The following is a 72089-nucleotide window of genomic DNA, read 5'->3' as shown; positions in this document are numbered from 1 at the left end:
AGTACATTTACACACACACACACACACATACTATTTCCCACTTTTATCTCAGCCAAATAACTTAGATACTTTGATTCTCAACCTTCAGACTGGCTTTAGGAAATCAAAGGAGATAAATGAGTAAAAAGGAATTGAAATGCAAAAAAAGCAAGGTAGGTAGACTCCCACATTGGTACTTACGAGCCAATTCTCCCGATTTTACTTAAAATCCCCTTTCACCATATTTGTATAGCATGTGTCTCTCCTTCATATTACATTTTGCTTGAGTTTATTTTCCATATCCATTGAGACTATTCCTTAAGTGACCCATTATGTTTCAAGAAGACAAACACTTCTACCATTAAAAGATTTACACTTTTAGCTAAGTGGGGTTTTTATTCCCAGTAACTGAAGTTTGCATGTCAAGGGTCAGAGTTTTTGAATGCCACAATTAGAGGTAGGTTATTTAGCAGGTTCATTTTAATTGCTACAAATAATATATGCCAATTAATTACATGAGTAATTCATAAAATACACCTGGTTTACCTCTCATGAAGATTTCTTTGCAAATAATTAAAAGAACATTTTATGTCTGTACACACATCAACTGCCTCGAAACAGATAATTTGCCTATTTCAGGTAAAAATCTCTTCTTGGCTCTTTTCTGCATTAAAGAGACCTGTTTGTGAGCACTAAAATGTCTCAGAGTCACACAGCAAACATGACAGGAGTAACTGTCATCAATATTTGCTTCCTAAATGAGAGCCGATATCCAATATGAAACATAGGTTTTAAAAGATCAGTTGGGTTTTGTCCCCCCCCCCCACTTCTTTAAATGACTGCTCAAAATAATGAAAATCCAGTCTTTCACTCTTTTATACAGAGGGATAAATGAACAGAGGGACAAGGTGGCTCCATGACCCCCGTTTGGGGCAGGTACTCATTCCCAGCTTTGAAAGAAATTTAGTTCTGTGCAATACTTCAAGGAGGCTGGAGCACAAAACCCAGGTTGTTCCCTGCAAAGTCAGTGTTCTCTGCCTTTTGTTACACCATACTGATTGGGTAGAGGCTGCAGTCATCTGTAGCCACCTCCTGTTGGGTGATTGATGTAACCATGGTGTCTGTGCCCCCACCAGCAGGAAGACAGGCACAGGACTGGGGAGGGGCCCCACACTCCAAAGCGTGCAGTGCCTGTTCACTTGATGGATCCATGGGTAGAAAACATTGTCAGCTATAGAAAACAGGCTGGTGGTTGAGACAAATCAATAATGATCTTAAGAAAATTAAACCCTAGTTGAAGGAGGGTGAAAAGCTTTTAAAGCTCTAAGTGGCCATGGAGGGGCTTACCTGCTAAAAGCCCTCTTGGGTGTTTGACCATAGGAGCTCTCTGGGATCCTGTGTGGCCATTCTGTAACTCCTTATCAGCTCATTATCTCTGATGGCAGGGTTGGGGGGGGGCCCTTCCCCACATAAACAATGGCTTCGGGAAGTGAAGTAAAAGGGGTATACCCACACTATCTATTATTATCTGTTGGCTCTGAAAGCATTACTAAATGAAGGCCTTGGGGTTGCCAGAGCCCTGACACAGTCAAACACAAAGCACACCAGAGACATTTTTACAAAAGAAGGAATGACACAAATGCTACGTAATCACAACTGAGGCTTCCCCTCTCTGTGTCCATGACTGCCCAGCTCTCCAGCTTATCTTCCTGGGTTCCCAAAACCCTATTTTCAACACATCTACTGGGTAAGCGAAAAAAACACAAGTTCTGAAGCAGAGGCAACTCCCAACTGCCTCCCACATGACATAAAAGCTACTTAATAACACTGTCACTTGATTAATATGCTACAAATTAAAGTCCTCATTTTTATTAGAGCATGGAAGATAGTTTGGGGTATAAATGAATTTGGTTGAAAAGATCTCTTCAGCTTTTGATCTCACACCACAGAGGGAGAACGTGATGTTATTCCCAAAGGCATGGCATAAAAATTACTCCCCTCAAAGTCCTGCCTATTATCAGAGTCCTCCAGGATGTCGAAGTTGAGCAGTCCAATGGTTGTGGCTCTATTGGTTCCGTCTGTGGGGGGCTAAAAAACTCACTGGCAGTAATGAGGGCATGCAGCCAGGATGACAGAAGATGCTGAGTGGTCACACTGAGGACAGTTATTTAAAAAAGATTTCACTGGCCCCTGTGTGTCTGCTCTGCTCCCAGGTGATCCACGTTGGGTAAACTTCTCAAAGAGTATGCAAGGACATTAATGAGCTCTTATATCTGTTTGGCTTTTTACGTCCGATAAAGGATACTCTTTGATGATGAGCTCAGCCATTTATGAAGTAGGTGAGGCAGGTAGTTTTGGTTCCCACATTATTCAGATGTTTTAAATCAATTTTTTTTTTTTTTTTTTTTGGACAGGCAGAGTGGATAGTGAGAGAGAGAGAGAGAAAGGTCTTCCTTTTTGCTATTGGTTCACCCTCCAATGGCCACTGCGGCCAGCGCATCGTGCTGATCTGAAGCCAGGAGCCAGGTGCTTCTCCTGGTCTCCCATGCGGGTGCAGGGCCCAAGGACTTGGGCCATCCTCCACTGCCTTCCCGGGCCATAGCAGAGAGCTGGCCTGGAAGAGGGGCAACCGGGATAGAATCCGGCACCCCAACCAGGACTAGAACCCAGTGTGCTGGCACCGCAAGGCGGAGGATTAGCCTGTTGAGCTACGGTGCCAGCCCAGATGTTTTAAAATACTAGGCGATTCACCTCCAATAGAAAGAGAATGAGTACATGCAAGAATACAGGCTTTGGCACCTGCTCTACTATGGTTCTGTGATGGGATCATCTCCCACAGTCCATTGCAAGTGATCCAAGAGACTTGGATCACTCTCAGGAAAAGGCAAAAGAAAAGAAAAGAAAAAAAAAAGAATGACCATAACATCACCCCCCAGGAGAGAGAGGCAGATGGACTCATTTCCCCTTTCTTACCTCAGAGAGTTCAGCAACCGTAACAAAAGCCCCGATTCATATAAAAACTAAGCAATTACAATTGAATAAGCTGAATAATAGCTGCCCAGATACATCTATGGCCAAATCCCCAGCACCTGAGAATGTAACCTTATAGGATAAAATGACCTTGGCAGGTGTGATTAAGTTATGATGCCTGAGACAGTGAGATTAGTCGTTATCAGGCAGGTGGGCCCAATGTAATCACAAGGGCCCCTTAGGATTGAGGTGGGAAGAGCAGAAAAAGCAGAGGCCATGTGGTCACAAAAGTTGGAAACTAGATCCGGTGACAGAGGTCAGAGAAAGCAAGACATTGGAAGCTGCTGCACCACTGGTTTTGAATATGGAGGAGACATGGAATTCAGGCAAACTCAAAAAACTGAAAAAGGCAATAAAACAGATTCTTTTCTAGAGCCTTTAGCATCAACCTCACTTACCAACATCTAGATTTCTGTCCAAGTAAGACCTGTGGCGATCCTCAGACCTACCAAATGGCAAGACACTGGGTTAGGGTTGTAGTAATCCATGGGATTTGTAGTGATTTGCCACAGCAGTCACAGGAAGCCAACACACATCAGCTGCCAGCTACTGTCCCTCTCAGTAACTGAATGGGCTTCCATGAAATCAAACACACAACTTGACATTTTGACCACTGAAGTTGGAAAATGACTGCTGAGGCCAGCACTGCAACATAGTAGGCTAAGCTTCCACCTCCCATGCCAGCATCCCATATGGGCGTTGGTTCCTGTCCCAGCTGCCAACTCTTCCGATCTAGCTCTCTAATGGCCTGGGAAAGCAGTGGAAGATGGCCCATGTGCTTGGAGTCCTGCATTCCTAGGGGAGACCCAGAAGAAGCTCCTGGCTCCTGGCTTTTCATCGGCCCAGCTCTGGTTGTTGTTGCCATTTGGCAAAGGAACCAGTGGATGGAAGCCTTTCTGTCTCTCCCTTTGTAACTCTACCTCTCAAAATAAGTTGAAAAATACTACAAACCATGCATTATTCTACACATATCTCTAGTAAGTTAAAAATACTAGCTAATGTTATCTTCCTAACAAATGCATTTGCCTTTGTTGCTGTGCAACAAATAACTCCTTAACTTGGTGTCTTGAAGCAAAAGACACTCCCACATGGGTGTGCCTGTTGGAGCTCCAGCTGCTCTGCTTCTGATACAACTTCCTCAACATTCCCATGTGGGATGATGGCATCACAAACCAAAGCTTCATCAGCTGTACCACAACACCAGCCCCTGAACTATAACCTTATGAGAGACCCTGAAACCAGAACCACTCAGCTGAACTCCCAAAATCCTGCCCTTAGGAATTATTGTAGGAGAAAATCAACGTCTATTTTTGCTTCAAGACACCAAGTTATGGGGTCAGTTGTTACACAGCAACAAAAGCTAATTGTTATGAAGCTAAAGTTAGCTAGTAGTTTTAACTCACTGGAGAATGCAAAGAATAATGCATGGCTTATAGTATTTTCCAATTGTTTATAAAAATAATCCCTTTTTTAAGGGTCTAATTCACCCACTATGAGCAGAATCCTGATTAGTTCTTGGGATAACAGAAAAGACAAATGTGATTTCTGCCAAAAATTGCATCACATTGAGGGGGAGGAGGGGGAAGACAAACATACACCTAACAGACGTGTTTTGCACAAAAGATTTAATAAGCCATTTAAACGTATACATTTCAGTGCCTTTATACCAATATAAAATATTTTAACAATTTGAATGGATGTGCCAAATGGTTTACTTTTTCTATAACTGTTTTTCTGCTTCCACTTAGTTGTTGGCTTAAACTATACACAAAATAGATCAAGAATAGTTCATGTTTTCAAAGGGCTTTGAATATTAAAGTGCTGCTATTAAGTTATGCTATTAATTTTTATATATTCTATATGTCACATGTTGAATCCTTTCAAAACACATCCTAAATCACCCAAAAGGTAAAATATTTTGAACAAACTTAAATTTGTTCTTTATTTTATCCTTAGTGAATGAGCCATTTGAAAGCAAATTCACCACATCAGTCTTTATCAGAGTTATGTTGGGTAACAGGGACCATCTATTTTTCTGTCAAACATGAATCAAAAATTATCCAGGTCTAAATGAGATGGAAACACCACATCTATATATCTCTGCTCTTTGGTGCCAAGATACCCAGCAATTTAGAACACTGATCAGTGCATAATGGTTCAGGTGATTATGTTTTTTAGCCTCAGCCATTCAAGTTCTCAATTCTTTTTGCAAATTCTGCAGCAGATACAGCCAAAGCCAAGATATCCTTTTAGCTACTAAAGGCTACACGAGTTTAGTGAGCATTTTTCCTGTAGAACTGCTCTAAGAGAGGGAGAACACCACCTGCGATGCTACAGGACAATCTCCAGTTTCATGGAACACTGAGGATGTCGGAACTGTCAGCTCTTATAATACCTGCCTGCAGTTAATTTGATTTCTCCATTCAAGTTCAAATGAATTGCATAACTGAGCAGCCAAATAGTTTCCATCTTATTAACCCAATGACTAAGTTATTCGCTGTGCCCTTCCAGTTATCCTAACTGAGCTCTTCACTTACGGCCCAAAGATTTTAATTGCATAACCAGCTGTTATTGTCACTTGAGGCCCTACATGGAGTAATTAGGGAAAAGACACTATGTCATCCTAGGAGAACACTGGTAGTTCCATTCTGCCCACAAAGATGCAAATAATGAGGAGTATGTGTGTGTATGTAGATAATGACAAAGACAACTTTAGTCCCTAAGATACCCCCAGATACCTTTAAAGCCAAACATTTAGGAGCAAGGAGAATTCATAGGCAGGAAAAGTTGACCCACCCAAATGGGTACTCCAACTGATGGAGCAGTTAACAAGCAAGAGTAAACAGAAGGGAACTTAGACTCGCAAGATGATCAGGTGTGTTTGAGAACGGCAGCAAGGTGAGTCAGGTTGGCAGGAGGCCGGAACTAAATCGACAGAGTTTTCAGCAGGATTGTGATGGGCTGCTATGGGAAGCTAAGGAGCCCAAATCCCAGCTTGGATGTAACAGCAAAGTATGAATGTTTGTTGGAGGCGGGTAGGCAGACCAGGTTCATTTCTTAGAATTAAAACATCAGCTAGTGGATTTATTGGGAAGAAATTGAAATGGATTATAAAAAGCTCCAAAATCTGCAAACAAGTAACTGTTACTTAACTACATAGGAATAAACTTTATTTAAGCCTGTTTTTAAGCAGTAAAAATAAAATAGCTCTTGTTAAACTAAACTGGAACAACTAGCAAAGAAAGAGGAAGAAGTAGAGGAATATTCATGGAGGTAAAAAATAGACACATTTCTAAATTTCAACAGCAAAAATCTTTTGTGACTAGCTTGTTGTGAGAGTAAGAAAACAAAAGGCACAATCAAGCCATGGTAACTTCTTTGGTACTCATCTAGGAGTAAAGTGAAGGTGTCTTAAGGAGATGTGGGCCCACGGCTTTGGAAAGGCCTTGATCGACAAGAAAAAAAAAATGTAGTAGTCTTCAGATTATAGGATAACTATATGTAGGAAACTCTCATTACCTTGCAGGAATGCTGCAACATACTTTACATGTGTGGTCTCTCTTAATATAAATTCCTTTAAAAATAACTTTCATGTATGACAAAAACTGGTTGAGAAGGATAAGCTAACTGGCTCAAAATCATAATGTTATCAAGTGATTAAACTGGGATCCAAAATCCACATTGTTTAATTCCTGCTTAATACCATTACTTTAGAAGCTCTCTTACTCTTTCACATTCACAATGAATAACTGTTGATGAAAACAGAGATCACTTAAAAGCTGATGCATATAAACCTTAAGTATCCCAACTTTAAATGCATACATACATACACACACACACACACAGAGAGACACCATCTTTAGATGCGGGACCAAGATCTCTTCTTTCAGCACAAGACTATTGATGGGGACTGCACCTTCCAGATCACACACATACATCCTATCTATTATCCACTGTCTATGATTCCTAGTTCGTATTTCTTAGAGGAAAGAGAAACTAAAGACTTTTTTGTCAGGCAATATGAATATAAAGAGATTCCCAGTTATATTTCTATTGTATTGCCAACACCTAATTTGACAGCAATTTTTTTTAGAAATTATGATCAAGTCTTTCCAAAGCACTCAACTACATCTTCACAAGAAGCACAACTTAGTTTTTATACTCAAAGTTTAACCAATTTATTCAATGTTTAAATTTGTTGCTTTAGCAAGTACTCCTGAAACTAAGCAGTTTGGAAATGAACACATGTCTCTTGATAAGAAAATAAATTACTAGGAGCAGAAATATGCTGACAAACCTCCAAGTCATTGCCTACAGTATACAGGGAATGCACACTATCACCCGGCCCTTAGTCCAGGGTCCCAAAAGGGAATGAGAGCATCAATTCACAGAGTAATTATCTGTTGAGAGACACTGCTCAACTCTTATGTCACAAGAATATTTAGAATGATGATCCTAAATCATAAACATTTTGAGCACAAGAATCATCATGTACAGAAGATCTGTGTTCTTGCCCCTTGGGAAGTTTAAAATCTAATTACTGAACTGAAAGACCCTTAATAAGAAATATGCAAAATTCCTTTGTGAATAGACTCTTCTTTGATTTCAATGTTATACATTTTCAATAGTAACTATTGTGGTCGGTGCTACTAAGACCTTCGCTTCTCATGCAAGGAACACACAGCACCAAGAGGTTAAGTAATTTGCTGAAGATGACCCATTTAGTAGGTGATGAGTCAACTTCAAACTCTATCTCAAGAGTCTGAACCATTAATCACCTTATGGTCAATCATCTACCAAGTGCCCGAAGTGTGCCATTTATCTATTTTATCTGATTTAGATCACTCTTCAAGACATAGGATTAGACACATTTCCCAACATATCCCACGTAACTAAGATACAAAGCAGTTCAGATAGAAATCAAACAAATCACCTGATTTTAGTTCTCCTATGCTTTACTCTGTGTACCACTGTCATCTGTACAGTCATGCCCTGAAGATAACACAGATGCAAACACAGTGTATATTTCTAACTCAAAGAAATCAGTGGAGATACTTTAGGTATCTTGTTCTAAATAAGAGAACACAATTTTCTCTCCCCAGGAAAATAGAATAAATTTACACTATTTCTATCATCTCTGCTTATTACAGAAAACATTACAGCAATAAAACAAAGTAAAACTCATTCTTAATTTTGCCATCAGATACCAGTGTTAATACTATATGAGCTTGTCTTCCAGCCTTTTGTATATGTTTGTGTGCATTCAGAAATCCCTTACAGATAATTTTAATCTGGATTGGCAATGAAGTAATGGAATAATTATAGAACTTCATTACATTATGTGGAGGAGTGTTTCTGTGACTTTCTGCTTTGTTTATCATCCTTAGGGGTGACTAATGTGATGAGAATTAGAAAGACATTTTTATAGAGAAGGAAACATTCCTTGGCTTTCTTCCTATCTCACTCTGGCTGCTGCTGCTTGTTTTCTTTGGCACACTCCTCTTCCTCTAATAACTCATGTGGGTTTGCCTCGGGACTCCGAGCACTCCAGTCTTCTTACTCGACATTTTCTCTAAGGAAAACTCATCCGTTCTTAGTTTCTGTGTTACCTATGACCCAATATCACCTATATTTGTTTAGTCCATTCTTTTCTGAGCTCGATAGGATATTTATAAAATCAACTTGATGTATGTCATATTTGGATGTGTAAAATCTCTCAAAATCAACTCAATAGACCTCAAACACCTGTCCCTCTTCATCTCTTTCCTCACCCACAGAATTCTTTAAGCCAGAGCTTTCAGAGACATTTGTGACATTTCACTTGCCCTTACATTTCCCAGCCAATCTATCAGTCCAAAGTAGTCCAAACTCTCTCTAATCCGTCTACTTCCCTCCAGTTCCACATTTATTCAAGTAATTGCCACGACTCAGTAATTGTTGTAGGTCTCACTCTTTCAGCTCTTAAACTATAACATCTCTCCTCTCCATAGAAACTGAAATGAAAACTGAATCAAGTCATTCCATTGCTTAAAACTTCACATGGTCTCCCACTGCACCCAGAATAAAACCTAAACTCTTTAAACATACCCTAAAGTTTTTCACAAGCCCTAACTCCTCCTACTGCTCCAAGCTCATCTCACTTCAGTCTCCTTACTTCAAGCTCCTTAGATACCTTCTTCCAGAACCTCAAAGTACCCTACTCTTTGAAGGCTTTAGAACAAATCTGTTCTCAAACATTGCACAGTGACTTACTTCCAAGCTGGACAAGAGCACAGCCCCATTTATCCCTGTTCCTTCCTGTTCGGCACTATAAACCCTGAGAGTAAGGCAATGGAGAACTCCGAAATGTGCCAAGAAGGTCAACTTGTTTGGAAATCCTTCAGGAACAAACAGCTGTGTTGCCTGCCCTTCTCAACAGAACTTGAAAATCCGCCAGACCCAGTGTTTTCAGATCCCCAACCTACCAACAAATCCTTGCCTAGGAAGACTTCTACTTCCCCCATCTGAGCACAGGATTCTCTGACAACATAGGATGAACCTGACTCATCAGGAGCACCACTAACAATAACTGCCTCAAAGAGGGAATCTGTTCTCTTCCCACTGGGCCTAAGATGTTCCCCTCCTGCACAACCAACAGATGCAGAGATGTCCAGGAGGGCTGAAGGAGAAACCCAAGCACAACAAAGGTACCCCCTCCCACACTCTGCAGACCTGCAACTCCTCCACTCAGACACCTGGCAGTCCATCCTGGGGAAACTCCTTCCAGCCCCTCAGCCCACACCAGCTGTGAGTCCCCCCCACCCAAAAAAAGGATAAATCAAGCAAAACAGAACAGCAACATCTCTGAAAATTAAGCAATTATTTTAACAACAATCTTGAAAAGGAGGTCTTAGAATATGCATTCTACATAGGATGACAGACTATTAAAATACTTGATTATGACCTGGAGACTCCTATCAAAATAAACAAAATTTCAAGGATACAATTATATGCCATGGCTCATGTCCCTTTTCCTCTATCTTTAAAGCAGGCAAATAATACTTTCTAACCTTGCTCTGACTCTCCCACTTGGGCTGTTATCATCACTTCTCTTTCTATGATGCTCTTCCTCCCTCTGTAAGTGTGGGCTCGTCCTGCAAAGTCCACACTGTCAGGATACTGGGGCAATGGCATTCATCGACAAGAAGCCCCAGAGACAAGTTTCGGCAAACATGTCCGTTTATTAACAATCAATCACAAGATTTTAAAGGGCAGACTATTTCAGGGCAACACTAATTCTACAGGATAAAGCTAATACTGGCACCTCTATGCTTCTCCAATCAGCTTGAAGGTCACGTAACCTCCATAGCCTTCCAGGTGGTCCTTATCAGTCTGGGCCACTCTCAGGAGCTGTTTACCAGATGGACAATTATAAGGCCCTGCCACCTGCCAGCAGTCAGGTCACAGGGTTCCCCCCCCCCGGGAGGCATGGTGTGCCACATCCTCTTAGCCTCCTGCATGGGCTAGGCAGGCAGTCTCCCAGCCAGGCACAGGATCACCGACATGTAACATTATGTTTACACTGGGACACCCAACTCAATCATCTCATCTCAAGGCCCTTAACTTCATCAGAAATGCCAAGTGCTTTTGTCACACAAGTGGATATGTTCAGCAGTTTCAAGGTTTAGGACATGAACATCTTGGAATATGCTGAGAGACATTATATATCCCACACCAATAGACTGTGTTAAGTCATATTTGTATAGTATAACACCCAAGGCAACCACTATGGAAACTATTCAGTTACCCTTACAACACAAGAACAAATCAAGATCCTTAAATATCCAAATAACCCACAAGAAGACAAAAAAGTCCAAAGAACAAGAGGCAAAAAACTATTAAAAATGTAGACTTCAGAATGGCATGGTGGTACAGTGGCTTAAGCCACCACCTGCAACACTGGCATCCCATATGAGCACCAATTCAAGTCCTAGATGTTTCACTTCTGATCCAACTCCCTGCTAATATGCCAAACAAAGCAGCTGAGGAAGGCTGATTTCTTGGGCCCCTGCCACCAAGATGTGAGGTCCTGATGGAGTTCCAATCTCCTGTTTCCAGCCTGGGCCAGCCTTAACTGCTGTAGTCTTTTAGAGAGTGAACAAGCACATGGAAATCAAATCAGTCACTCAATCAATGTCTCTCTGGTAGACTTAAGAGCATATCGATATTACATAATGTGAATCTGTCAATCTAAAGAATAATTGACAGAGTGGTTAAAAACACAAAACAAAACAAAACATGACCTGGGGTGGGTATTGTGGTGTAGCTGTTTAAGGCACCAGTTGGAACTCCCACATTCCATGTAGGAATGCATGGCTCGAGTCCTGGCTGCTCCACGCTTCTGATCCATGTCCTGCTTATACACGTAGGAGGCAGCAAATGATGACCTAAATACTTGGGTTCCTGCCACCTGACTTCTACCTGGAATATCCCTGGCTGTTGTAGCAATTTGAGGCATGAACCAGAGTATGGAAGATCTGTCTCTTTCCCTGTCATTCTGCCTTTCAAATAAATTATTAAAAAAAAAAAAAAAAAAGTCCAAACCCGCTAGTCCCCTTCTATTCACTCTAGGAAATCATGTTTCTCGTTTTAAAAAAAATGGACCCAGTTTATACTGTTCCTAAAAATCTGCTTTAAATTCAATGTATTTATTGAAAGTAACAGAATACAAAAATTGAGGATGGTGTTTTGGCACAGTGTTTAAAGTCTTTGATGCCAGCATCCCATATGGCTACTGGTTCACATCCTAGCCACTCCACTTCCAATTCAGCTCCTTGCTAATGTCTTAGGAAAAACAAAAGATGGCAAAAGTGTTTGGGCCCCTGCCACCTAGGTGGGAGACCTGCATGAGGCACCTGGCTCAGTCCTGGCCATTGTGGCCATTTGGAGAGTGAACCAGCAGTTCAAAGCTCTCTCCCTCTCACCTTCTCCCTGTAGCATTGACTTTCAAATAAATAAAAATATTTTTTAAAAAAAGAAAAAGGATACTAAATTTATACCAAGAAAATTATAGAAGTTAATTGGAAATTATTGTTATTAATATTTGAAAGTTATTAAACACAAGGAAGAAAACTAACTGTCCTAAATGTGTAGTCACAACCTGGAGCCTCAAACTAAATGAAGCAAAAGCTGATCAGAGCTAAATGAAATAAAGCAAATTCACAATCATAGTTGGATATTTGAACAGCATCCTAGCAGAAACTGATAGTTACTATACAAAATGTCAGCAGAGCTAGGAGAAATCTGAATGACAAAATCAACCAACAAAATTTGAGATTACAAACACATACACACACACACCTATATACCAAGATAGAACCCTCCACCCAACAACAGAATACATTTTTCAAGCACCTGTGAAACAAACTTAGAACATACTCTGGGTTACAAAGCAAATTCAATGCCTTCAAAAGAATGAAATTATATATTATATTTACTGACCAAGATGAAATTAAAAATTGTAAAAATAAAAACTATAAAATATGTGGACATTAAAAACAAATAAGCCATGGATCAAAGAGGAAGTCTCTATAGATAAAATGATTTTCTAATGCTAAGAATCAGATTTATACCAATAAATATTAGCATTAGAAGTTAGAAAGGATCTAAAATTAAGAGTAAGTTCCTACTGAGGTAGGCACTGTAGTGCCTTAAGTTAAGCTACTGTTTAGGATGCCCATACTCCATATCAGAGTGTCAGTTTGAGTTTTTGTCATTCAGACACTAAAACAGCTTCCTGCTGGTGTATGTGGGAAGGCAGTGGATGATGACCCAAGGGCTTGGGTTCCTACTGTCCACATGGGAGACCTAATGGTGTTCCAAGCTCCTCACTTCAGCCTGTCCCAGCCCAGACTGTTGGCAAGCATTTGGGCAGTGAAACAGCAAACCAAAGACCCCTTGTGTCACTCTGCCTTTCAAAATGAATCTTACTAAAAATTTAATTGAAACAAGTAAAAAGAGTTGTAGTAAACAAAATACATGAAGCAGAATTTAAAAATAAGGAAAAGCAACTAAATAAAAAGTACTTCTTAAAACATGAATAAAATTGATAAACTTCTCGCTAAACTGATAAACATGAAGAGAAATGATACTAACCACCAATATCATTAAACAAATAAAGATATTGGAGAGCCTGTCATCACTAAACTATTACATAGGGGATATCATCATGAACAAATTATACTCATAAATTCACTAAGTTAGAAGAAATGGATCAATTTCTTGGAAAACAAACTTCCAAAACTCAACCAGTATGAGATAGGATATCAAACTATGATATAGATGCCAAAATCAAAGACAGTAAGGAAAATACACATCAATTGTACATAGGTACAAAAATCCTCAAAAATAACTGCCTCCATCTAACCATGCATAAAATGATACACAAAATTCTTCAACACTTAAAAAAATCAATGTAATTGATATCAGCAATCTAGCAAAAATCATATGAATATACTGATGTAGGAAAAGCATTTGACAAAACTCTAATACCAATACGTGATGAAACTTTAAGTTAGAAATAGAGACATATTATTTTACAAAATAAAAAACATTTACAAAGACTTAATGGTAAAATCATTCTTACTGATAACACACTGAATCCTTTCCAAGTACGACTGGGAGCCAAGCAAGGATGTCACTCTTATAATTCTTACTCAACATAGTATTAGAAAGTCTACCCATTGTAACAAGAAAAATAGAAGGCATGCAATTAAAGAATGAGATAATGGCTGTTGATGTAGAAAAATCCCGTAGTAGCTACAAAAAGTTAAAAAATTTAAAACTCTTAAAACCAATTATATTTCAGCAACTTTGTAACATGCAAGATCAACACACAAAATCAACTACAAGGGGCCAGCACTGTGGCATAGCAGGTAAAGCCACCACCTGCAGTGCCTGCACCCCCCCCCCCCCAGTATGGGTGCCAGTTCAAGTCATGGCTGCTCCACTTCTGATCCAGCTCTCTGCTATGGCCTGAGAAGACAATAGAAGATGGCCCAAGTCCTTAGGCCTCTATATCTGTGGGAGACACAGAAGTAGCTCCTAGATCCTGGATTCAGGTCATTGGCCCAGCTCCAGCTGTTGCAGCCACTTGGGGAGTGAACCAGTGGATCCAAGACCGACCGACCTCTCTCTCTCTCTCTCTGCCTCTGCCTCTGCCTCTGGGTAGCGCTTTCCAAATAAGTCTTTTTTAAAAAAAAAATCAATTGCATTTCTGTCTATGACCAATGCAATGTGGAAACAAAAAGTGAAAACACAATACCATTTACTATCTTTCCAAAGATGGAATACTTTGATACACAACTGACTATACCTGTACAAAATTTGTATTCTGCAAATGTGCAAAATTACAACTTATAAACCAAGGATCTGGAGAGACATAATATAAATGGATTGGAAAACTCAACACAATAATTAAAGTAAGTTCTCTAAAAATTGATATATAGTTGTAATAGTCACTATCAAAATTCCAGCAAGGTTGGACAAGCATTGGGGCACAGCAAGTTAAGCCCAGATTTGGAATGTGTACATACCATACTTGAAAACCTGAAATTAAGTTCTACCTCCACTTCCAATTCCAACTCTCTACTAATGCACACCCTGGGAGGCAGCAGGTGATGGTTTAAGTATACTTGGTTCCCTACCACCCATGTCAGAGACCTGGATGGAGTTTCTGGCTTCAGCCTGCTCCAGCTGTAGCTATTGCAGTCATCTGGGGAATGAACCATCAGACGATCGATCAATCTCTCTCAATCTCAATCTCTCTTTCTGTCTGTAAACAAATGATTTTTTTTTAATTCAAGCAAGGTTTTATGTACCTATATATACAAGTTTATTCTAGAATTTACATGACAAAGCTCAGGTCCTGGAAATGCTTAATCTACTCTTGATAAAGAACAAATTGAGATTAATTACCAATTGCAGTGAGTAGATAGTAGGCTCCCTCCTCAAAAAATAAAATGTATGTCCTCATTCTAATCCTCAGAACCTATGAAAATTACCTTATATGACAAAAGATGTGATTAGGGATCCTCAGAGGAAGAGCTTATCCTGACCTGTGTGGTGAGCAGGTATGTAGTGGAGAAGACATTCACCAAGATGAAGTGACATAGAGATTGAAGTGATGCAGCCATAGTCCAAAAAGGCCAAGAATTGCAAATGGCCACCAGAAGCTGAAGAGGGAAGAAAGGATTCTTCCCTAGAATTCCCAAAGGGAGTGTATCCTGCCCTCCAGAACTGTAAGCATAAATTTCTGTTGAAGTCATCAAGTGTGTATTGATTTTTAGTAGCAGCCATAGGAAATTCACATACAACATTAAGACTTGTTATAACTATAGTAATCAAGACAATGTGGCAGTATTGGCAGGAGAAGCCATAGATCAATGGAACATAATGGATAGCCCAGAAATGGGCTCAGATACATATATGCTCAATGTTTTACAAGAGTGAAAAAGTGGTTCAATAGGGAGGGGCAGCCTTTTCAAAAAGTGGTATTAGAGCAATCCAACATTCACAAGGGGTAAATTTTAACTTTGATATAAACCTCACAACTTGCACAAAAAAGAACTCAGAATTGCATATGGGCTTAAATGTAAAATCATAAAGCTTATAGAAAAATAAACTTTTCAGGATTTAGGGCCAGGCAAAGAGATTTAGACTTGACACCAAAAATACAATCCATAAAAGGACAAATGAAATCACCGTATCAAAAAGTTAAAATTTCTGGGTCAGCATCCTGGCACAATGGGTTAACCCACCATCTGCCATGTTGGCATCCTATATGAGTGCCAAATGGAGTCCTGGCTGCTCTACTTTCAATCCAGCTCCCTGCTAATGTGCTTGGCAAAGTAGAGCAAAATGGCCCAAGATCTTGGCCCCCTTGCCACCCACATGGAACACCAGGATGTTGTTCCTGTGTCCAGACTTTGGCCTGGATCAGCATGAGCTATGGCAGCTATTTGGGGAATGAACCAGCAGTTGGAACATCTTTCTCCCTCGCTGTCTCTTTGAAAAGTCTTTTTAAGAAGAAAAAAACTTCCGATACGTGATGACCCATGTGAGGAGGATGAAAACAACAGCTGTAAATACATAGACTACACTTGCAGACTACATATACATCAAAGGATTGTGTAAAGAACTCTGAGGTTCAATGATTTTAAAAATCCAATTAGAAAAGAGGTAAATATCAGGAACAGACATTTAACTCAAGATGACATGCAGATAACAAACAAGCACATGAAAATTCTTCATTATTAGCCATTAGGGAACTACAAATTAAAACATCAAGCAATCACTGTCTAACTACCAGACCAGCTAACATGAAAAATAGTATCACCAAATGCTGTTGAGAATGTGAATAAATTGGATCACTCATGGGAATGTAAAAATGATACGCTCATTCTGACAACAGATGAATGATTTCTTATCTCTACATACAATTAACTTGGACTTTTATCCCAAAGGTATGAAAACCTATGTCACACAAAAACCTATGCATGAATGATCATAGAATTTTTCAAAACAGCCAAAAACTGGAAAGAATCCAAATTTCCTTCAAAGGGTGAATATAAACAGTGGTACCTAGAGTCCATAGCATACTACTCAACAATAACAAAAAATCAGTCAGCTAGAGATGTATACAACAACTTGGATGAATCTTCAGAGAATTATGCTAAAGGAAAACTCAGTCCTGAAAATTCACATACTGTTATTATTCCAGTTTATGTGACATTTATGTAACATTGAAATGGTTAAAGTTTAAAAATGGAAAACAGATGAGGGGGTGGGAAGGCTAGGGACAGGGCAGGAGAGATGTGAATATGGTTATTAAAGGGTAAGTAATGGGTACTCACAAGTGAGAAATACTTAAATGTAAGAAGAAACTGATACTGTTAAAAATGCAAAGCATGGGGCTGGTATTGTGGTGTAGCAGGGTAAAGCCACAGACTGCAATGCTGACATACCTATGTGTGCCGGTTCGAGTCCAGGGTACTCCACTTCCAATCCAGCTACCAGCCAATGCCCCTGGGAAAGCAGAAGATGGCCCAAGTTCTTGGGCCCCTGTACCCACATCACACACCCAAGAAGCAGCTCTGGCTCCTGGCTTCAGCCCAGCCAAGTCCCAGCCTTTCTTTCCATCCAGAGGATGGAAGAACCATATCTATCTCTCTGTACTCCTCTCTTTCCCTACAACTCTGCCTTTCAAATAAAACCTACATTCAAAAAAGTTACCTCAAAAAAAAATTGGATTTCCTATAGGCCACACAATAATGTTCACTACTGCCAGAAGCAAAATGTGGATCTTTTGATTCCTTCAATTGCTGGAGAATTAAGCAGAAAAATAAATTCCTTTCTTCCTAAAAAAATGAATGAGATGCGTTTATTTTAGATCTGAGATTCAACAAAATGATATTGACTATCAATAATGGGGTTAAACATCTGTGTTCATTTCCTGTGTGATCCATCCCAATTCAGTCAATGCTTTTCAAATCTCTGGGTGGTGTCCCATTCATTAGTACAATATAGATTCCTTTGACAGAGGTAGGATCTTTTGATGGCCCCTAAGCAGTGCCTAGACAAATGCCTGGATGTAGACTTTCATAAATTACCTCTGTAGCTCCCTGAATTTAAAGGAAAAAAGATAGCTTTGCTAATAAATGATTACCAAGTATTTACCTTCATTTTTCATGATTTTCTCAATAGCAGAAAAATTAAGAGATTGCTCAACAGGGAGAAATATATTTACAATAGAGTATCAATAGACCTTAGGGACTGGCAAAATGCTTATGTGTTTGGCCAATACATGCTGGTTCAGGTCTGGCAAGCTACTTCTTCCAGATTTCAAACCACTGAATTTTCTTAAGTTTGACCCAATAGGAAATATTTCCAAGTCTGTTTCCAGGAGGCTGGTGATATTTAAAGTGTGGTTCTATTCTTGGGATTCAAGAATCAGCAGAGGCCAACCTTTGTCAGTTGCCCTTGCCAACCAGCTACACAAGAAGTGCCAACCTAAGACCATGTGACATTTCAAAAACAAGATACATACATTCAACACCAAAAACACTCCTAGTTCTACCCAACACTTCTCCACCTTGACTGCCAGCATTGGTGATTAGGATTTCTTTAATTTGCATGGCAGCAACTCCTTCAGTGGGGATGGGAGCAATATGAAAATCAAGGTGACATTGACAGCTACTGCTGAATAGTTTGCTCACTGAATCTTCTAACAAGGACGCTGTCATGACGTCCATGCTCAACTGAGAAGAACGTTGTGGAGGTCAGGGCAGAGATACTTCCCACTTATGAGGATTAGCCACTACTGTCCAAGAACTTGACTTTGAAGTGCTTGATTATCCAGCCAGAGAGGGAAAATCTCCAGAAGATTATAGGAGAGGGAAGAATGTGTTCACTGTGACCTGGTTAAGAACTAAGGCAGAGTGAAAGGCTAACACTGCAATGAGTTATTGGAAGCAGAGAAAGAGACCAGGTACCAAATACATTTTTAAACAAAACAATACAGTAGGAGCTTTCCTATTCAGTCGCCCTATTCGCTGTATTTATGGGAAATTTTTCAATCTTTGAGCAAAAGTAAATTATTCTCCATCTTCCCCTCCTCCAAACAATTCAAGAAAAAAAAAAAAAAAACCTTCTCTGAACCATCTAATTATAGCATATACTACTCAGTGCTGTGATCGCAACCATTTTAAGACGAAGATTCTCTTTGCTCAGTAGGAGAGGGACAAAAAGGTCTATTTTTTCAGGAAAATATAGATTGCCAAATGAATGTGACTTGAAATAAAATCAGCTTTAACTCTGCTGGAAACTGACCCTATGACCTCCTGCTTCCCAGCTCTCCTCCACCACACCCACAAGCTTCCATTTCATGTTTCACCCGGGCGGGTCCCCAGGATACCAAGCTACAGAACTCCCTCCCATTAGCTGCAGGAATCCAGAATATCCATGGCAACCAGTCTCTAACCCCAGGGAGAAGGCAGTGGAATTGAAAGGCTCCATTCTGTTTCTACATCCACAGCTCAGTGAATTGACAGCTTGGTGGTTCTCTTAGTTCCATTAGATTAGGATGCACTTTTCTTGCTTCCTTTATGTCATCTCTTTACCTGTGTAGGTCTCAGCCATTGAGGTTAAGGAATGTTTCAAAGAAGTATGCCCCTCTCTCCCACTACCTCTGCACCCAAGCAGAAGCATACTCCTTAAACATTCCTTGTTTTACAGCATTTTTCTAAAGAACATGAAATAGATCAGTTTTTTTAAAACTTCCTACAAAAGCATCTTATGTTTTGTCTGCATATCCTGCAGATTACCAACAGAATATCCGTTTTCAAGCCACTTCAGTCGCTTGTGTGACATGATCTTATACAAATCAGCAGAGATTATATGTATATGTGCATGCACGTATATATATTTTTATGACGAAGTTGTAACATCCAATTACTATAATCATGTCTAAGTGATTGTGTGTGCCACAGATATTTAGACAGGGTAACAGATTGCATAGCATTCTTGCTGTTTGCCACTGGAGCCTGAATAACTAATTTGCACTGCATGCCCTGTGGAATGGCAGCTGAGTCCCCAGTGGAAACAGGGAGATCTTGCTATAAGCAGGCCATTTGGTCTACAGACCCAAGATGAGGCAGAAATGTTACATACAGTACCCAATCTAGAGTCTAGGCCTAACAATAGGATTTCAAAAGGAGGTCAACTTGTCAGTAATTTTAGCTCTTGAGCAACATGTACCCTATAAAGCTAATGAAAGACATAGGTATGTGTGAAGTGAGAAGGTAAACATCGCGCCCCCTGTGGCTTAGAATTTACAGTTTCAGCAGAGCCTTAAGAGGAAGAAAACATGATTGGCATCAAGAATCCACCATAGGCTAAAAGGAGAGATCACTCCTTAGAAAAGTAACCCTGGCTCAACACCACAGCTTCCAAAAGGAAAAATGGGTGGAGAGGGTTTGAAGAAACTAATTTCTAGGTTCTCAACTTCCTTACATATATTTTATCTTAAATTCCTTCTGTGGATTATTCCTTCCATTGCAAAGTCTTCTCCCTTATTTTACAAGTATGACAGACAAATGCCTCATGCAGCCCTAACTCAACTTTGGTACATTGCTCGAGCTGTGAGCAACTCCAAGACTCCAAATAAGGAAGACAGAAATCCTTGCCGGTGCCGTGGCTCAACAGGCTAATCCTCCACCTGGCGATGCAGGCACACGGGGTTCTAGTCCCAGTTGGGGCGCCGGATTCTGTCCCGGTTCCAGGCCAGCTCTCTGCTGTGGCCCAGGGAGTGCAGTGGAGGATGGCCCAAGTCCTTGGGTCCTGCACCGCATGGAAAACCAGGAGAAGCACCTGGCTCTTGCCTTCGGAACAGTGCGGTGTGCCAGCAGTGGCGGCCATTGGAGGGTGAACCAACGGCAAAGGAATACCTTTCTCTCTCTCTCTCACTGTCCACTCTGCCTGTCAAAAAATAAAAAATAAAAAAATAAATTTAAAAAAAAGACAGAAATCCATAACCGTTTAGTTGCTTTTCATCAAAGCCTGGGGTATGAGTCTGAGCAGTATATTTTGTTCAACTCCATCAAAGAAAAGGTGAAAACATCGAAGTTTACTGATAACAGATTCATGTATCTGAGTAAAAGGAATAGAAATTAGAGCATTGAATCTTCTGAACATTTATTCAGACTGTCCTTTCAAAAAGAAAAATTCAATGATACTCGTCAAACACAGAAGAAAGGCACCATGAGAGACACTGAAACAGGTTGGTAAAGGGACCACCAGAACAGGGCCTTACCAGGAGGCAGAGAGATTAGGCTCTACCCCAAATACAGAACAGACAAGAATTTGTAGCCAAGGACCAGGATGATCAGTGGATTGAAAAATCTCAAGAAACACCAATTGCAAAGGGGATTCTTGCTAAACACAGGCCAAGTGATCAGCTGTCTCCTGGGGCATGGTGGAGGATGAAAAACCTATCTTGGAAGGGGGTGAGGGGAGGGGTTGCTAAAATCAATTATTGGGGCTGTTAGAAAAAACTAGATTTAAGGCCTCAAATTTAATCAAGCAGAGAATCTCTGTCACTATTATAAGACATTTTCTTTTACCAAAACATTACTGACTATATATTTGATTTCTGCTACTTCCTGTCACTCATTAGCTTCTCTCCTCAGTTACCCTTTGATACCATGTACTTATTTTATCTAGTTTTATTAATGGCATTATAGATTTCATGCAAATAATGCAAGTATGGCCTGTAATAATCTTTTTAGCCTCATACTTATTCATGGCCTGATTTTTTTTTTCCTATTTGCTGTTGATTTCCAGTTACTCCTCCTCACAGTTGGGAAAGGAGAAAGAAAAGGGGGAAGCTCAATTCACCAATTAAAAAGCACATCTCTAATAAAGGTTTTCTCCCAAGGGAGCCCTGGTGGACCACAGTTGTTCCAGAATCACAGTGGATCCCAAGAACCAGCACAGTAAGAGCTAAGGGAGGGTGATGAGTAGATGCAGCTACTGGAGAAGGTAAGCATCAAGTCAAGTGAAACACAACTTTGCAATTTCCAGCTATGAGGACCTCTACAATACACAACAAAGTCTTATGAGCAAAACAAGTCAACGTTTAATAGCTTATCTCTCACAGCCAGATAGCATCCATACAAGATTAAAAAAGAACCCTATGGCAAAGTCTACCTTTTCCCTTAGCTGCGTCTTTCTCTAGAGACTTCCAAAATAGCTAGCCAGTGAGTGAAAGAGAACTTGCTTTATCCCACTAAGTATTTCTTTAAAAAAATAAAAGATCTTACTCATTTCAAAGTGGGAATTACTGAGCAAGATAGGGCAAGAATGAGAGCAATAGCGACCTGCCATCCACTGGTTCACCCCCCACCCACAATAGGCACAAAGGCCAGGGCTAGGCCAGGCAGAAGCCAGGAGCTTCTTCCAGGTCTCCCACATAGGTGCAGGGGCCCAAGACTTGGGCCATGCTCTGCTGCTTTTCCCAGGTCCATTAGCAGGATTTGAAGTACAGCAGCCAAAACCCAAACCAGCACCCTTATGGGATGCTGACACTGTAGATGGTGGCTTAACCTGCTGACCAAAGCACCAGCTGCCCACTGACGATCTTCTAAGCAGGAATAAATAGGGTTGGGTAGAAATAAGTTGGAATGAATTTAATCATATGACCAATCAATTGGGAAGCAATCATAAAACTTGAACCCTACCTGCAAATTTTTCCAGCAAGTGGAGAATAGCAAGAGAAATTTGATTGAAGTGATGAGAAAAAAAAAATGGTTTCCTTCAGATTTTATTCTACTGAATCCAGCATGTTAAATAAACACATTGTACATCCATGCTTCCATCAACAGGAAAATACCTCCACATACCCCGTATATTCAGACTCCACCTTGAGGGGCAAACAACAGTGAGGAAAAGAAGGCCCCTAGAGAGCAAAGAAATGAGTTTAAGTGGAAGATTGAGTTGATTTACTATTTACATGGAAAAATATATCAGAACCAGAAAATGAAGAGTTAATATAACTGGTTAAATTTCTTTAACAGGGGCCAGCACTGTGGCTCAGCGGGTTAACATCCTGGCCTGAAGCACCAGCACCCCATATGGGCACCGGTTCTAGTCCTGGCTGCTCCCCTTCCCATCCAGCTCTCTGATAATGCCTGGGATAGCAATAGAAGATGTCCCAAGTCCTTGGGCCCCTGCACCCACGTGGGAGACCCAGAACAAGCTCCTGTCTCCTGGCTTCGGATCAGTGCAGCTCTGGCCGTTTCGGCCAATTGGGGAGTGAACCATCAGATGGAAGACCTCTCGACTTCTCTACCTCTCTCTGCCTCTGTCTCTGTGTAACTGACTTTTCAAAGTAAAATAAATAAAAAGAAAAGAAAATCACAGCCCTAAGTTTGAAAAAAAGAAGAGACTAGACAATGCTTTCAAAAGAACTGGCAATAAAGAGAATATTGCAACTTGCATTGTAGTTATTCATTTCCCCTACCATCACAGAATTATCTGTCTCTACCTATTATCTTGTATCTCATGGTGCTTCTTTGTAGGAAATTAATGTTGCTCCATCCTGTTGACACCAAGTCTAGTCTCATGGCTGGCTTTGAGCATGTCAGTAGACAATGAAGGTAGTAGCAGGAATAGGAAATATGGTCAGGGCAGATTTTATTTTTTATTTCTAAGATTTATTTTTAAAAGCAGAGAGAGAGAGGAAGTCTTCCATCCACTGGTTCACTTTCCAAATGGCCCCAATATCTGGAGTCGGGCTGATCGGAAGCCAGGTGCTTCTTCCAGGTCTCCCATGTGGGTACAGGGGCCTTAGGACTTAGGCCATCCTTCCACTGCTTTTCCAGATCAGAGCAAAGAGCTGGATATGAAGTGAAGCAGCCAGGACACGAACCAGCAACCACACAGGAAGCTGGCACCACAGGCAGAAGTTGCAGAAGTTTAGCCTACTACTCCACAATGCCAGCCCCGATTTTTTTTTTTTTTTTTTAATTTGAAAGGCAGAGTTACAGAGGCAGAGGCAGAGAGAGACGTCTTCCATCAGCAGCGTCACTCCCCAAATGGCCGCAACAGCCAGAGCCGTGCTGATCCAAAGCCAGGAACCTCTTATGGGTCTCCCACAGTGCATGGCCCTAAGGACTTGAGCCATCTTTCACTGCTTTCCCAGGCCACGGCAGAGAGCTGGATTGGAAGTGGAGCAGCCAGGTCTCAAATGGATGGCATAGGGGATGCCAGCACTGCAGGCTGAGGCTTACCCACTATGCCACAGCTCCAGTTCCCCGATTTTATTAAGATGGGGAAAAGGCACATTTCAATACTTATCAGAAAGGATTTGTATGCAGGAAAAGCTTAATTATACAGAAGAGACTGGATAATCAATGAAGCAAAAAGCCCAAGAAAGAAAACAAGGATTGACCCCAAAATAAATCAGTAGTAGCTCCTTAGATGAGGACTGCTCTCCCATTAACAAGAAAGGAAAGAGATGATTGATATATCATTTTTTAGTTTCCCTTTGTGCTGGCTACTTTGTATACGTTATACTCTTGCTTCTTTGTTCTTCACAATAGCCATTTGATTATTCATTATAAATATTCCACATACATAAGGAAATTGAAACTTGGAGATATTATATAATTTGACCAAGATCTCCCAGCTAGCAAGTTACAAAGTTGGAATTAAAATCCACATCCTATGACTCCAGGTTCAATGGGCTTTGTCCTATCACATCACAGTATTCTTTTAAGCCCCTAAGAACCCCTCAGTTTAAGATTAAAATTGCCTGTAACACCGAGTTTCCAAGAGGAAGTGCAAGTGGCTGATAAAAATGTAAAGCTTCCAGCAAAGATTGCTAAGCACTTCCCCAAGAAGTACGAAGCTCATCAAATGCAGAGTGCTAGCCATGGAGACTCTTAAAACAGAAGCTTAGTTGACCTCCCATTTACTTCCCTTCCTCTCATCCTTCTTTCTTACTCTTAGAAGTGTCCTTGCTGAACAAACAGGTGATTCAATGAACTGAGCCTTAAGAGCACTTTAAGCCACTTGCTTCTGCAAAGACCCCTTAAAGTAAGGAGTAAGGACAGGTCACAATGTCAGAAAAACCCCAACTATGCCAACCAGGACTCCTGTGGTATTGCATGATTTCAGGAATGCCACTCATGTTCAATGAAATGGTGTTGCTCCCTGTAAGTACACAGCAGAGAAACAGCCCTACTGATCACCCTTGGCACAAAGCTGTCACATTGTCATACTCAGCTCTTGACACTGTAGACAAGAAATCACCCATAGTCCATTTGTAACCATTCCAACCCTCAGCCTATGGGATTTCTATTTACTTTTTCTTGCCCCACAAATGTTCATCTCCTAACATTTACCTACTGCGACATCCATTAACCTGTATCCCATTTCTCTAACTATTGGGTTTCTGAATGTATTTCCCTTAACCAAGACAGTCCAAAATAGGCAGAAACTATTGGTTGTGTTAGGTAGGAAGTTAGATATGAGCTTATATGTTTGTGACATAAAGGCCTAAAGAAAAGACATCTATGTCCAGCGTATGCATCTGCATCTCAAAGTCATCCCAATAAAAGTTTCAGGGGCAGCCCAGTATTTGCATCCTGCCCTGCCCTCTCCTACCCGACAACCACAACCGGCCAGGTGTGGGTTCCCGCCCCTTCTGCCTGATAACCTTCCAGATGCAGCCCAGTATCTGCATTTCAAATACCCTTTTCTGGATCCCAATTCTCCAGGGGTCTTGCTCATCCTTCCTCTAAACTCAGGAAGGCTCCAGCTAGGCTTCCTCCTGTCTGATACCTTCAGGGGAAAACTCAGATAGGAGCTTCTTAATATCTACATCCATAAAATCCTTTGTTTCAGGAGGAGGTGTGTGAAGACAAAGACCCATCTCCTTAAAAACCCCCAGCCTCAACTGGACTGCGAGCTCAGCCCTCTGCCTCTCAGCTGAGCCGCCCGCCTGGCCTGCCCAGGTGTTAATCTCTCCACTCAACCATGTAACCTCGCTCCTCCCCCGCCCCAGTCTGAGCGACTGGGCACTCTCCCTCAGGCTCTGTCTGGAGAAGTGCCCATGCGTCCTTACGGATGTCCCTTCCCTAATAAAACTTGCTATTTTACCTCCCACTACTCTCTGTCTTATGCCTGAATTCTTTCTTGCGCGAAGACAAGAAGCCTGCCATTCTCCGGTAACAGTTGCCTTCTAATATTCAGTCTTTCCTTCCTTCTTAATAACAGGGTTGGAGCTCCATATTATTGCTAACTAAATGCGAACTTTATTTCTTTAATTTTTTAAGATTTAAGTTTTATTTAATGAATGCATTTTTTCATAGATACAACTGTAGGGAATATAGTGGTTCTTTCCCCCATACCCACCCTCCCTCACCAACTCCCATCCCACCTCTCTCTCCCATCTTCTTCATTATGGTTCATTTTTAGTTTGATTTTATATACAGAGAACTCGATGTTAAGCATAGATTTCAACAGTTTGCACACACACACAACACATAGAACACAGTTTGGGAACAAAATTTGCAGTCAATTCTCATAGTACAACTCATTAGGAACAGAGGTTCTACATGGGGATTAATGCACAGTGACTTCTGTCATTCCTTTAACAATTAACATTTATGATGTCAGTGATTGCCGAGGCTCTTGCCATGGACTGCCAAGGTAACGGAAGCTTTTTGTGACCACATACTCCATAGGTATTTGGGCACGGCCATAAGCAAAGTGGCTAATCCTCCGCCTGCGGAGCTGGCACACCAGGTTCTAGTCCCAGTTGGGGCGCCGGATTCTGTCCCAGTTGCCCCTCTTCCAGGCCAGCTCTCTGCTGTGGCCCAGGAGTGCAGTGGAGGATAGCCCAAGTCCTTGGGCCCTGCACCCGCATGGGAGACCAGGAGAAGCACCTGGCTCCTGCCTTCGGATCAGCGCGGTGCGCCGGCCGCAGCACACCGGCTGTGGCGGCCATTGGAGGGTGAACCAACGGCAAAGGAAGACCTTTCTCTCTGACTCTCTGTCCACTCTGCTTGTCAAAAAAAAAAAAAAAAAGTCTGTAACACTGTATGCAGAACTATACTGCTTTACAGTTACAGACTACCTCCTCCATCTCTTACTCCCTCTTATTTTTAACTGGGATCTTTTTCCAATCAACTTAAAATACATATGGTTCACTCTGTTACATGAAGAGTTTAGCATATAGTATGAAGTAGAGAAAAGAAAAAGAACAACAAAAAAAAAAAACTAAACAAATATACAAAATAAAAACAATGATTAACTGTCCCTTAACAGTCAGGTCAAGGACTATTTCAGTCATTGATTCTAAAATTGCCAGTTTCACTTTTATAACTTTCATTTCAGGAGCACTATTAATTCTCCCAAATCCAGAAGAACATATGGTATTTGTCTCTTTGGGCCTGGGTTATTTCACTAAGTTGAGGTTTTCCACCTTGCTCCATTTTGTTGCAAATGACCAGATTTCATTATTTTTACTGCTGTGTAGTATTCCATAGTGTACATATCCCACAATTTCTCTATCCAGTCTTCAGTTGGTGGGCATTTAGGTTGCTTCCATGCCTTAGCTATTGTGAACTGAGCTGCAATAAACATGGAGATGCAGATAGCTTTTTTGCTTACCGATTTCATTTCCCTTGGATAAATTCCCAGGAGTGGGATGGCTGGGTCATATAGTAGGTCTATATTCAGATTTGAGTTATCTCCATACTATCTTCCATAGTGGCTTTACCAGTTTACATTCCCACTGACAGTGAGTTAGGGTGCCCCCTTTTTTTAAAAAATAAGATTTATTTTATTTGAAAGACAGAGTTACACAGAGAGGTAGAGACAGAGAGGTCTTCCACCCACTGGTTCACTCCCCAGATGGCCACAATGGCTGGAGCTGCACCCATCCAAAGCCAAGATCTTCTTCCAGGTTTCCTACATGGGTGCAGGGGCCCAAGGAGTTGGGCCATCTTCTACTGCTATCCCAGGCCACAACAGAGAGCTGGATCAGAAGAGGTGCAGCCGGGTCTCAAACCAGCACCCATATGGTCAGGCTAGGGCTTTAACCTGCTATGCCACAGCGCCAGCCCTCAGGGTACCCTTTTCCCCACATTCTCTCCAGCATCGGTTGTTTGTTGATTTCTGTATGAGGGCTACTCTAACTTGGGTGAGGTGGAACCTCAATGTGGTTTTGATTTGCATTTTCCTAATGGCTAGAGATCCTGAACATTTTTTCATGCACCTGTTTGCCATTTGGATTTCCTCTTTTGAAAAATGCCTGTTCAAGTCCTTAGTCCATCTCTTAAGTGGGTTGTTTATTTTGTTGCTGTGGACTTTCTTGATCTCTTTGCAGATTCTGGTTATAAATCCTTTATCAGTTCTGTAGTTTGCAAATAATTTCTCTCATTCTGTCGGTTGCCTCTTCACTTTCCTGACTGTTCCTTTTGCTGTACAGAAGCTTCTCAATTTGAAGCAATCCCATCTGTTCATTTTGGCTTTGACTACCTGTATCTCTGGGGTCTTTTCCAGGAATTCTTTGCCTGATCCAATGTCTTGAAGTGTTTCCCCAATGTTCTCGATTAATTTGATGGTGTCATGGCATAGATTTAGATCTTTAACCCATGTTGAGTGGATTTTTGCATAGGGTGTAAAGTAGGGATCTTGCTTCATACTTCCACATGTGGTACAAAAACAGATGGATAGACCAATGGAACATAATAGAAACCATGGAAATCAATCCAAACATCTACCACCAACTTATGTTCAACAAAGGAGCTAAAACCAATCCCTGGAACAGGGACAGTCTCTTCAACAAGTGGTGCTGGGAAAGATTTACTTACTAAGAAGTAGAGTTACAGTGATCTTCCATCTGCTGGTTTATTCCTCAAATGGCTGCAATGGCTGGAGCTGGGACAACCGGAGGCCAGGAGCTCCTTTCGGGTCTCCTGTGTGGGTACAAGGGCCTGTACACTTGGGCCATCATTTGCTGATTTCCCAGGCCATTAGCAATGAGCTGGTTCAGAAGTGGAGCAGCTAGGACAAGAACCAGCAGCCATATGTGATGCTGGCACCACAGGCTGAGGCTTAACCCCCTAAGCCACAGTGCTGGCCCCCAAAGCTAACTCTTCTAGCTAAGCACAATACTTTCCAGAACAAAATATTGGATTCTTCAGTTTACCCTGCAGATACATAAGGTCACATGGAGGAGCTCTGGCCTATGAAATACAAGTATAAGCACTGCAGCCACTCCCAAGATATATAATTAACAGACACTGACCCTTAGTGTCCTACTTCTTACTGTCTCAAATTCAAGAATGCTATCTAGATTTCTAGTACCCTTCCTGGAGGCTGAGGCGAGAATGAAAGTCAGATTCTGAATTTGGTGGTTCACAAAGGAATCTAGGTCTACCCAGTTACCACTTTCATTTCTAGTTTCACCATTCTGATCTTCAAAATTCTATGTCTCCCTTCCTATCCGATTCCTAAAATACCATGTTCCCACGTCACATTTCGAGGTGTAAACTCCCCATTGCCTAAGACCAAACACCATTATCTCCCAAAGGCACTTCAGATTTTGAGTCTCTCCAAATTTTTCTCCTCCCATTTTCCCCACAGTCAAGGTTTTGATCAACTTGATCTTTGTTTCCAAACTATCTCTACCTCTGTGACCCACTCATGACTTTTTGTTGCCTGTAAGCCCCTGAGGTTTTCTAATAGTTACCTACAGAAAATATTTGCTACACTGAAAAGCTGTATATAAACCAAAAACAAATTTTCCATTGCTTAATATCTACTATCATCTAGTGGAAAGGCATGAACTTCCCAACCTACCACACTGGATAATCCATGCTCTAATTGTTTGGTTAAATTGCCTGGCGGTTCAGTCAGACTGAGCTCTCCAGTGTAGTTGTGGGCATAGAGTCCATCTACATTATTTCCTGTTGAATTTCTACTCTTTGACAGAGAGCTCGATCTATTTGGTCAAAGAATAAATGTTGAACATCTGTAACTACTAGCAACTTGCAGAAGTAGAATTTAACCTAAAACCTGACACAATTTTCTTCTATCTACTTCCTTATGGGTAAAATAGCAAGCTATTTTCACACAAAAAAATTAACTTCTGCATCCAACCCGTGCTTTACCTTCCCTGTGATTTCGTCATAATACACTGAAGGTCCTTTGTTCTCCAGATAAATGATGGCAATGTAGGCTAAAATACTGAGGTTATAAAACATTTAGTACAGCCCCTCGGGTACACGAGACATTAAATAATCCATGTGGAAGCAATGAAGAGAGTCGAGAAACAAAGATACCAGCGAAGACAAGATAAATCGAGGAAAGAGGATACAACAGATATTACTGGTTGTTCCTGTTATCTATTCTTTCCCTGTTCCACAATTATATAAATTTTGGCTGTGTAGGACTTACTACAGACTAATTTTCTAATTTCCTTGTAGCAAGGTAGAGCCAAGAATTTAAGTCGTTGCTTATATATACAGACAACTTTTGTGGGGCAGCTTCCTGGCACCTTCCCTGGGAAGTATCTGGATTATATCCCTCTGCTTACCCTTCTTCATGCCTGCCTTTATCCTGCTGTGTGGCAGGTGATGTCACCATCTTGGACTCCATCATGGACAGACAAGTGAGTGGCAAGAGACTGGATCTCACCTCTAGGAGGACCTGGTCAAGCACAGCCACTTCATGGCCCTAGATTTCTTACCACCAGTCTTTTCCCTAAGAGGAAAATAAACTTCTACCTTTAGAGTCACAGTAAAGCTCAAAAAGTATAAGTCAAGAATAAAGGAATAATGTTGAAACAGGCCAAGGAAAAGAGACATGGAGGCAAACAAAGTCCCTATCTCAACAAGTACGTACTTTGCAGGCATACAAGTTCCGGAATCTGGAAGTTCCCATTTTACTTGACTACCATGACAAAAAACAAAGTTACCAAAATAATGCTTACTTGCAATTAACTGTGAATAACTTTAGTTTCTTTTGGGAAAAGAATTAAGCTACTGTGACAAGTACTGGGGAAACTGAAAATGGACTTGAAATGCTAGAGGATTGAGTGACCAGAGGACAAACTGAAGGGAAGCTCTTAAATTCTTCTTTTATCTCTCCCAAGCCTTGCTTAAGGAGAAGATTTGCCTAGCACTTCACTGCAGACACAGGCCCTAACATTTGCCTCATGATGACATCAGCTTAGAGTAAATGCCTTTCATGCCTAGGATGTTACTAAAAATTAGTAGGGCTCTTTCTCTCTCTCCTCTCTCTCTCTCTCTGCCTCTCCTCTCTATGTAACTCTGACTTTCAAATAAATAAATAAATTTTATAAAAAAAAAAAAAGAAAAAGACAAGAAGAAGTGGAGCAGCCAGAACTTCAACCGGTGCTCATGTTGGATGCTGGTATGGCAGGCAGTGCTTAACATTGTACACCACGAGCAAGATGGCGGAATAGGAAGGGAGCACATTGATAGTTCGTCAAGACACACGTTAATAAAAGTGGAGATACTGCAGGGTCAAGGAAGAGTAGGGGAAGAAACAGCAGAGGAAACTCTTCCGGAACTAGTGATTCACAGTGGACCTGCGTGGAGAGCGTGGGAGCCCAAGTTCGGACACCAGCGGCAGACTCAACACACCAGCGCTGGAACGCGAGGTGAGCCGAACCTCAATAGCCCGAGACACCAGCGGGCAAGCAGAAAGAGGAGACTAGAGGGAACGAGGCTTGAAACTCCGTGGGGAAAAGTTCACCAGGCTAACTAGAAGAGAGAGAGGAAAAGAAAAAAAAAAAAAAAGTGACCGATACGGACACGAGTTTCTCTCTCTCCGCTCACTTCTCAAAGGCGAGCAAGACAAAGAGCAGGCGCCATTTTGGACATACGTCATAAGCAGGGCGACCTCAGGTCTGCACCGGCCCTGAGCCTAGCAGAAACACCTGACTCTGGGGGGAGGGGTGAAATAACAGGAGATTAGGATCTAACTTGGCAACCCAGTGGGAGACTGCAGGAGAATTGGAGCCCACACTGAGGGCAGCACAGATTCCCTGTGTGGTCCTTGGGAAAGAGCTTCTGATCTCTGGCTCCTGTGGGTATATCATTTGCCTGCTAACTACCTCCAATTACGTTCAGCTGTGCAGAATTACTTCCCTTTTGAATCAAAAAAAGAAAGAAAGAAAGAAAGAGAGATTTACCACACCTAACCTGGGAGTGTCATCTTTGACACACCCTCAGCCCTGAGGAACCAAACACAGCTCTCAGTCCACATTCATCTCAAACCTCTAAGGCTCCACTGAAAGCAGACACTCCACTTAATATAGAGCCATAGTGGAACAAGAAAAAACACCACAGTGAAGAAACCAAATATCTCCAACATACCATACAACAAATGCAAAAACCAAGCTAACAAGAACAAGGAAGACACTATGACGCCCCCAAATGAAAAAGACACCCCAATGCAAGATTATGAAGATGATGAGATCGAAGAAATGCAAGAAGCGGATCTCAAAAAATTGATAAGAACATTAAGAAGTTCTCAAAAACAAATTCTTAAACTACAGAAATCCTTCATGGACAAGATAGAAAATCTCTCTCGTGAAAATGAAATATTAAGGAGGAATCAAAATGAAATGAAACAACTAATGGAACAAGAAACTGAGATAGTGACGAGAAATAATAATGAAATGAAGAATTCAATAGATCAAATGACAAACACATTAGAGAGCCTTAAAAACAGAATGGGCGAAGCAGAAGAGAGAATATCGGACTTAGAAGACAGAGAACAGGAAAGGAAACAGGCAAACCAAAGAAAAGAAGAAGAAATTAGAAATCTAAAAAATATTGTTGGGAATCTACAGGATACTATTAAAAAACCCAACATTCGGGTTCTAGGAGTTCCTGAAGGCATGGAGAGGAAGAAAGGATTAGAAGGCATTTTCAGTGACATACTAGCAGAAAATTTCCCAGGTTTGGAGAACAACAGAGGCATCTTAGTAGAGGAAGCTTATAGAACCCCTAATAAACATGACCAAAAGAGATCCTCACCACGACACGTTGTAATCAAACTCACCACAGTGAAACACAAAGAAAAGATCCTAAAATGTGCAAGAGAGAAATGTCAGATTACTCTTAGAGGATCTCCAATTAGACTCACAGCAGACTTCTCATCAGAAACCCTACAAGCTAGAAGGGAATGGCGAGACATAGCCCAAGTACTAAGAGAGAAAAACTGCCAGCCCAGAATATTATATCCTGCAAAGCTCTATTTGTGAATGAAGGTGAAATTAAGACTTTTCATAGCAAACAGAAACTGAAAGAATTTGTTGCCACTCATCCTGCCCTGCAAAAGATACTTAAAGATGTGTTACACACAGAAACATGGTCACCAATATGAAAGAGGTAAAGGAAGGAAACCTCACAGCAAAAGATCACAGGAAGCTCAATTTCTCTTTGACATAGAATTAAACTCTGATGCTCTGTTAAAGCAATGTGTTAAAGTAATCTATTATGTTCTCTTGATGTCTGTTAAATTCTAATTGTTCAAAAACAGCTGAATTTTTATTAAGAGCTACGGGTTATGTAAATATGTGCTTATTTTCAAAGATTTGAATAATCACCTTGTAACAAGATCAAATTTGGTCTATGTTATGTCATGATTTTAAGGAATCTTATTTCAACCAGATATTTTGGATTTTGAGCCTTCTTGGCATTCTTGACAGGCATTCAAAAAATCAAAGTTTCAAACAATCTGGTCTCTAAAATTTCCAGTAAATCCTGGACTTTGGTTGTTCCAGTTTGGGCCCAACTGAAAAAATCGAAGGACCTATGTCTCTCATCTTATAGAGACACCAACTAATCAGTCTATTTGGATCATATTAGAAGTACTGTCAAGATGTGATGTGGTACCAAACTTTAGTTTCTATAATGGAAAATGCTATCAATACAAATGTTTGAGAATTAAAAAGTCTAATGATCTTGTGTTACTAGACATGATAGTTATCTTAATGAGAAAGCCCCAGAGGCCTAAAGGGTTAAATACTTGTAAAATCCTACAGGTGCTTTCAAAAATACTGTGAAGTAAGCAAGTGCCTCTTGTTGGTTGAGGAGTTTATAATTTTAAACATGGCGACTTAAAGTCTTTTGTCATCCATAGTTATATATGATGTGCTGCTCATAAAACTAAAGCGTTGTTGGTTCTGTGTTTAGCTGTCCTCCTATAGGTTCCTATGGACTTTTTCCAGACACTTTTATTGTATTCAGTACTTTGGGATGGCTCTGTAAACAGATGAAACCAATAATGTATTAACAGTACCAACTGAGAGAAAGTATGGTTAACTGAGGTTACTAAAAACAAAAAGCAATTCAAATCAATTGGCAATTTACAAAAAGAGTTAGATTTTAAAAGCTATTATTAAAATTGCTATATTGGTCTATTATGCTATGTTATATGTGTGTACATATTGTATGTCCACATGGGGAAATTCTATTAAGAGTTTTATTTTAAATGGCTTATAGATAAGATTGTTCATAAATTTAAGCTGCTAAAATCAATCAAAGATACATTTTAATTTGTGTGACCTGAATCTGTGTATCATATGTTTTAAACTTGTTGGTAGAAAGAAACTAAAAACATTTTATATGGTTGTGCTTAAGTTTACTGGTTAAACAAACCACACCATGTTAGATATTTAAGAGGTGTTTTCAAATACATGATTCTTAAAATTTATAGAAGGCATTGGACCTTCTGGTAAATGTTTTCTTAAGTTGTTATCTAATGGTTGAAACTGTTTGCTAAGTATTCATGTGATATTGCTATTGTCAGCAAGCGATCTAGGACTTGCTCCCTCATTTCTCTATTCTAAGCCCAACTTGTTCTTTCATTTCTCTATTCTCTTCAAGGTAGGAAACTAATTCTATTATGAAGGAATCTGTAGGACGCACAATTTAATCTTTAGACCTTATAAAAGAGATGGCTAACATTTTTCTGTAATAGCAGAGCCAAAATAAGAACTTAAATAATAATCTCATAGCTAGATTCACTTCACCATCAGCCAAGTATACAGTAAGTAGAAAAAACCTCCCTTTCAGACCAAAGGGAAAGAAAGTTTTAAAGTGAGAATATAGTTTTCTCATAGGCATTGTCTACCTTAGAAAAACTACTACAGAACATGCCTGTGACTATAGACTTGTAGTTCAGGCCACCAAAGATTAGAGATGGGACACGGGCACTCCCTTGACTTGCATCCTCTGGTCTGCTTTAACACAAACCAGGAGGAAAAGAAAGCTCGGCATCAGAAGCAATGGGTGGCAGGCCTATTAATGGCTGATCTGTACAGTGATCTGCCCTCAAGGAGACCCAACAGGCCAGTCCACTGCAGTGGCTTTCAATGTGGTAAGCCTGGGCTTCAGCAGAAGTCAGCTTGTGAAGAGCCCTGGCAGCTCTGCCAAGAGTTGGATCACTGGAAATGGACCTGCCCTGGAGTCGAAGGATGCCCAGGTCAGAGCCACAGATCTTATTGGCTCCAAGCTGAAAAGCCCTTCACTCAGCCCAACTTCCAAAGTGACCACTGCAGCTGAGGGGATGGTCAAGTAGGGTCAGCAACATTGCAGGCAGAACTGTAAATTTCTTGTTAGAGATGCCACCTGCCTTTACCTGGCCAGCTCTCCTCCCAGGCCAGCTAAGTCATGAAAGTCAACAGAGTGCCTTCCCCTAGGAGGTTCACACCTCCCTTAGGATATACCCCATGTGAAGAGAAGATAGGTCTGGGCCTCTTAACTTACAAGGCCTAAAGCCCACCAGATTATTATCAAGCCCCTTCTATCAGGTTCTACTTGCCTCTCAGTCAGAAAACTTAATTGTAGCTTAGACAGCACCTTTCTTAGCTCCTCTAATAATGACTCTGTCCCTTGTTCTAGACCCTGTCTAGCGTACTTGGGCCTCATTCCTTTGTAATCATAACCTCTACTCTACCACCAATGGCTCTACTCCCAACCTGTGTGTACTGATGGTCCTCTTCCCCACTTAATGCTGTATAATTGTTCAAACCTGGTAAATGCCACTCTTAGGATCATTGGTTACTATCCTCACTCTGTCTTTTATGACCTTGTCTAAATATGATCAGAGTCGACAAACTTGGAAGGCTTCCATAGCCTTGGCAACTCATGACGACAGCCTAGGGTGGTTACTGGCGCCATCAACTAGAGTGTCAATTTGTTGGGTCAACAACAGGAGCCACTGTGCACTTGCTCCTCATGTGGGATCTCTGTCCTTAATGTGCTGTACATTGTGATTTAATGCTATAACTAGTACTCAAACAGGATGTTTCACTTTGTTTTTCTATGTGGGTGCAAACTGTTGAAACCTTTATACTAAATTGATCTTCTGTATATAAAGAGAATTGAAAATGAATCTTGATGTGAATGGAAGGGGAGAGGGAGCGGGAGAGGGGAGGGTTGTGGGTGGGAGGGAAGTTATGGGAGGGGGAAGCCATTGTAATCCATAAGCTATACACTGGAAATTTATATTCATTGAATAAAAGTTAAAAAAAAAATTAGTAGGGCTGGCTAGCTGCTCTAGTCCTATTCTATCTCTTCTCCATATAGGATTCCAAACTGCCTTCGCTCAGTGCTGCTTCTAAGTGTTTAAACGTGAAAAGCTTAACCCAAGTAAAATGTCATCTTGGGTACCTGTGCAGATTCTAAGCAGGATGGTATGCTCTGGTTTGAATATTTCTAACAGTGTTGGGAGTGGGGCCTAATAGAGGTAGGTAGGTAGCCAGGTCTTGAGGGCACTGTTCTTGTGAAATGATTCATGTCATGACTGCAGGTTCTTTACCTAGAGTAAGCTTGTTATCAAAGCAAGGTCACCCCTTCTTGCTCTCACTCTTACCATTTTTTGTACTTCCTCTTTCTATCATGGGATGACACAGCACAGAGCCCCCATCAGAGGCCAGCACCATGCTCCTGGATGTCCCAGCAGCTAGAATTATGTGCCAAATAAATTTTCCTTTATAAGTTAGCCGGTCTGCAGTTTTTTTCATAGAAATAAAAAGACTAAGACCAGACCGGATGTAGGTTTAGGCATAGACTTTGATGCTTCTCCAAAATACAGTACAGAGAAGCTCACACCCACAGAGGGATGTGACCCCACAAGGTAAAAATCAGACATCCAAGGACCATGAAAACCAAAGGAACAATATATTAAGTAGAAACCCTGGCGATGACAAAAATATTTAAGTAAACGTGACGTATCTTGAAGAAAATAAGGGAAGTTATAAAAAAAAAAAAGCCATTATAAAATGTAGTATTTGAAAAATTTAAGAGCAAAATGAGATAGACAACAGGATAGAAACAGTTGGAGTATTGATTTGCGAGCTTAAATATTCATTTGAAAACACCTAGAGAGCAATAAGGAAAAAAAACATTTTTAGAAAAAAACAAAGTAGAGATACAGGTAATGGAAGTTCAAGTGTCAGTACCTGGATTCGAAGCATTTCAAGAAGGTGGAGAAGGGAAAGAATGAACCAACACAGTTTAATAAAAAGATAAAAACCTAAAAGATGAACATTTCAAATCAGAAGTATCCATAGAATTCAAAATATGAAGATCAGAATCAGATACTTTATATCCAGACACAGCATAGTGATGTTTAAGAATAACAACCATCAAGAGAAAATTCTTTAACTTTCTAGAAAAAAGTATCAGTAATCTGACGAGGAATTGAAGAAAATGTTCAAGAAATTCAAAAAAAAAATTACAGGCATAATGGATGATCAAATACCTTAGTAAAAGTAAGTATTACCTTTAAATTTTTAAAGAACTGAAAAAATAAAGGAAAATTATACCAATTACCACCCTGAAGTTCAATTCTAGACAGTATCAACCTTAGAAGTGTGGAAAACAGGGAAACAGACACATATGAGTATGTAAAATTGTCTTTTTGTTAAACAAAAAATATAAATATTAAGTTTTTACCTAAAGAAATCATTGTAGTTAATATTAAAACAAATCAATGAAGCTAGTATAAAAATGTAGTTGATATTAAATATAGAAGTTGCTTTAAGTAACAGCAACTACCAAACCATTAAAATAAAATGTACACCTTTACAACAAGAAAAGGGTAATTTGACCTTCCTGAAGAAAATCAGAGAAAGGATAAAGGAATAAAGAAAGATGAATGAATGGAAAATATAAAATAAATTCAAAAACTAAACTCTTAACAGTATTAAACACTGGTGGATACACTCACCAACCACAAGAGACTCACAAACTAAATGGAAAAATAATCTAACTGCTGGTCACCTGTACAATAGCCTATGAAAGTCAAATTAAAATACAATAGAAAAATTGAAAAAACCACAGATAAAACAGGCAAATATGAGGGAAAAGAAAGCCAAGTTCATTAACAAATATTTACCTAATGTTATACAAAAAAAAAAATCCAAAGTCAAGCTCACATCAGATCTATTGTAATGCCAAGTATATTTTTTGGATTTATGACTAGGCTTTAGGTTCCTTTATAAGCAACTTCTCAAAAGAGATGAGAGAAGATCATAGCTCTTCCATGTGTACCACATTAATTCCACAAATTTTGGCAGAATCTAAAAGGATCATCAGATATTAGGATGCTGATGTAGAATTAGGTTGTCAACATCAACTAGTAATTTTTTGTACTAGTTTGGCCCAAAATCTATTTTGACAATTTCTTAGAAACTACCATGTGGCAATAGCCCCTTAGCTGTCTTTCTAATGAAAGAGTATCTTTCCTCAATCTTAAGTGCAAATAGATATACTCTTCCAGGGGACTGTTGTGTAATACAACAGACATGAGATCAGACATCGAGCTATCCAAGGACCAATACAATGCCTGGGTCACAGACCATGTGGTCAATAGGTTAAGGTAAACTCAGTCACAGTACATACAGAGACAAAGTTACATCACCTAACACTGTTGAGATGTGAGCTCTCTCAATAGAAAAAAATTTCTAAGCATAAAAGGATATAAACTGTCTCCAATGCTAGAAGGAGAACTGGATGGCAGTGATGTTTAACAGGACGAATATAAGCACAAGAACACAGTACACAATTTGATCCAAAGTAGATTTCATAACTCATCTGAAACACTGAACTAAAAATCAACTTTAATTATAATTTAACAAAAACTTGTGAAACATCCAAATATACTGTAATTTGCAGACTTTAGCATAGGAGAAAAAGCACTTTGCTCAAATTTCAAACATTAGCAAAACAGTAAGTCATAAAAAAATCTATTTTCAAAAAATCAAAACTGCCATTATCAACCAAAGTTCCAATGGCCAGATATCCATTTTGAAAAATGCCAAAAGATTGATTCAACCTCTTAAAATATGTCTGCTACTTGGTACTTGGTCACATTGATAGAAACACTTGATGACCAGTTTGGGGCTACTTTCCTACATCAGTACTAAGTATCCATATTTTCCCCTCAGTGTCAAAGCTAATTAGGCCTGGAAGAAAAAGAAAAAATTCTTCCTGCATGGAACCCGTTTTCTCCTTCTACTCAATCCTGCACTGATGTCATCATAATCATATTTACAATGCCACAGTCTGTTGCCATGAAAAAAATTATCAGTGTCATAAATTTGGAATTTCAGCTTTACAGCAGGATCAAGGATGGAAAGATGAAGCTATTCAAAGTAGGTGGGAGACCAGGATAGGCACCTGGCTCCTGCCATCGGATCAGCGCGGTGCGCCAGCCACAGCGCGCCAACCGCGGCAGCCATTGGAGAGTGAACCAACGGCAAAAGGAAGACCTTTCTCTCTGTCTCTCTCTCTCTCACTGTCCACTCTGCCTGTAAAAAAAAAAAAAAAAAAAAGTGCTTCTGGTAATTAGCCGAGGAATGAGGAAACAATAAAGAGCACAGGGAGAAAGAAAATGGATCCATGGGGCCAAGGCCTCTCATTTCAGCCACAGAACTGCCTCCCACCCTGCCTATCCAAGTTTTAACACACGGCCCCTTTGCCAATTAAACGACTATGTGCCTCTCATGAGCCAAAACATCTGTTCTTTGAATTTTTACCAAAACCGTGGGCCAGAGCTTGATCTAGGAGACACAGTCACTAAACTTTTCCAAGAAAGAAGCACTTAAAATGTTGCAGTTAGAGTTCTTTTTCTACCTAATTAGAGTATTTTAAACCTCCTGTTTAGCTGGGATTTTACACTGCTTTGAGGAGGTGAATAAAAGACAATTTATGACTCAATTTAAAATAACATTTTGCTGATCAAAAGGAAAACATTACACCTAGATCCTCGAATCCTCAAAAGCAATCATTCTGCATTTAGCTCCCTGTGATGCATGGCACCAGGTACTCCTCATTTGATGTCACCATTTTGACACCTATCTCCTTATATTTGTATAAATCCCTAGCCCAAACCTTTCCTTTGAGCTCAGGACACATCTACACAAACATCACATTCATGCTCTCTTGGATTATTCAAATATACCACAAGCTCAACTTCTCACAGCCCAAGGTGGCATCTTCCCCTAAATGAGGCCCTGTTCTAATAGTCTGTCAGCCAGCAGCACAGTTTTTTGTTTTGTTTTGTTTTGTTTTTACTTATTTATTTTAAGAGGTAGAGTTACAGACAGTGAGAGGAAGAGACAGAGAGAAAGGTCTTCCTTCCATTGGTTCACTCCCCAAATGGCCACTCCCGTCGGGCACACTGCGCCAATCCAAAGCCAGGAGCCAGGTGCTTCTCCTGGTCTCCCATGCGGGTGCAGGGCCCATGGACTTGGGCCATCCTCCACTGCCTTCCCGGGCCACAGCAGAGAGCTGGACTGGAAGAGGAGCAACCGGGATGCTAGCACCGCAGGTGGAGGATTAGCCAAGTGAGCCACAGCGCCGGCCCCATCCTCCTTATTTTCTTTTTTAACTTTTATTTAATGAATATAAATTTCCAGTGTACAACTTACGGATTACAATGGCTTCCCCCTCCCATAACTTCCCTCCCACCCACAACCCTCCCCTCTCCCGCTCCCTCTCCCCTTCCATTCACATTAAGATTCATTTTCAATTCTCTTTATATACAGAAGATCAATTTAGTATAAAGGTTTCAACAGTTTGCACCGACATAGAAAAACAAAGTGAAACATCCTGTTTGAGTACTAGTTATAGCATTAAATCACAATGTACAGTACATTAAGGACAGAGATCCCACATGAGGAGCAAGTGCACAGTGACTCCTGTTGTTGACCCAACAAATTGACACTCTAGTTGATGGCGCCAGTAACCACCCTAGGCTGTCGTCATGAGTTGCCAAGGCTATGGAAGCCTTCCAAGTTTGCCGACTCTGATCATATTTAGACAAGGTCATAAAAGACAGGGTGAGGATAGTAACCAATGATCCTAAGAGTGGCATTTCCCAGGTTTGAACAATTATACAGCATTAAGTGGGGAAGAGGACCATCAGTACAGTTTTATAAGCCATCACCCTTGATGTGCTTTGCACTGCACACCTTACTCCATGCATCTCAGATCTGCCAATTTTATCCCCCAAAACAGTTCTCAAATTCGTCTGGTTGGCCCCATTGCCTTCCTCACCATTCTAGATTATGCTCACAACTATTCCAACAGCCTAACTGCTCTTCCACGTCCATCCTGGGAGCCTGTAATATATTCTGTGTGCTGCAGCCAGAGTCATCTTTCTGAAGTCTAAATCTGAGCATGTTATCCTCCTGCTTAAAACTCTTCGATGGCTTCTAGATTCTCTTTTAAAAAAATGGTCTGGTTATTAATGGACCTTCTAAGCTCTGCATGATCTGATTGTTGCCTACTTCTCCAGCCTCCTAGATTTGTGCAGTCCTCAAGTGTGCCTGTTTGCACTCACCTTGAGATCTAAGCATATGCTGTTCCCTCCTTCTGAATTGCTCTTCCTACGTCTGTACCCTCCAGCCCTCCACTTAGTTTACCCCCACTCACCCATAATTACCACTTACCTAGAAAGACTCCCCTGACCTAAAGTTTGGAAATCAACTTGCTGCATTGTGTTCATTCACAGAATCACCTATCAATGCATAAATTGCTAGAAACGTGTGACCAGACTATAAGCCACACACAAACAGGCTATATGTCTATTTTTGTCTGCACTCGCTCTTGGCACAGTACCTGGTATAAGCTGTATACTGAAGACATTTTTTAAAATTTTAACTGGTAATCTGCAATTCATTGAGATGTTGTCACAAGTGGCATGTCAAAAATTGTTTTAAAAAAGTAAACACATCCCTACCATGCTACCTAAACATTCTACTGCTGGTTTTCATAGCAGTTTTAAAATCCTAGTAACACCCTATGGCACAGTAACAAGTAGATCAACAAAATCTGAAATATTCCTGTAAGAAATTAATACTCAGTGATGACATGTTCCTAAGTATCATTTATGCTCAAAAGAAGTTTTTAAAAGGAATGAACTATTGATACACACAGTGATATAGCAAACCTCAGAATCTCCATGCTGAGTGAAAGAAGCCAGACACAAAAACAGTGTATGGTGCATGAGTTCATTTGTATAAAGTTCTAGAAAGTTCAAACTAAATTATAATGACATTCAACAGGGCAATGATTGCCTGGGGACAGAAGAGAGGGAAATACTCCTGGGAGTTGATGAGTAGAAATGGTTATTATCTTAGTGTGCCAATTATATCATACCTGCACACATGTCAAAAATCAATTGCATCCTTTAAACCTAGGAAGTTTATTGTTTACCAATTATATCTTAATAAAATTGTTAAAAATTATATAAGTTCAATAGGAATTAAGATCTGAAAGCAACTTGGTTCAGACTGACTATAATTTGTGTTAATGGATAAAACCCCACAAGGTATGGGTAACAAAGGGGAACATGCATTCCAAGATTTTGCTGTTATTTCAATATTTAGAAAGACATTTATTGAATAACTAATAGAAACCAGGAGGTTAAAACTACTTTAAAAACCCTAGAATCTGTAACTAAAGAACAACTCTAAAGATAACATTCTTCCTCAAACTTACAGGTAAACTAAAGATAGCAGAGTATTTTTATTCTATGATGTATTTCCTGGGGGCTACAGAAAGTATCATGACTTAAGTTACAGAATATTTGAGGCTATGTTGTATTTAGTACCCTCAGAACACGGCATGACCAAGCTTGAAGATAAACCAGGAGGAGCCCTTTTTTTTTTTTTTTTAAACAAGGCAGTATTTCTAACAATCACAATAGAAAACCACTCTTCCAGGGTTTGCTTTCCTTTTTATTTTCTCTTTGAACCTGACAATCTGTTTTAGTAAAAGCTCTAAGCACTTTTGCTACAGGCAAAATTTTATATTCTCTTAGTTCAGTGATATGCCAGAGTCAGCTATTTCACCTTTTTTGCAGACTAAATAGAATATTAATAGCCCTAATGATTTTTAAATACTATTTGCAAGGTTGTTTAGAATGTCTTAGCAAGAATCAATAAGATAATGAATGTGAAAATACTTTATACGTGGCAAAGCACTATCCAAGCATAAGTGCAAAGATGAAAACTTTTAATTTATTTTTAGATGAAAGTCAGAAGAAAGGAATTGATGGTAAACCAGTATAACTTATTCAAATTGAGGAAGTGCAATATTAAAAAGAAAAACCAGACCAGCATGGGCCCCTTGAGGAAACAGAAGCCCATAGATCATTTTGAAACAGAAACAAATTTCCAAATAGGAAAATAAGCCAATCCAGAAGGATTCTACATTTTTAAACATCCAGAGAAAAATGTTCTTTGATTATCTTCAGTTCTGAGAATCTTAAATCTAGAACTAAGTTTGCCAAAAGTGTTTTCATGAAACTGTTATGCATAAATAAAGACTTTCAGGGTCAGATTAGCCTAGGGAATACCAAGCTACACAAGGTTAAAAGGTTGCCAGAGTAATTCCATTAACTCCAATCTGATAATCATCATATAAATGGAAGATAATACGCCGAGAATACATTCAACACTCTTCCAAACTTACTTGGCTATGGGATGACTTTCGTTCTGAAGCCTCATATGGGTCAATCCTTATCTAAAAAAACTCCAGATTCATCAGTGTGGATGATTCCACAAAGTCTGGACCATGCCACCAGTGGAGACAAAACATCCACAGAACTCTGACCACATTGGTGTGAATAAGAGAGACACTGATGACGAAGGCACTGAATGAAATCAGAAGGAATCTTGTTACAGAGAAGTTTGTGTCTAAGTGAAGAACAAGTTGTGGGAATTACACTATTATTTATGTTGGCCAAGAATAACTTCAATTGAGAAAAACCTGACTTGCCTGGAAAACTAGAGCTCCAATTAAAACAAATTTCCAAACCCCAAACATCCTGAAAATTCAATAACCCAGTGACAACAGCAAATACTTTTCAAACATATTCATGGAGCCCTGGCCACCTGTGACCATTCTCCAAGACTTACGCCCTCTAGGGTCCACCTTTGCCACGTACGAGAATGGTTGGTCCTATTGACAAGTTCCCTTGGCATTCCTTGCTTCCACTTCACTGGCCAGGCAGCTCTCAATCACGCTCTGAACATCACACTGCAACAGGGCGGCTCTAGGAACGGATTCTCAGGCAGAGGGGATTCTGTATGCCATTGAGCCACAAGTGCACAGCACAAACATCTCTGACCAAAGGAGCAAGTGGGGCCCAAAATCCAATCTGCATTATGCTCATCAACTGGGGTAGCCTGTGACCAGGCAGCTTCAGTCTAGACAAAGAGGGTCTTTGACTTCTTTTAGTCTAAGAAATCATGTTATATATTTGAGAAGCAGAGTTACAGAGACAGACATAAAAATCTGCCATTGCTGCTTCATTCCCCCAAATGATCCCAACACCTAAGTCCAAGCCAGGCTGAAGCCATGAGGCTGGAGCTCTATCCAGGTCTCCAAAGTGGATGGCAAGGACCCACGTACTTGGGTCATTTTCTGTATCTCCAGGAGTATCAGCCAGAGTTGAAAAGTGAGGACTCAAACCAGCATACCAACATGGGATGCTGGTGCTGTAAGCAGCAACTTAACCCACGGTGCCACGGCACCAACCATGTAGGGGGTTTGATTCTTACCGTATCTCATGCTGCACCTCCCAGCCTTCTTCCATGAGGAGGACTGGTGCCATTTTCTAATCCTTCGATCCTGAGAGAATCTTTCCCTAGTTTTCTGCGGGCTTGTAGCACCCTTCTTGGGCCCACTGCCCCCACTACTTCCTCAGTTATTTCTACTCTACTGCCCGAGCAGAGCCGGTGGGCTCTGGTGTCGTGAATAAGGAGCTTCACTACAGGCCCAGACACAGATCCTGAACACTGAATTGAACCTGCCCAGAAAGGCTAAGAGGCTTTTCTCTCCCCACACCTTCCCTAGAACCAAAACAGGCAGGAGGACTTCAGAAAAAGTAACAGGACTACTGAAGAAAAAAAAGAAAACACAAAGTTGGATTTCAAAAAGAAAATGACCTATTGTCCTAACCCAGTCTCTGGATAGAAATCCCTAGGGCAAACATCCACTCTAAGGGGCTGCTCACCATAGCAGTCAGAGAGGCAGGCAAGGCTGGCTTCTGGCAATCTCCAGGGAGAGGGCAAAGTGAGGCAGGCATGGGGCAGGCCCCCCATAAGAAACTGACTGCTATTTTTCACTAGCCTTGAGGATAAACATTTTTAAATGATTCAAATAACCATGCTTAACTTGCCATACTGTTTTGTATATCCCAACTTCTTGAGCTGTAATTTTCATGTGTGCTTTCTTCAAAGTTAGAATTTCCTTTCAGGTGTAGAACTGAGAGTTGTACAAGCACTTAAGCGGAGATCCACATCCGGACACATCTGAAGGATAATGTCTTGGTGTATTTGTCATTGTTTGCACCCATCTCCAGTTCCTAAAAGTAGGAGCACCTTTTATAATTTCTCTACACTGATTCATACTTGGCCTTCCCCCAGGACTCCACAAAAGCACAAACAGACCAGTTCTCCTTTCCCAAGAAGACAGTTTTGTGAAGGAGTGATTCCCTCCAACTCCTTCCAAAATCCTTGTAATTTCTCATCCCTGTCTGAACAAACCCAAGAATGAACTGGCAGCAACTAAGATTCTGAGAACCAGAGGAGGGAAAAAAAAAAAAAAAAGACGACTCAAATAGATACTGTCAATGCAGCTTCACCCTGCATGAAGTATGTCCTGTAACTGCATGCCCAGTGCACAAAGCCTTGGCTCAGGATAGGACTCAACCGACAGCCCAAAGGCCTTTTCTCACCCTCAACAGGAACCAGCACAGAATTTTCCCTACCTACAAACGCGGCTTGGGGACAGACACCTTGGTAACATGAGGCATTACAAGGAAGGACCACAGAGCTTGTGACAATAAATATGCGATCAAGAAACAGCTCAGGCAGGAGTCTGAAATTCTGGATCCCATTCCTGCAGAGAACTCCCAAAGCTGACTTCTTCCGTGTTAGAAACAGATTCACTCATCTCTAACTTCTTCTCTGCACACCAGGATATTGTTTCAATCCCCTCCAGGACATCCAGCTACTGGTGGGGAAGGTCCCACTCTAGGAGAACAAAGCATACATGGGACCCACACAGGAGTGGCCACTGCTGCTCCCTTTCTCCCAGGGTGCTGGGAGGTGTTTGCGGCCCCCACCCCATGTAAACCATTTAACAGCTGGCTATTTCCTACTTGGGAAGCACCACTGTTGTCTTCCCAGCAGCCAGGACCTATTTGATAAATGGTGGCAGAGGGCTAAGGTGCAAGAGGATTTTGATTGCTTTGATTGCAAGAATCCAGGCGTTTAAAAATGTCCTAGATGGCTTAACCCCTTCTTATCTGTGCTACAGTAAATGATGTAACAAAAAATGTCGAGTATACTCAAGACACAAAACACAAGATGAAATATGTGTTTTTCCTTATGTGTTTGAAACACTTTGATGACATTTACAATCAATCTTTAAAAACTTATTCCATAGGCCGGCGCTGTGGCTCACTTGGCTAATCCTCCACCTGCGGTGCAAGCACTCTGGGTTCTAGTCCCAGTTGGGGTGCCAGATTCTGTCCCGGTTGCTCCTCTTCCAGGCCAGCTCTCTGCTGTGGCCTGGGAAGGCAGTGGAGGATGGCCCAGGTCCTTGGGCCCTGCACCCCCATGGGAGACCAGGAGGAAGCACCTGGCTCCTGGCTTCGTTTAATCAGTGCAGCGCCAGCCATAGCAGCCATTTGAGAGGTGAACCAACGGAAAAAGAAGACCTTCTCTCTGTCTCCCTCTCACTAACTCTGCCTGTCCAAAAAAAAAAAAAAAAAAAAAAAAAAAAAAAAAACCTTATTCTATAAATTTAACAATAAAACATTTGATTTGAACATTACGTGTGGAGTACAAGGTACAAGCGCATTTTTTTCTGCTGCTACATGACCAGATTTCCTCCCAAGGAGAAAGGGTAACCAAGTTTACAGTTTAGCCTATGTATTTTTAAAAGTTTGTGGAAAATAAATTTAAAAAATAAGCTAGGGGATGGCGCTGTGGCATAGTGGGTAAAGCTGCCGCCTGCAGTGCTGGCATCCCATATGGGCGCTGGTTTGTATCCTGGCTGCTCCACTTCCAATCCAGCTCTCTGCTATGGCCTAGGAAAGCAGTAGAGGATGGCCAAGTGCTTGGGTTTCTGCACCCACATTGGAGATCCAGAGGAAGCTCCTGGCTCCTAATTAGTGCAGCTCCAGCAGTTGCGGCCAACTGGGGAGTGAATCAGCAGATGCAAGACCTCTCTCTCTCTCTCTCTGCCTCTCCTTCTCTGTGTAACTGACTTTTAAATAAATAAATCTTTGAAAAAATAAATAAGCTCATTTTGCTGTAAAAAATTTTTGAAACCCATGCCTGTCAAAGTCTTCAAAGCGATCACGCAAATTCATGTTTTGAAAACTATATACACATAGTTTTTTTTGCATCAAAATAACCTCATCTTTTAAATTCAGTGTTCTACAAATGTTTTCACATCTTGTGTATGTTTCTGACCATTTTACTATGAATTTACATAAATGAATTTTTTCCTAAATATAAGTTTCTGCCTGTTACTTTTCTCATCCTTGAGGTCTTTGCATGTCGGGTTACACAAGTCAGTGCCATTGGCTGCAGACTTCTGCTTTGATATAGAGAATTTTTTTATTGCAACTTCATGGCTACACAGAGCTCCAAAAAGGAAGTGTACTACTTGCCTGGCTTTCTGTAACTTTTTTTAGAAAGTATCTAACTTGCAAAAAGACATGCCTAAATATCTCATCATGGAAAAAATGCTTAGCTACACCAACCCCATTGCTTACTGCATTTGCAAACAGTGTGGCCTTGACCCTGCCTTATAAAATAATTTCTGGGAAGAAATTCTTTGGGTAGCAACTCTTTACAACACTTATTCAAAACTGGTCACATTCTAGGGCCAGAGTTAAGGGTTAAGCTGCCATTTACAATGCCACAGGTATCCCACATCTGAGTGTTGGTTCGAGTCCCAGCTGCTCTACTCCCAATCCAGCCCCTTGCTAATGCACACAGTCTGAGTACTTACACCCCTGCCACCCATGCAGGAGGCCAGGGTGATGTCCCAGACTCCTGGCTTCAGCCTGGCCCAGCCCTGGTTGTTGTGGCCATTTGGAGAGTGAACTAGCAACGGAAGCACACATACTCCCTTGCTCTCTCTCCCCTTCCTCACTCCCTGTTGCTCTGCTTTTTAAACAAATTTACAAACTTATCACATTCAAATAGTTTCCAAACCTGATGCTTTCCATAATGCCCATATAACCCTATGACCCTATCTATGTCTTTATCACAAAGAAAATGTTGCTGAGGGGAAAAAAGTTAGAAGAAATAGAACACTGAATTTTCAGGTTGATTTTCCTGGCTCCGCTTCCACCAATCCATGAATTCAGGAATGGCCAGGCATTCTGTGATTAAATGAGTTGTTCTTGACCGAGTTGCTCACCTAATTACAACATTAGTCTCCATTTTCCCCTGCGAATGATTGCTCTCTTGCTCTTAGCAAATTAAAGTTTCTTTAACCTTTTTGGTTACCAAGCCCCAGTTAGTGCACAGATATGCACGACAAGGAGCTTCCTACAAACTTTTTTCTTTTTAAGAGTAAAATAAGCCTGACTTTTGGGAGAAGGGGAAATTCATAGCATCTGTGCCTTATCCTTAGAAGCCTGTATTTTTAAGTGCAAGTCTATTTTAGCTTCTCATTAGAGGCTATGAACAGTCATTTCCTATCAGTTGTAATGAATTAGCACAACTCTTTGATGAGTAGTATCAAAGGCTACTGATAATACACACAATAGATGTTCAAAAGTTTTGCATTGATTTAACGCCCCCAATCAATCCACCTTTCCCCAGTCTCCTTCCCTTAATACTCCTGCAGACTCAGAACACATTCAGATGCGGACACTCCAGAGCCTCTTGTAAAGCGAATCAGGATCCTAGAGGCAGTCCATTCAGCCCCATTGACTCAACTTGAACCCATCAAAAGCCACAAGGGGTCATTTTGCCATTCAAAGAACATTCCTCCCTCAAGGAAATGTCAAAATTCAAGTGGTCATTGCACTCTGAGATGGCCTTACTTGGAGAGCACTCTGGTTTCATCTCTTGGAATCCACTGTATTTCTCTGGGGCCACGGTGCAGGAAGGCCTGGCAGCTGAGATTAAGTCTGAATGCAGCTCAGGCTCCCCTCCACATTCCATTTGTTCAAGTAACTTTTCCAGGGCTACACAGTCAGGCCAATTATCTTAGAAACAAGCAATTATAACCACATTCACAGCTCCCTAAAAGGGTGAGTGCATTCTAGTAACAATTTCTCATGAAAGAAAAACAGTAATTGAAGGATTGGCAAGGCTATTGCAACAGACCAAGACCTCTGGAAAGACATTTAATAGCATGTACGTGTATATACACACACAGACACACACACACAAAGCCGCAAGGCTTTCACATCTGAGGAATTTTTCTTCGTTCCTATCCAAATGTACTAAGTATTTTCTGGGTAAAATTATTTCTAATTATACATGGGAATAGGAAGCAACAGCAATGAAGCTATGGTGATATTCTAGGTTCTGGTAGCAATGAGTTACTGTTTAATATTAGTATATCCTTCTCACACTTACATATTCTTGAATATAACCACAATGTCAAGTATTTGCAAAGTGCCAATACTAAAATGACACACACGGAAATGAATTAGAGAAAAGTCAATTCTACCAATCTGAAGTGGCCCTTTGCAGGTGCCTAATCACAGTCTTATTGATGCAACACAGCACCTGCTTAAACCAAGCATGGCACTTGGAGGCAACCCAACCACCCTAACATTCATCACAGATGTATTGCCCTAGAAATCCATCACATTCCCCAAGATCTTGATCGTAACCCAATGTGGAGCACAGATTCACAGCCTACATGCATGTATTCAAACACACAAAACACTTCTTTAGCACCAGGTGTCCAAGGACTTTTCCAGGACTGGGAGTAAATTCTTAAAGGGTAAGGGCTTTGCATTCACCACAGCACAGAATAAAGGGCTTTGCACATCATTGGCAGTCAGTAACTAGTTGCTGAATTGATTAGCTATCAGACATTCATGATAGTTTTTCAGGTATTAGATTTCTGAAATGACGTGTAAACATAATCACCGGAAGATACTAGGCAAAGCATTGTCTATATTTACTTGCATCCAAAGAAACACATATTTCTATATTTCTGCCCTTGGGTAAAAACAAAGATGTGTGGAATATAATTTGAGATTTTATATGTATCTGTTTATACATAGGTATATTTATGTATACTTGTTTGTGTCCATACACACACACACACACACATTTATGCCTAAGTCTTTACGTAACAAGGCCAACATTTCCATTTGGTTTGGGCAGAGAAAACGGATGTCAAACCTTGCTTTGTTTTTCATGCATCCTACCCGAGTGTTAGGACAGAGGAGAGACAAAAGGTAATTGAGCTGGGATCCTGGGGAAGCATTTTTTTAAGTGAATAAAAGGCCACAGCGATGAGTTCAGTGGCAGAGGGAGTTTCCAACCGCATCTCCAGAGAACCTGGCATGAACCTAAATAGAAAGGCTTTCTTTCTCAAAAATGCAAAAAAAAAAAAAATGCTAGGTTTAATATTTGCCTTTTTGCCTGGGCGAGCGACAGACACCCCTTTTCGGTTTGCACCGCAGAGCCCTTGCACGGGTGTCGCGACTCCCCGGACAGCTGAGCGGAGGCGGAGCGCCATCTACTGACCACGGGCGCCAGCAGCCCCCGGCCCACGTCCCCGGGCAGGGCCTGCGAGCAAATCGCCACAGCGGAGTGCAGAGGGCTCTTGGAGGTTGGCTGTTCTAAAGAAAAATGCCAACGTGCCCCCCACGCCCCCCACCCCACGGCCCTAGCTCTCCCCTCTCTCAATGATCCTCCGGAAGAAAAAGAAATGGAAACGTCCCCCGGGACTCGCAGGGGTGGCCGGCATGTTGTGGCTCTGAGGGAGGGGAGAGAATGCTCCGCTTCCTGCCGGTGCAGGCCAAGCTTTACAAAAAGCTTCGCCCCACGCAGGGAGCCTGCTCCAACCTCGCAGCTCGGCGGCAAAACGGGGTCACTGGTAAGGGCAGGGCTCCGGGGGCAGCCCGGCAGCGGAGGAACTGACCTCGGCGGGGTTCTAGGACGGCCCGGCTCCGGCCCGCATGGGGGCCCTGTTCTCCGCCAAGGGCTCCCCGGACCGACGGCAGCACAGCTTGGTCTTCAGGGCCCGCGCCTCCTTCTGGAGTGAGTGGGGCCCGTCGCCCACAGGCAGGCGCCCCCGGGGACAGGCGCCCAGTGACTGACCACTGACCGTGAAGAAAGCCTCTCACTACCACAGAAATCTCTCTTTCAAAGGGTTGGCATGGCCGCGACGCCGGAAGGCCCTGTGGGACCCAAGTGCGGACCCCTTTCCTAGCGGGGATGTGGGAAGAATGGCACAACAGGCCACTTACGTCCCTCTGAGGTTCCGAAGAGCAGGCACTGCCCACAGTTCGCACAAAGCACCGTGACATCGCATGAGCGAGGGTGACGCCAGCGAGGCGGCCTTCAGCCCTCCGTCTCTCCTCAGAACCCCCACGAGTACAACGCGCATGCTTGGCGCTTGCTTGCCGCCGCAGAGCTGGGGCGGCCTCTTCACAAGACACGAATCTTTTTCAAGAGAACTGAAAACACATGTTTTCAAAGGCAGGAATGACCGTGTTGCTGAACAGGAGGCGGGGAACACTGCAACGGATTGATCCCAGGTTATCTCCATTTTGCCAACTACTCTTAAAATCATACCAAGGATTGAACCAAAGAAACGCACCGCTAATGTGTTTTTGCAGCCGTACAAAACATAGCAGAGGGACCACACTATAATCGAATTGCTTTGGGTTTGGGTTTTAAATGACTTAGAAGTAGGGAACAATCTCTGTGTGAAAGAATCAAGCAAGGGTGTGTCTTGTTGTATACAAGATTGCTGGTTACCGCAGAAATTTCTAGTATGTCTAGGCATGAAGTACCTGAAAATCAGCTGTTCTTTATATAGCACCATGTTGCTTCCCTTCTCAGTAAGCTCTACCATATCTAATTCCCTCTCTTTGAAGGATACTCTTAGTAACATCTAGAAGGTTCACTTCATGGAGCAACACCTAAATATTAATGTGTTGAAGCAATGTTTGTAAACCGGGGAGGTCCAGGGCCCTGTGATAATGTGTGCATGTGTGCGTCTCTAAGTGCTTCTGTTGTTGACCATGCCTCTCCTGTAAAAGCCTCTGCTCATCCTGGAGAAGAGAGACTTGGCTTTTCCTCACACTCTGTGGCTTGGGCTCCTGACACTGCTTCACAGACAGCGAGTGCTCACCAATGGCCTGCTCCTGCCAACTCAGCCTGCCGATGTCTCAGCCAATCCACACTGAGGAGGGGAAGCAGGGGACCCACTCAGCGACTCCATGAGGCACTCACAAGGCCATCTCAGACTCACAGTCAGGCATCTCAAGAGCAGGCCTGGAACAACTGCATACCTTGTTCCCAATGCAGACCTAGATAGTAGGAGAGGATAGACTTTCTTGTGGTCCCTGAGTCCTCTCCCCTACCTCCTCCTCTGTGCTGTCGCTGCCATGGTTGGGCTCCTGGGGTGGTCCTTATGCCTACATTCCAGCTGGAAATTGCGCCCTATATCTTCCTAACTCCTGAGCATAGACTGTCCTCCTGCACCCCTAGTGGATCCCTAAGTGCTGTTCTTCAGTAATGACCTGCACCTGCTTGTCTGGGCCGCTCAACTGAGTGCTCCTGACTGTGACTCGGGCTTCTGGCCACCTGAGCCCTCTAAGTGTAAATGATTTTTCTGGTTTTGACTTCCTTTTTTGCATAGATTTGTATTTCCAAGTGCCTGGTACATAGGAGAGGTACGTGTATAACAAATACGGGGACAGTGAATAAATTGAATGACTGACGCTAGTATTATTCCCATTGGCATCACCTCTTGTGCAGAGGGTCTGCAGCTCTCCAGAACCAATTATGTCCCAATGGGTACCTTATGTGCCTAGCAACAGCATCTCCTGACACTTGTCTTCCCTACCAGACACAAAGCTACAGATACATCAATGCCCCAGACTTTTCCAGAGCATGGCCTGATCCAGTGGGGAGAAGTCTGGGTCTTTCAGAAGTACTGTCCAGTCATGAAGACAGCCACACCACTGCTGAGCCCCCAGCTGTGGCAAATAGGATAAGTCCAGAGACAGAAGGAGCCCCCATCGGCTGGTTCACTCTCCAAATGGTCACAATTTCTAGGACTGGACCAGGCCAAAGCCTGGGAGCTGAGAACTTAATCCAGGTCTCCCACCTGAGTGGTAGGGACATAAGCCACCACCACTGCCTCCCAGGGTGCCTGTTTGCTAGCAGCTGGAATCCATGAGGAACCAGAGCCAGGAAACCCAGGCACCTTGTAAAGGGACACAGGCATCTTAACAACTACATTGAGTGCCTGCCCAAGAACCTGGGCTGGTAGTCCCCGGGGCACACGAACACAGGTGCTATGATCCTTGTGGCTGTGCTAGAAAGAAAACCTGGGTAATGTGCTGCAAGCTGAAATTTACTCCAAATACAAAACCACAAAACCAGTGCCACCCAGTCTGTTCATCTATCTGGGGCCCCAACAAAATACCAGTTAACTTAAAGCCATCTTTTAGCTGAGTAAGGCAGGTGGTAGGAGTCAGAGGACAGGCAAACTGGGGAGTGCCTTAAAAAGCAGAATTGGCAGAATGTGATGTCTTGGTGGTGGGGAGTTCAGAAAGAAACCAGAATCTAGGAGGTATTTTTTGTCTTCTTAGTGCAGTTTGATGGTGCATGGTGGTGCCTGCAACATAGGTTAGGAATAGAGGCAAGGAGCACGTTTGGACAGAGAAGGAGTGGAGCTGATGAATTATTTCTGTATGTGCTGAGAAATACAAAGATAATTAACACATGCTCTGCCCAAAAACACACTTACAATATTGCATACAGGTTTGAAAACCTCGTAGGCCTAGAGGAATTTCCATTTACCCAAAGTTTGATTATGTTCTGTTCACAGGATCAGCCAAATATATCATTGAATGCACAATATTATGCACATTTTCAAACTCACATGTGGACACGGTTATCCCCCCTCTAGCTGGGCCCATACTTCTGGCCAGGGCAGTCCTGGAGCCAGAGGCCCATCTGCCTTCCAGATTCCCACTCATCTTCCCAGGAGGCTTCCAGGAGACCGGGCTGTGGGGAGGGAATGCCTGCCAGGCAGGCCCCAGGTGTGGAAGGCAGGCACAGACGCGGTCTGAGCCTCACCCAGGAGGGGTCCAGCCAGCTGGGCCCTGCTCAGAGGGATTTTGGATTGAAACCAAAAATGTGATTTAAAGCAGGACATTTCTGGAATGAAGGAACCACAAGATCTAACATGAGAGCCATGCATGGGATGCTTCACTAATGTTAGAAACATGCATAGGGTACTTTCCTAAGATTGTAGTTGGCTGACAGTGGCAGCACAGAAATATTCGAACAAGACTAGGGAGGGACAGTTCCCATCATCTGTCCCTAGAAGGACATCGCAGGCAGTGGCAAAAAAAAATTACCGGACCCCCTTGCCTGGCAATAGCTTATGCACTCCAGTAGCCAGTTTGCCAGTGAGTCACACTCACTTTTCTCCCATCGTCCTTTCTCCTGCTTTCCCATCCCAGCCTCACAGAAAGCCCAGGTGAAATCCATTCCTACAGTTCCTGTGATCCAGGACCTGAGGCCTTTTGAATATGCGATCCGCAGGCGCCCCCATGGTGTATGGTATCTTTTCAGTGCAGTGGATCCAAAGGGTCTGCCTTGGAGTTTCTGGAAACTAGGATTGCCAGCACCCAAAAATATAGGCCCCCAGTTAAATCTGAATTTTAAATAAACAATAATTGCTTTGCAAGGTATGCCCCATGCAATATATGTGCACATACATACACTAAAAGATTATTTGTTGTCAACGTAAAGTTCAAACTTAACTGAGTATCCTGTGTTTTATCCAACAACAGTATGTAGGGACCCAAATTGTTTGGATTTTGGTGGCCTGAGGGCTTAAAAAATTCCCTACATTGTGCACAGGAGAGGAGAAAGATAAATTATTGATAAACAAAATGGGGCAGGGGGGAGCAGGTGTGTAGCCCAGCAATTTAAACACCTCTGGAGACCCCATATCCCAAATTAGAGTGGCTGGGTTCAGGTCCCAGCTCTTTTTTGCTCCAGTTTCCTGGTAATGCCGTCCCTGGAAGGCAGCTGTGATAAGTCAAGTAGCTGAGTCTCTGCCAGTCACATGGGAAGCCTGGATTGAGTTCCTGGCTCCCGGCTAAAGTAGCAATGCTTGCAATGGCCCAGCCTCTGCCTTTGCAAGCATTTAGGGGTGTGAACCAACAGATGGGATCCAGCTCTCTCTCTCTCTGGTTCCCACTCAAATAAAAAGAAATATAATTTAAATGTAAGTTTATAAAGAACTCTGAATCCATCTTCACTCAAACCCCTGCCCCAATCTGACCAACTCTGAGAAGCACCCCGACTCCATCCTTGTCCTCAGCCCTAAGTCACTAGGCCACACATTGGCTTCATAATTAGCTGTTACAAACTGAACTGTGGCTCCCTCTGCCCCCCGCAAAATATCCTATGTTGAAGTTCTTTTTTTTAAGATTTATTTATTTGCTTAAAAGGCAGAGTTACAGTGAGGTAGCGGTCGAGAGAGAGAAAGAAAGAGAGTCTTCCATATGCTGGTTCACTCACCAGATGGCCACAACGGCAGGAGCCAGGAGCTTCTTCTGGGTCTCCTATGCGGGTGCAGGGGCTCAAGCACTTGGGCCATCTTCTACTTTCCCAGGCCATAGCAGAGAGCTGGATAGGAAGTGGAGCAGCCAAGATTTGAACTGCTATGCCACTGACCCAGCCCCTGTTGAAGTTCTAATACCCAGTGTGACTATATTTGGAGACAGGGCCTTTAAAGAAGTCCTTAACGTTAGATGAGTTCATAACCAGGGGGCCCTAACCTCATATGACAGGTGTTCCTACAAGAAGAGGAGACAGCACCCAGGATGTGAGCACCTCCCGCCTCACCACAGAACAAATCTTGTACAACATAAAACAGGAGTATAAATGCATGCAGAAGAGAAGACATTTAGAAACTAATTTCCAACAGACAGATCCATGTTGTAGTTCTGATGCACAACCACATGCATTTCTCCTCAGTGGACCAGGCTCACCAGGGACATCACCTGCAACATCCTCACCATTAAAAAAAGAACAGCCCTTATTTACCCTACGGCAGGTTGGAATGATCTGTGAACGTTTGTTGAAAGAATGTGAAGAGAAAGTACGAGAAGAGTATGAAGAAATATTGAACACAAAACTTGCAGAACAATATGATGCATTTGTGAAGTTTACCCATGATCAAATAATGCGACGATATGGAGAACAGCCTGCTAGTTATGTTTCATGAATCACGTTTTCTGCATTTGTGGGCTGCCTTGTTCCTTGTGGAGTTGTTGCAGGAGGTCCCAATTAAGACATGCAGCAATGCCAATAACCCCCTGTGAATACAGGTTATTTCAAGCTTTCGTCAGTGGCAACTCTTAGGCAGCAGCAGCTGGTTTTGGAAATTTCCCTGATGTCAGTACCACCTGGATGTGGACTTAGGCTACCTGTATTAATACCAGTGGCCTCATTTTGTTGTATCCTTACAATTTGGCTTCTTATGTGTTTGAAAAGGATTAAAGCTGGTGTTCTAGAACATGCCCTTTGCTGGTTGTGTAAATAAAACTGTAGAATGACACTTCAGATGAAGTTAGTGTGATTTTAATTGTGCACTACAACCAAGCTGTAACCAGTTATTAATAATTTAGAATGTAATCCCAGGACAATATTAAGCAAATAGCCTACAATGCTTCCTATGACATAGTGGAAGAGGAGGGCATTTCTGTATTCCAGGACTTCTTGGGGTTTCAGAATGGGTTTATATGATTTTTTTTGGTAGTTTTATTTATTCTATCGGTCTTTTTAACAAATGTTTATTGCTACATTTGCCCTCCCCCCCCCCCCAGTGTATCATTGTTTTATTGCCCTTGTAGTACTGGAATTTAGTTGGAAGAATAAAACATTTACTTCTGTTAAAAAAAAAAAATGCCATGTGAGAATTCGACAAGAAAGCCGTCATCTGCAAGCCAAGGTGAGAAGCCTCAGGAGAAACCCAAGCTGCCAACACCTTGATCTAGGCTCTCAAGCCTCCAGAACTGGGGGGAAAGGGGTAGGATTTCTATTGTTTATGCCACCCAATCTGTAGTATTTTGTTATGGTTGCCCTAGAGAGTTAATATATTAATTTTCATATATGCTTCTCTCCTCTGCCACATTGCTTAGCTTCATAGCTGAAATTTAGCCATAGTCTTTTTTTTTTTTTTTTTTTTTTGTGACAGGCAGAGTGGATAGTGAGAGAGAGAGACGGAGAGAAAGGTCTTCCTTTTTGCCGTTGGTTCACCCTCCAATGGCCGCTGCGGCCGGCGCACTGTGCTGATCCGAAGCCAGGAGCCAGGTGCTTCTCCTGGTCTCCCATGCGGGTGCAGGGCCCAAGAATTGGGCCATCCTCCACTGCCTTCCCGGGCCACAGCAGAGAGCTTAGCCTAGTCTTTTAAGGTGTACTCCATCAGATCTATAGGTGAGCCTGGGGACATAGATCCATCTGAAACTCAAATCTGATTGAGCCACTTCACTTAGAGCTTTTAGACAATTCCTTGCTTGGACGTGTGCACCGTCTGTGACTTGCTTCAGTGCTGTCCTGGAGCTGGTTCACACAGACGGGAGGAGCAGTAGCACACGCACCTCCTCCAAGCTGCATTCAGAACCTCCATATCAGTAGCATGAACCTAGCCAAGGTGGGGGTGCTGACCCCACGGCAATCAGCAAACCCTGCAAATCAAGCCCTTTCCCTGTTTAACTGGAGAACTGGTTGTTGTTGAACATTTACCAGCACACAATTGCCTCCATCAGTTAGGGTATGAGTACATCTAGCTACAAGAAACAGAAAATGCAGCTGGTGATAAATAAACCAATAATTCTCAAAATGTGGTCTTGGAATAGAAGCAGTAATAGCTTAAAACTTGTTTAAAAAGCAAATTCTTTTGGGACAGGCTTCTGGCCCAACAGTTAAAACAGTTGTATGACATACCAAGTACCTGGGTGATACCCAGCTCTTGGTCCTTACTCCAATTTCCTGCTAATGCAAGCAGCTGTGAAACCTGAAGTAACTGGGTTCCTGCCACTCATGTGGGGGACCTGGACTGAGGGCACTTGTGGAGTGAACCAACACATGAGAGCATGTTCCCTCTCCTTCTTCCCCCTCCCCGTCCCGGTCCCTCTCCCTCTCTTCCTCTCTCTCCTCTGTGTGTTTGTGTGCCTTGTGAATATATGTATATATGAGTTTATATATAAATATATTTATTTGTATATATAAGCTCTCTCTATATATATAAACTCTCTAGAGCTACTGAATCAGAAACTCGGAGATTGTACCCAACAACCTGTGTTTAAACAAGCAAACCAGCTTTTCTGATACCCACTAAAAATTGAGAACTACTGAATTAACCCCTTTGCTCTCAAACTTTAATGTTCTTAGCATCAGCTGAGAATTTTGTTAACATGCCAATTTTGATTCCTGAGGTCCAGGGTCGGGTCTGACATTTTTGCATGTTAACAAGCTTCCCAGTGATGCCAACACTGATAAATCACCAAACAACTTTTTGAGTAGCAAGGTCTTAAACCACAAAGAATTTATAATTTATTAAACATGAAGAGTAGGACTGGTTCAGTGACTGATACACTGTCTTTCCATCTATGCCAGTGGAGTGCTCATACATTTTAACCTGCTAGGATCATGGTGGGCTATCGCTGATTGTGACATTTGCTAATTTCCATGGTATAAATATCCACAATAGTTTATTTCAACCTGTCAATGTGATGCCAACTGACCTGCAAAATTCCTGAAAATTTCACAGTCAGATCTCACAAGCCAATATGACCTGGCTTCAGTTAAACACTGAATATAAAGCTATGATCCCAGAGTGAGGGGAAGGTTAACACTGCTGAGCAGACCAAGCTCTGAGCCCAGGAGTCCTGAGCTTTTTTTTTGTTTGGTAGGTTGTTGTTGTTGTTGTTGTTGTTTTACAGCAGAGTGGATAGTGAGAGAGAGAGAGAGACAGAGAGAAAGGTCTTCCTTTTTCGTTGGTTCACCCCCCAATGGCCACTGCGGCCACTGCACCGCGCTGATCTGAAGCCAGGAGCCAAGTGCCTCCCCTGGTCTCCCATGCCAGTGCAGGGCCCAAGCACTTGGGCCATCCTCCATTGCACTCCTAGGCCACAGCAGAGAGCTGGACTGGAAGAGGAGCAACCGGGACAGAATCCGGCGCCCCAACCGGAACTAGAACCTGGGATGCCGGCACCACAGGCAGAGGATTAGCCTATTGAGCCGCAGCGCCGGCCAGTCCTGAGCTTTGAAGACTCATGGCAAGTGAATAATATTTTGTTAAAGCTCTATGGGTTACCAGCAAGCCTTGTTACGGCCTTAAATTATCCCAGACATGTGATGGCCCTCTCTTGTTTGGAAAGACTAGGTTTCTATATGAGGGGGAGAGATGAAAAAAATAAAATAAAAACCTAAGGACAATGGTTACAGTTCATAAATTAACTCACTAACTGAAAACATGGATCTGGGTACATATAATGCTCTGGGCACAAGACAGCTAGAATCCCTTCCTCTAGCATGCTTACCATCTAAAAGGACTGCACTCCAGCTGAAAAAATGAAATACTGTGGAAGCACCATAATGTCAAGAAACTGTCAGATATACAGAGGACAAGAATGTGCACTCCAGGAAGATGGGAGTTTTGTCTATTTTGCTCATAGCTTTATCCCCAGCACGTCCCACTGCCTGGCACAGAATTCTACCAGGGCTCTGTAGAGTAGAGTGGAGGTGGGCCACTCTTCTCTGTGCCTTCACAGCTCAGGGCTCGCTTCAGATGAGAGCCCAGAGAACTGGGAGATATGCACCAGAATGAACAGGCAAGGATTTGTTAAAAGTGTGTTCCCAGAGGAAGCCCTGGATCAAGAAATTGTGTTGCTGCCCTATGAGTTTCAGCAATTAGTTCAGAAAGAAATCCCATCAAAGTTATAGTAAGACCTAAATAGGAGAGAAATTCAGGAGTAAGAAAGGCCAGATCACAGAAGAGAGCTCTGAGTTCCCGTATTTCTTGGTACTCGCCCTAATTCACAAGAAATCAGCTAGCAGCAAAAGAGAGCCATTTGGCCCTCTGTGTGATTTCTGCCATGGTTTTGACTGCTTCCTATGCATAGGCTCCTTTCCCTTTCATGTTTATCTGTTTCCCCTACTAGTCTTATGAGTTAACCCAACTTTGTGTTGTGTCATCACCTTATGCAATTTAAACTAAGGAAAGGAAAAAGAGAGGGCAGGAATTTATTCCCTAATAGAAGACTCTGTTAACAAGAGCATCTCCATCCACTCCATCAGAGAGGATGGGGAAAAGAACTTCTGTAAATCAGGATCCCCTGAATCAGTCATAATTTTAAGTCTTCCCTCTTGTTTCAAAACTAGTTTAGGCTTAGGTTCAAAACTGCTGTGGACTGAATTGTGTCCCTCCCTTCAAGTTCCTGTGGGGAAACTCTAACCTTTGATGCAATGGTTTTGGAAACAGAGTCTTTGGGAGATGATTAACACTAGACAAGGACATCAGAGGAGAACCCCCTTGATGAGAGCGGTGGTCTTAATAGAAGAGGACATGGAGACACCCCTTTCTCCATGTGTATGCGCCAAGAAAAGGTCAGTAAAGACAGAGCTAGAAGGAGGCTTTATGCGAGCCAAGAAAAGAGCCCTTACTAAAACCCAACCATGCTGATCCTAATCTTGAACTTAAAGTTCCCAGAAGTACGAGAAAATGAGTTTCTGATATTTAAGCCACACAGCCTATCTTAATTTGTTATAGTAGCCTAAGCAGACTAATACAAAAACTGTGTGAGTCACACACAAGGCAAAAATCTTTGAGAAAGTAGGACTTGGACCTCTTTCCTCCACCAGGCGTCAGATATGCCCGGCTCATGCGAATACCTGGCTGCAAAGCACTGAGGATGCCATCATTTCCTCTTCCCTGCAGAACTGGGGAGCAACAAGAAAGTTAGGTGCACCCCACTCCTCCCCACACCACACCAGTCTAGGGGAATAACTACAAATTACATTGTTCTTATTCTGTGCTCATCCTCTCTTAACGGAACTTCAGTCCCTTCCAAATGCGTCATCTGCCTCTTCAGAACTATTTCTGGTTGTTCCTAGAGAATAACTTGAACCTGTTTTCTCTTTCCAGAAAGTTCCCTGTGTTGACTTGCGGGTGAGATTTCTGCTTCTGGTGAAACCATGGCACTATGAATGCTTCTTATGCCTTCCACAGCCTTTCCCTTCCCCCACCTTGCTGCCGAGGCTGCCATTCTGCAGATACCAGAACTGGGAAAGTTTGCCTACCTGGTCGTCTGAGCTGCAGCATAGGCCACAGGCTTTCTCAGCATCATCCTACATCCAGCCTGCTGCCCTAAGCAAGGCTTATGTCTTTCAAAACGAAAAAAGATTTTTATGTATTTCTTTGAAAGACAAAGTTTATAAGCCGGTGCCGCGGCTCAATAGGCTAATCCTCCGCCTTGCGGCGCCGGCACACAGGGTTCTAGTCCTGGTCGGCGCACCGATTCTGTCCTGGTTGCCCCTCTTCCAGGCCAGCTCTCTGCTGTGGCCCGGGAGTGCAGTGGAGGATGGCCCAAGTGCTTGGGCCCTGCACTGGCATGGGAGACTAGGGGAGGCACCTGGCTCCTGCCATCAGATCAGCGTGGTGCGCCGGCCGCAGCGCGCTGGCCGCGGTGGCCATTGGAGGGTGAACCAACGGCAAAAAGGAAGACCTTTCTCTCTGTCTCTCTCTCTCACTGTCCACTCTGCTTGTCAAAAAAAAAAAAAAAAAGACAAAGTTTACAGAAAGAGAGGTCGTCCATCACTTCCCAAATGGCTGCAATGGCCGGTGCTGGGCCAGGCTGGACCAAGGAGCATGGAGCTTCCTCCATGTCTCCCACATAGGTACAGGAGCCCAAGCACTTGGGCCATCTTCCTCTACTTTCCCAGGCACATTAGCAGGGAGCTGAATTGGAAGTGGAGCAGACCGGCTCAAGCCAGTGCCCACACGGGATGCTGGCATTGCTAGCAACACCTTTAGCGGTTCTTTCTTCCAAAACTGCTTGATCTTTCCAATACATAGTATTTGATGGGTCATCTCACCTAGCCTCCATGTAAGGCAAACCATACTTAAGTTAGGTAAACATGGTTTGAGCCCAGTTGACTTCCTTTCTACTAAGAAAATACAGAAAGAAAGGCTTAGGGAGGGGAGAATCTGATCTGCAGAAGTCAAAGAAGAGAACTTCCTTGGAAAACAAGTAAATTCAAAAAGGAAGCAAAGGGACTACTTCTAAAATGTTAAAAGAAAGACCTCTGAAAATTCACTCTTTCATAAAAGTAACAACAATGCTGGCAAAATGCTTCAAAATCCAAAATTCTGAGTGTTAGCCAAAGGTTTACAATATCCCAGGATGATTTAATTTTTAAAAAAATTCTGACATGAGGGGCCAGTGCTGTGGCTCAGCAAGTTAAAGTCGCAGCCTGTGGCACCAGCATCCCATATGGATGCTGGTTTGAGTCCTGGCTGCTCCATTTCTGGTCCAGCTCTCGCTAATGCACCTCGGAAAAGCATTGGAGGATGGCCCAAATGCTTGGGCCCCTTCACCCATGTGGGAAACTCAGAAGAAGCTCCTGGCTCCTATCTTCAGCTTGGCCAAGTCCTGGCTGTTGTGGCCATTTGGGGAGTGAACCAGCAGATGGAAGATCTGGAAGATGTGTATGTCTCTCTCTGTAGCTCTGCCTTTCAAATAAATAAATAAATCTTTTAAAAAATAAGTTCTGACTTGAATGGCTAAAATCCAAAACAAAGAGACTAACAAATGCCAGCAAGAATGCTGAGAAACAGGAACACTTATACACTGTTGGGAGGAATGCAAATTACTGCAACCATGGTAGAATACAGTGTGAAGATTTCTTTAAAAACTAGAAATAGACTTCTGGTGTGATCCAGCAATCCCACCACTGGGTATATGCCCAAAAGACATGAATACATTGTATCAAAGAGATACCTGCACCTCTATGTTTATAGCCAAACATGTTCACAATAGCCAAAATTTGGAGTCAACCAAGCTGTCCATCATCAATTAATGGATAAAGAAAATATGGTCTATATATACAATGGAAGATTATTCAGCTATAAAAAAGAATGAAATTCTACGATCTGCAGCAAAATGGACACAATTAGAGAACATCATGTTGAGTGAAATAAACTGGACACAGAAAGACAAATACCACATGTTCTCCCATATATGTGGGAGCTAAAATTTTAACAATAATAAAAAAAGAAGTGCCCATATTGCTGCAAAGATAGTTTTGTGAAACTTTGTTTTGTACCTTTGTGAAACCAGTGGTTTTAGTGAAATAGGCCAGTCTCAAAAAGATAAATACCATGCTTTCCCTGACTATTCAAATACAAAATATAATGTATATTAGCAACTAATATACTAGTAGAGTAACAGAGTACAAAAAGATAATGTATCTTAGCAAAGTTGACATTTTGAGAATTGATTATTGTTACAGCCATTGTCTCTACTGTTGTGGAACAGCATTGTTGTTTTTTTCTTTTTGTTGAATTCTTTACTTAGTGGAGGGTTAATATTTATGATTGTAAAATAAACTTAAAGTATGTCATTGTAAAAATTAAAAGAACCAATAAGAAAGGAAGGAGGAGGGAGGATAGAAACATGGGTGGGAGGGAGGGTAGGGTAAAAAGAAGCACTATGCTCCTAAATCTGAATATATGAAATACATGAAGTTGGCTCACCTTATATAAATTTTAAAAATTGTTTTAAAAAGAATGTTATAACACTATATTTTTAATTATCTGTGATTTCTTTAAAATTTACTGTATATGGGTTAAATGGTCATTTTCCCATTCAATTATTGTTTATATTCATTGTCTATATTCCCACCAAACTAGAGTCTTTTGCTTTTAATTTGTAAACTTCTTATTCAGTGAATTATTAAACCATTTTGCAATAATTTAAATTTAAAATATGTTCTCTCAAACACTAAAAAAAAAAGAAAAAAGGACAGAGAGAAGGGAAGTGAAAAGGGAAGGAGGGGGAGGGAGGGAAAAAGGGAATATCATGTTCTTAGAATTGTGTCTGCAGGGGCATAGCAGGTAAAGCTGCCATCTGCAGTGCTGGCATCCCATATGGGCTCTGGTTTTAGTCCCAGCTGCTCCACTTCCAATCCAGCTCTCTGCTATGGCATGGAAAAGCAGTAGAAGATGGCCCAAGTCCTTGGGCCCCTGCAACTGCATGGGAGACCCAGAAGTAGCTCCTGGTTCCTGACTTTGGATCAGCGCAGCTCTGGCCGTTGCAGCAAACTGGGAAGTGAACCAGCGGATGGAAGACCTCTCTCTCTCTCTCTGCCTCTCCTTCTCTTTCTGTGTAACTCTGACTTTCAAATAAATAAATAAATCTTAAAAAAAAAAAGAATTGTGTCTGCAAGCCATATTGAACCTGTTAAAAACATTAAAATTAATAAAACAAAAATTCTCCAAGAATAGCAAGCTTTATGGCATTTTAATTTGTCCTATTTCCATCACACTTTCTCAGGTCTGTAGTCACCCTGAATCCCAGCAATTTCACAACCATGGTAGTTATGAAGATCAACAACCTAGCAGCCACTAAAGTGGCAAAATGGACACAGAGCTCCACAAAAGTCCCATTTCCAAAGAACTGTCCCTCTTTGACCCATTTGGAAGTTCCCTGGAGAAGTGTCATTCATGGAGCTTATATTTATTTGCCCAGATTTCTAATTAGAAGTCACCCAGTGGAAGAAGCCCTATCCCTAGGGTATTATTTAAATTTGCAGTTCCCTGGGGTGGTGATACCAGTTGACACAAATACAAATCAATTTAAAAGAAAAAAATGTGAAGAGCAAGAGATCCATGATGGGCTTTACATTACTGAGATATATTTCTGAAGAACTGGAAATCTACCTGCACTTGAAGATGTACATACCTACCAGAAACATCTTCAGAAGCTATACAAGCAAGAAGTAAAGGCTAATGCAGAATTGGGAGTACTGAGCATTCAAGGCTTGGCTGTAGTTAGTTATTTATTGCTGCTGAAATAAATTATAACAAATAGTTGTTTAACACAGGGAAATTTTATTATGTGCTATTTCTTGAGGTCAGACACCTGAAATTATTTCACTGGGCTAAAATCATAGTGCTTACATTTTTTATTTATTTATTTATTTTTTATTTTATTTTATTTGGAAGAGCTACAAAGAAAAAGGGAGAAAGAGAGAGAGACAGAAACAGAGACAGAGAGCCACAATGCCCATGGCTGGGCCAGGAAGAAGCCAAGAGCCAGGAGTTTTTCCAGGTTTCCCATATAGGTGCAGTGACTCAAGCACTTAGGTCAACTTCTACTTTTCCCAGACCATTAGCAGGGAGGTGAATGAGAACTGGATCAGTCAGGACACAATCTGATGCCCATACAGGGTGCCAGCATCACTGGCGGCATCCACACTACACCTTAATACCAGCCCCCAAGTCCATTTTCTTTTCTTTCCCATCTTCTGGAGTTGGCCTACATCCCTTGACTCATGACCTCACATCACATCTCTGCTTCTGTTGTCTCATCTGACTCTGACTTGCCTGCCCCCTCTTTCCTTTATAAGGGGTTTATAGGAAAAATTGTATGTAATAAATTAGATAACCTAATGACAAGAACAACTTTCTAAGAGACATGAACTACCAAAACTGACACAAGAAGATGTAACAATCCTGAATAAAACTGTAGCAACAATATTTAGTAATTTAAAACCACCACAAAGAAAAGCCCTGGAGCAGATGGCTTCATTGATAATTCTATCAAACATCTAAAGAATGGTAGCCCTTTACAAACCTTTTCTAAAAAAAAAGTGAAAGAGGTAAAATTTCCCAACTCATTCTATGAGATCAATATTTTACTAACGTCAAAACTAGGCAAAGATATCACAAGAAAGAAAGCCACAGACTAATATCACATATATATCAACACAAAAAAACTCATCCAAATACTTGCAAACCAAATCAAGAAACATATTAAAGATATTATATATCATGACCATGGGATGTATTCCAGGAATGCAAGGTTGGTTCAACATCTGATAATCAATCAACATAATATACCATAAAAAAAGTTAAAAGAAGAAACCATATGATCACCTCAATGGGTGCAGAAAAAGATTTGATAAAATCTAACTCTCTTTCATTATAAAAAAAAATCCAATAAACTAGGGCTAGAAAAGAAACTGCCTTAACTGCATAAAAGACTATAAAAATCTTGCAGCTGAGATCCAACTTATTGGTGAAAATCTGAACACTTTCCCTCTAGGAAGATAAGAGGGCCCACTCTTACATGCCTATTGAGCATTGTCCTGGTGATTCTATAAGGGGCAGTTAGGTAGAGGAAGAAGGCAGCATCCAGATTATAAAGGTAGAAGTAAAACTGTCTTTCCACAGCCAAGTCCTGTGTTTTGACTGCATTGCAACCCAGTTGCTCCTTGTGTTCAATCTCCCTTGTTTGACCACTCCAATTTAACTTCTCCAATAAACTGCCAATCTATAGACCTCAGAATCTGCCAACAGGAACCCTACAAGAAAGGAAGTAATATAAATGGATTTTACCTTGAAACCTGTGAAGTTTGAGTCACATGTTTTACATGGTCACACCAATCCCTGAGTACATGAAGGAAGTGAATCAGCTTCAGTGCACACCCAGTAGTTCAATGGATCAAACTCCTGCGTCTCTTTGCCACTTCTCACATCAGCATTTGCTCTAACCACTCAGCAGGACACAAAACTTCCCTACTAAGAGCTCCCAAAGCAGAGTGGGCTGCTGGGAGCACGCATCTTCCATTACTACATCCAAGGCTACTGCAGGCACTGCTGTCCTTCTGTTTAACACTCATAATCCCTACCCAATTTCTGCAGCTTTGTTCTGTGCTGCAGGAACAAATTCATTAACACCCTTATGTACAGTTAGTCCACCCTCCTACTATAGCCTCTGATTCTTTTCCTGGGTTCCTGGCCAAGGCTTTTTCCCAGAGAGCGAAACTGTCCTCAAGACATTGGCACACGGGGTGGTGGTAGTGGCTCCATGTCGTTCATAACACAAGCCTCTCTCCCTTCCAGAAACCGGCTTCCCCCATTCCCCTTCCTGTTGGCCACATTCCCCCACGGGACTCCAACCCCAGGTTCTACTCTATTTCTTACTTTTCTTTGGGGCTTGTGTGGTTTCCTTTAAGGATGAATAACCTCTCAGGAGATAGAGACAGTGTAGATATTCAAGGAGAGTCAAACAGCATGAACAAACATGTGCAGAAAGAAGGTGCACAGTTTGTCCCACAGGCCAATGAGGCCTCACATAAGGCATATTGTCAGGAGAAACCAGGAAAGAAGATGGCAGTCAGATCACAGAGGGACTTAAAGGCCAGTACAAGCAGTTTGGAAATTGCATCACAAACCCGTTGTTCCTGATCTTCCATGGAACAAATCTCATGAGACCCAATGTGCAGGAATTCAAGAGGGAAGTGTTCTATGGCCAGATGTGCATAGGAACCTCTAGATCTGACATTCCCTGGAGAGCAGCTGAAGCTCTCCAAAGTCCCATCATGAAAACTACCATCCTCGCAGTTCATTTGCTTCACTTGGTTCAACCCAGTGTCTCCAAATCTTTGAAACCTTTACTTAGCTCAAAGATAATGACCACAGTTTGTGGAAACCTACCTTGGGAAATGCTGCTGGAAGCTGGGCATTAGTACTGAAAAAGTTCCAGAGTGGGAATTGTCAGCATTAAACTAACAGATGGTCAGAATCTATTGAAGAGAAGGGGAAGACAGATCAATAAAGAGGTCTCGGCAAGAACCAAGGTGAAGGTGTTCAGAGCCAGACCATGGAAGCTTCAGTGAGAATGAGAAACAGGAAGTGGAAAATAATAGAATTGTTAGCAGGGGTGAGCAGAAATTGGTCACTGACTGAAATGAGAAGATGCCACAGGAAAGGAAAAATGCTAATTGTAGCACCTTGTTTCTGTTTAAAAGAATAACTTCAAAGCTTAGAGAAATCAGGACAAAGCCACTGGATTTGATTTCAGATACGACATCTCATTTCCATGTTACAGGGCAAGTTGTTGTTCTTGTTCTACCACGTCTCCCCAGCTCTTGACCCATGGTAGGTTCTCACTGAGTGTGACTGAATGAATTGTGCAGGAGTTCACCAGGAAACAAGTAAAATATTTAAGGGGAAAAGCATACACATAGACTATGGAGTCTATGAAGAAGGCTGAAGATTAACCAAAATGAAGTCACCTTAGTTTGGCACATCATCTATTCTGAATCTACACGCAGATGTCCTGATCGTCAGACAAATGACAGGGAAGGGAGATATCCCTTTTCAAACAGTAAATAAGTTGTGTTTTAAATAAGACAAATAAGAAAATAACAACCACTGAAACAAAAAGCAGTAAGCAGTAGGGCATACAGTAGGACAGAAGAATCTGAGAATGATTAAAATGCTGTTGAAGGAATAAAGAGGGAAGATTAAAAATAATCCCTAAATGTAGATGGGAGTTTAAAATACATATTCTTATTTGTTCTTAGATTATTAAATCTTATCATTTTATGTGAAAAATACCCCTCACTTCAAGAAAGAGGAAGAGAAAAGGATAGCTTTAAAAATTGCATGCTTCAGTCTTGTGGAAATCTATTGTCTGCCAGCATCAGACATGGTATTTACTTCAGGCCATATTCAGCCACGTACAGTATTTCAAAACTGCCACCTAGTAATTTAAAATGACAAGAAAAATAATATAATGGATGCATGCCTGATTCCTCCTCTCTCATCACACAATAAGGGTGAGGGGTCTGAAGGCGCTTGATTATTCGCTCAATGGAAGTAGCAAAGACTTTGGAAAGAGTGAACTTGGATTTGATTTCTACTGGGATGTTTCTTTCCATGTACTGAAACTCATGATTCTTTTCCTGGCAAGGGAAGGAGCACACTCTGAGGCACTGGCCTAGGGCACAAGGACGCACTGGTGGTGCTGCAGCTGAATGTTTGTGTCTACCCTAAATGCACATGTGGAAACCAATTCACCAAAATCATAGCATTAGAAGGTGAGATGGTCAGGAGGGTTTAGGTCACAGAGCGAGACCACAAGGATGGGATTATTACCTTGTAAATAGGCCCGAGGGAGCTTGTTTGCCTCTTCCACATGTGAGAATGCATAGAGAAGGCAACATCTATCAATCAGGAAACAGACCCCAACAGACAACAAGTGTTCCGAGTACCTTGATCTTGAATTACTCAGCCACCCAGTATGTGGTGTTTTATTATAGCCACCTGAATGATGGTATTTCTGATTTCTTCCTGTGGGAAGTCCTTTTCCTTTGAGGGATGTGTGCATACGAACTGGTAGAATGTTTAAACCAAATGTGACCTAGGCACTGATTAAAAACTTTTGGAAAGGCTTTACAACAGGATTTTTAAAAATAATTTATTTCAAAGAGTTACAGAGAGAGGGAGAGAGAGAGAGAGAGAGAGAGAGAGAGAGAGAGAGAGAGAGAGAGAGAGAAAGGTTTTCCATTCGCTGGTTCACTCCCCAAAAGGCCAAATGGCAGGAACTGAGCCGATCTGAAGCTAGGAGCCAGGAACTTCTTCTGGGTCTCCCACAAGGGTGCAGGGGCCCAAGGACTTGGGCCATCCTCTGCTGCTTTCCCAGATGCTTTAGCAGTGAGCTGGATTGGAAGTGGAGCAGTGAGTCCTTGAACCAGCACCCATATGGGATGCTGGTGCAGCAGGCTGGGGCTTTAATTTGTTGCACCACAGAACCAGCCCCAACAGGATTTTTTTAAAATTATTTTTAAAAATTTATTTATTTACTTGAAAGAGTTACACAGAGAGAGGAGGAGAGGCAGAGAGAGAGAGAGATCGAGAGAAATCAAGAGAGAGATCTATCCGCTGGTTCACTCCTCATTTGGCCGCAATGGGTATAGCGGCATCAGTCTGAACCAGGAGCCAGGAGCTTCTTCTGGGTTTCCCACGTGGATGCAGGGGCCCAAGGACTTGGGCCATCTTCTAATGCTTTCCCAGGCAATAGCAGAGAGCTGGATGAGAAGTGGAGCAGCCCAATCTCAAACCGGTGCCATATGGGATGCTGGTACTGCAGGCAGCGGCTTTACCCACTATGCCACAGTGCTGCCCTCCCCCTTTTTTTAATTTGAGAGGCAGAGTTACAGACAAGAAAGGGAGAAACAGAAATAGAAGTCTTGAATCCACTAGTTCACTCCCCCAAACGGCTGCAATAGCTGGAACTGGGCTGATCTGAAGCCAGGAGCTTCTCCAGGGTCTCCCATATGTGTGCAGGGGCCCAAGCACTTGGGCCATCTTCTGCTTTCCCAGGCCACAGCAGAGAGCTGGATCAGAAGAGGAGCAGCAGGAATACTAACCGGCACCCATAGGGGATGTCAGTGCCACAGGCAGAGGCATAACCTACTGTGCCACAGTGCCAACCCCTCAACAGGCTCTTTAACAGTAGGCCCTACTCTTCCTTTTCCCCAGGTTATCTCTCAGCTCCTCCCTCTAAGCACATGAACGTGTATAATTTGCTCAGGGAGAAAATATTTGAGTTGCCAGTTCACTCACATCCCCCTGCCTGCATTTCTCCTATTCTCTCTGCAGGGATTCCCTTCACCCCTGCCCAACTCCAGCTCCTCCTTAAGAACCGTGCACTTCTTGGGGGGAAATTTCTTTACTACCTGACTGCAAGTTGACCACCCACAGCCATGTAACATACAAAAGGGGAGCTGGAGAGGAACCATAAGAGGAACTGAGGTTGATAATTTTCACTTAAAGCACAGGGTTCATCTTTAACAAAAACTCTGTATGTACCAATCTAGGTAGTGATAATGGGCCTCTGCTAACATGACGGAGACAATGGTCATTTGAGACTCAGAGTGGAAGTCCTCAGCACCACCTATGAAGTGCTTTTGTCATGAATCCATGCCTGAGTCCAATCAAGCATCTCAATCTACTGCCCATCCATAGGTAGCACAAGCAGCAGCAGCACAAAGACGTTATCAACAAAATCCAGGTTATGGAAAACTCTACGAAATGAATCATCACAATGTATTAACAATGCAGTCACAAGGAAAATAAAAACAGATGTTGAGGAGTGGGAGAGTTTTTATTTAAAGAGAATTAAAAACCATCTCTGGGGGTGCTGATGCTGTGTTGTAGCAGGTAAAGCTCAATTTCTCTTTGACATAGAATTAAACTCTGATGCTCTGTTAAAGCAATGTGTTAAAGTAATCTAAAAACAAAAAGCAATTCAAATCAATTGGCAATCTACAAAAAGAGTTAAAGATTTTAAAAGCTATTATTAAAATTGCTATATTGGTCTATTATGCTATGTTATATGTGTGTACATATTGTATGTCCACATAGGAAATTTTATTAAGAGTTTTATTTTAAATGGCTTTTAGATAAGATTGTCCATAAATTTAAGCTGCTAAAATCAATCAAAGATACATTTTAATTTGTATGACCTGAATCTGTGTATCATATGTTTTAAACTTGTTGGTAGAAAGAAACTAAAAACATTTTATATGGTTGTGCTTAAGTTTACTGGTTAAACAAACTACACCATGTTAGATATTTAAGACGTGTTTTCAAATACATGATTTTTAAAATTTATAGAAGGCATTGGACCTTTCGGTAAAT

At 41.8% G+C, this 72089-nt stretch overlaps 1 protein-coding gene across 1 annotated transcript; it reads left to right on the top strand.

Moving 5' to 3' along the window:
• The first annotated feature begins 56153 nt into the window (after positions 1–56153).
• LOC133762063 (akirin-2-like) lies at positions 56154–57091 on the top strand. Its single transcript, XM_062195160.1, has one exon. It carries the CDS (start codon positions 56154–56156, stop codon positions 56595–56597), a length of 444 nt encoding a protein of 147 aa, XP_062051144.1. The 3' UTR covers positions 56598–57091.
• The last annotated feature ends 14998 nt before the right edge of the window (positions 57092–72089 follow it).

This window comes from Lepus europaeus, chromosome 6 (genome assembly GCF_033115175.1).
Source record: "Lepus europaeus isolate LE1 chromosome 6, mLepTim1.pri, whole genome shotgun sequence".
Taxonomy (NCBI): Eukaryota; Metazoa; Chordata; class Mammalia; order Lagomorpha; family Leporidae; genus Lepus; species Lepus europaeus.
This window is presented reverse-complemented; position numbering and strand designations above follow the sequence as displayed.

Bases quoted from the DNA above. Each gene is read 5' to 3' on its own strand.
- LOC133762063 (XM_062195160.1), top strand. From the start codon at position 56,154: ATGACAGGTGTTCCTACAAGAAGAGGAGACAGCACCCAGGATGTGAGC.